General features: G+C 39.7%; 2 protein-coding genes across 3 annotated transcripts; one reads left to right on the top strand and one right to left on the bottom strand.

The window, feature by feature from the left end:
• The first annotated feature begins 25,011 nt into the window (after window positions 1-25,011).
• Window positions 25,012-29,533, top strand: LOC117460173 (indoleamine 2,3-dioxygenase 2-like). Its single transcript, XM_034101447.1, has 10 exons — window positions 25,012-25,104; window positions 26,638-26,733; window positions 26,876-26,995; window positions 27,635-27,753; window positions 27,937-27,951; window positions 28,085-28,184; window positions 28,349-28,466; window positions 28,579-28,630; window positions 28,858-29,006; window positions 29,163-29,533. Exons 1-10 carry the CDS (start codon window positions 25,015-25,017, stop codon window positions 29,531-29,533), a joined length of 1,230 nt encoding a protein of 409 aa, XP_033957338.1. The 5' UTR covers window positions 25,012-25,014.
• Window positions 29,534-31,483: 1,950 nt separating this feature from the next.
• Window positions 31,484-59,383, bottom strand: insyn2ab (inhibitory synaptic factor 2Ab). 2 transcript variants are annotated; one of them, XR_011644494.1, is made up of 6 exons: window positions 59,343-59,383; window positions 58,993-59,155; window positions 49,529-50,699; window positions 45,990-46,061; window positions 32,875-33,294; window positions 32,714-32,741 (listed from the first exon to the last, which is right to left on the bottom strand). XR_011644494.1 is itself a non-coding variant. In XM_034101310.1 (5 exons), the coding sequence occupies exons 3-5, from the start codon at window positions 50,692-50,694 to the stop codon at window positions 33,111-33,113; spliced, it is 1,422 nt and encodes a 473-aa protein (XP_033957201.1). In that variant the 5' UTR covers window positions 50,695-50,699; window positions 58,993-59,155; window positions 59,343-59,383; the 3' UTR covers window positions 31,484-33,110. The 2 variants fall into 2 exon arrangements, 1 of the variants encoding a protein (XP_033957201.1); XM_034101310.1 differs by having other exon boundaries at window positions 31,484-33,294.
• Between the last annotated feature and the right edge of the window lie 12,706 nt (window positions 59,384-72,089).

Genomic DNA, 72,089 nt, shown 5'->3' with positions numbered 1-72,089 from the left:
GCTTCACTGACCTGAACCCTGCAGAGAGAAGCTTATGAACTTTCACTGAGATTAAGAAAAATGGAGGAACTGCATGGCATTTCAAATGTTGTATAGGTGTTTTACATCAGAGCAAAGACAGTATTGATGACATCGTTCCTAAGCCTTGCCCCTGAAAAAGTCAGTACAGCTATATGTTGGATGTCTCAATGATTCAAATCAGTTACTCGCACTCATGTTCAAGCCTTTGTAAAAAGTGAAGTCAAACCCATTGACTGTATTGTCACCTACGTGTGTGGTTGGTCTCAGTCCTTCTTTAGACATTAAGAAAAGTGACTTTGTTCAGTTTGGTGAAGCTTTGGAGCTCACTGTTGCTTGCAGCTTTATTTGTTTTGCTAAATGCATTTTCATAGCTTACTACAAGTTTGCTTACTTCTGACGGGGTGTGTTGAAGGCTGGTAGGGTGAGGTTATTCTATTTTCTCAATAACTAGCACTTCAGCAATTGCTTTAACTCAGCTGATACATTTAACATCTACTTTTCTTTGCAGTGAGGTTAAGCAGCTGTTGTCAACACGGTTAAGACTCTCTTTCTTATGTTAGAAATAAATTAAGTAGGACTTAAGTTACATATCTCTTCTTGATGTGAAGAATGTGAAGGACTGTATTTTTATGCCATGGAGGCCAGGGAGATAGGAAGTCCTAGACAGTGATAATAAGCCTCTTTTTCTAGCAATGTGTTGACTGGGACTTGAGGCACAATCGAAGTGATCCAACATTAGGTAAGGAAATGTACTGCTTGCCCTTTTAACCATAAATATTACATTCAGAATTGATGGTGACTGCATCTCTGTGTTCGTTGCATAAATCATCCTCTCTTCTCTCTCTTGTGCGAGATCAATTAAACTTTCAGCGTCAGCGATCGCGTCGGTCTCCTGGAGGCTTCTTCGATTCTTACTGGGCTCATTAAGGTGTCCCTTCACCATTGGTGATATTCTTACAGTACATTATGTTTAGAAGTATATGCCAGGCCAACAGCTCATCCAAAATAAAGCTGGGAGCGTGTGCACGGCCCTAGAGTAGTTATTGTATGAAAGGGCAGTATGTGCAAAGAAAAGAGCAAAAATTGGCCAAAATATGTGTCTTATATTACTAATCTTTACAATATTAAAAAGTGTAATAATTTGTATTCCATTGAAATCTAACTCAAACATTTTAAGATACCCTGCTAATGAGCGAAGTGACACGCATACAGGATGGTACACATAGCCTCAGTGACAGAAGTAATTACAGTGAAGGTATAAGGGAGGCAGTAGAGCTCCTAATCAGTTTGTCAGCCTTAATAAGGCCTTTCTCCTGCTGAGAGGAAGTAATCTACTGGAAACTTATTTGACTGATGAAGCCCCAAATCAACCACCAAGCCAGTGAATCCATCATATTATACAGCACATTATCCTGGTGTTATTATGGTGATCAAAGAGGTTAGAGTACAGAATCTGTCTGTCAGAATGCTGGCAGTGTAGCCGGTGATGATATAGCACTTAGAATTATTTATGATTCTGGCAATAGAAATGACAATTACAATGAACTCTGTAACACGTCCATGCTAGACCTAAAAGTAAAATTAATTAAAAAAAAAAAAATCTTAAATTGAATGCAAAAGCTTTTTTATTAAAGGATGAATTTCATTGAGCTATTACATGACACTTTTATATTGGTTCTGTGAAGGTCAGTCAAGATTTTATGTAATTCTTCTTCCAAATTCAATGTCATAACCAATTTCTTTCCTGTGTAAAAACTGCAAAACATTGAGCCGATTAAGATTACGTTTTAGTGCCAGATGACGATTCAGAATATCAACACAGTAACTGCTCTCCCCTTCCCCCCTTTATAACTTAATGCAATAAAAAACACATTGTGTATTGTGGCCATGATGAGAATGTGCTACTCATGATCACTTAAGCCCAGAGGTTCCACCAATTGAAGGATAGCTGAATGTGCACTGTGACATGATAAACATGCAGTAAAGGGACCATCTGCCCATATGGTCGCCAATTACCTTACAGTCCCAGCTCTATAATGGTGATCTAGTGAGTCAGAGCAGTATAATTATACACTGGGAATGACCCAGTGTCCCATATGGCCAATATGCTTTTTTTCAGGATGATCCACTGGAGGTAGAGCTGTTCTTCTGCCATGCAAAACTAAAAGTGTCTTGGCAAAAGACAGATTAATTATACATTTGCCGGCCGTCTGTCTTTCACTCTCTGTGTAGTATAGAGTTCTCTGTGCAGAAATATGAAAAGGTCTGCTGTGTATGCACACCCTCACAGGACACGGTGATTCTAGTGACTCATTAGAATGAAAGTGTCTCGTGGCAAATTGTGACAATTGTTTTGCACGGGTAACAGTTGCCCCTGTCCTGGCAGTGTCACACAGGACGACCATCTGCAGCCCACATGTCAGAGAGCGGATGCCAACATGGTGGTGGATAATTGGTGAGGGAGGAGGGCTGGAACAGGGGGCTAAACCGAGTGAAATCAATTTGGAAGAGCTGGACTAACAGTATAAACACATTTGTGTGCACAAATACAGAGTGAGAGAGCATGGTACCATTTACACATCCTCCATGTATTCTGCAGTTTATGCAAGAAGCCTTTAGATAGATTCACTGACTGTGAAGGTCTCCGAGTTATTCATGGCCTGAGGGGAGCCATCATTCTTATACATTTCACTGCACCATTTGCTCCCATTTAACATCACTCATGTGAGGTAATGACAAAAGTCAATACGTAAAAAGACACGAGGAAGCACTACTGTAGCAGGACTGTTGACTCACACAACCCTAATGTACGTCTGCAGTAAAGTGCTGTGCACAATTATTTTGCATTTAAGTAAGCATTTGCATAACGTGTTTATTTTTTGTTGTTCAGAATGACAACCCATTCAACATAGAATAAATTATGACATTATTTCCCATGCCATGTTAAAATGGACTTATGTCTTCTTCAAGGTGATTTTTCTGTATGTAAGTGGCCTATTTGTTGTTTGACATTCTTCAAACAACACTCATTTGTTTTTGAGGTGTCACACCCAGACCATCACACACACACACAGTCATAAATACATTTGCACCAAAAGCTATATAATACTGAATGACAGACAGTCTGTCAAAACTTGCGAACATCTCATTTGTCTGGGAATTAAAACTGGAAGACAGCGGAGGAATCTCAGACAGCAATCTATCCCTCAGACAATATGCTTACCCGAATTGTGTGAGCCAAATTATTATTTACAACCTGCTGTCAGCACAGAACGAATGAATACATTCGTAAGAGTGCTTCGGACTGCATGAGGCGCAACATTCAACATGCACGTTTTTCATGGATGAATCTGAGGTTATAGATTCCCAGATGAGAATCACCGCCGATCCAATTACATGTAAGAACCCAACTTGTATTATTTAGTGTTTATGCTTTATTTTATACTGCTAATCATGTCTTTTTTGAGAATTTTACGTGAATTTCTATTATTTACAAAATCTTAATCTTTGATGTGTTCTCCCCCCTCCCCCCTTTGACTGGGGTCATTAGTGTTGATTAATGTTGTTTGTTTGGCAGCATTGCAAGCCTAATGTTGAAAAGACACACTACAGTATCTGGTTCAGTGCATCTCTGGGAGGCTGTATGTCAATGTTGTCAGAACTGGCTTCCAGGGACCACTGCTGATCCCAGGCAATTCGCTTTAATCATCCAACAGCTCAGGGTTGCTATTTCCTCACATGACAAACTTAGGCTCAGCTTGCCGATTAAATGAGACCTACAGGTCAGTTAGTATGAGGCAGATCATTGGTAGCAGCGATTGTGGGTTAAAAGACAGAGAATTTAAAAAGAAGACGATATTTTGCCACCATCTTAAATCTCAATTACAACAGTTTTCCCCCTTTGATCATAATAAGATATTAATATAAATGATTTTGAAAAAGGGTTTAGCAAAAAACTGAATAACCTTCTCCCATTGAAACGTTGCATTCTGTCCATCCATTTGTCTTTTTTGCTCTAGTAATGTAGCTGACAATAATGCTTACATTAATGTGTAAACGTGTTGTTATATGACTGGATATGCACCAACATTACAAAACCTGTTAACAAGTCTTTGGATTATATATTTGGCAAAATTATGGCTGTCGTCAGATGTAATCTTTTGCAATGCAGAACACCACAGACCACATGACACTTATTACATTACAATGAGGAGGGACAGTATATATCTTCAATTGTAAGAAAATTAGATTAAAACGATCATTCTTAGACTAATGATAACCTTGAAGGTAAAGTAAATTTACTTCATAATCACGAGCAGACATTCGAAAGAATACTTTTAAAGTACACAGAGATGAACACTTTTTTTCACATAGTAGATTACAATAAATGCTACACTGTGACTTCTAGAGGCATTAATCAAATTGGGAGCATTGGACATTTATTCAAGTGCAACTGTTGTCTGCATTCAACAGCTATTACACAATCTCCAACTGTCAAAAGGCATTTTGGGATTTTTCTGCATGCTGAAACCCTGGCACATTGGGCTTTCACACACAATTAACCAACACTATGTTGGCAGGGTGACTTGAATGTATAAATGGGACATGTTAATTACTATAAATACTAATGTTCCGTAACTTAAGGATGTTCAAGAGATGCACAACTGTGGATTATTTTCTGATGTGTCTTAATCATGTTCAGGATATTCTGTTTAAGTATGTACATAAGTAATCAACTGCATGATGCATTCCATAGTGTAAGAGCCACTGGAAATACAAATATATTAACGCTTGATTACTGTGACATTTATACACATTAATCAACATAAAGCATTTTAAATGCTCTGAGGTCTCAATCTATCACACATAGAAGTCATTTTACAAATCTTACAATAAGGAAACTTTGACATCTGAGATAGGAATGAGGGCTTACAAACTAACCCAGCTTTTACACACTGTAAGCAGTGAGGTGTCGCGGGGTCACACAGTGAACACATCTGTACACAGTGTCAGTCAAGTGGTACTATTAGCAAGGATCAACACTGCTAATGCAAAGGTCAACATCGAACAGCTTTATGCTGCACAAGCATTCTAATGTTAATGGAAATTGCTAATGACATTGTCAAAAGAAGTATATGAATAAACCCACTTAGCCTTTCACCAGTACTTGCCTCGTTGCGTGTTATGATGATCCATTGAGAACATTGGTGGTAGTTTCAGATATTGTGGTGAAAAACACACAAACAAACTTCATCTCATTTCAACATATTGATAAAGGAGGCCCAATGAGTGATACAGTAACCTGGAAAGCTGTGAACCTTGGAACTGATCTGGGTTGCTCTTACTGTCTAGAATTATAAATTATTTACCAAGAGCAAATCTTAGTATTCAATTTATCTTGGTATCAAAACCGTGCACCTTTAATTATTGATACACCAGCTCTATTTTAGCTGTTTAACTTTACCACATCACACATTTAATCACAGGGGTTACTGCACACTTCTTTGTTACAGAAACAGCAGCAATTCCAAACTTCATTCTGTTACCGACTGTCTTTTTTAGCGTTGCCCTTAACTTTAGTCTCTGTGACAGTTAATTTGAAATATGTAGTTCAAAAAGGACAAAGAGAAAGCATTCTCTGTCCATCCCAGCATTTGTTCATAGCTAAGAAAGGCATCATACTCTAGTGCAGAATGGATACCATCTAATCCTATCAGATCATCCTCTAGTTGAATAATAACCAACGGGAGGGTTAACTCAGCCTCTGAGAAGACGAGCTCGCACCGCCTTTCGCACCGCCTTCACTGTGTTTACCTTCAGAAATAATCATTAGTAAGGCTAAAGAGCGACCGCAGGCTGATGTGTTTTAACCACACACACCTCTATATAAACACACGCGATTTAAACGCAGACTTTTGTTCCTCCATGTTTCGTTGTTATTGTTTCAGAGCGAGCGGACCCGCGATTTTTTTTCAAACGCTTTTTTGGCCCATCTGCGGCGGTAATAGGTTTTGTGCGCTGTGATGATTCCGCTGTACCTTTAGTAATGAATATTAAATGTTGTGAGGAAATCTTTCCACCAATAATTCCAATAAGTATCCAAAATGTATTCACTTCAGGTTTACGAAAGTAACTGTAATCAGATTACTCGTTTTTCAAATGTAACGCGAGCTGAATACAGTTACTTGATTTTTGTATTCTGATTACGTAACGCCGTTACATGTATTCCGTTACAACCCAACCCTGACAGTGTCCATTTAGGGGCTGGACTAGTGAATGTTGTTCAACATAATGGACAGGCTGGCTTAGTGGGGGCTGTGTGTCTGCACGCCTGTCTGTTGTTGCCCAGTACAAAATGGAAATGACCGATAAAGATAGATGATGATGTTCTGTTAAAGTAAAAAGTCTTTTTTTTCTTTTTCTGCTGACATATATGTTAGAGGCGTGATTAGCAAGGTCTCTGTACCTGTCCGGTGAGACATCTTCAGGAGAAATACTAGCGTGTGGATAACAAGGGAGACTGATAAATTGTCTGTCATAGTTTATCATCCTTCTCATTGTTCAAAAGAGTCACAGTTTTCACAGCTGAGATAGAAAGATACTGTATATATGACATGCTAAGGGTCCTGCGAACAAAGTTCAAAGTTTATTTGATGGGTTGAATCATGCATGCATTAAAGGTGGGGTAGGTAAGTTTCAGAAACCGGTTCGAGATACACTTGTTATATTCCGTGGAATGCTCTTAACATCCCGATAGCAATGAATAGATTAAGTGCTTTGACAAAAAATCCATAAAAAAATGTCATCTGTAGAAGCCGTAATACTGTAAAAAGTAGGATGGCCTACCTGCCTGTCAGCCTTCCATCGGGGCACAAACTTATCTCGTGCCCTCATTGGTCATGTGCGCGTTCGTGTGTGTTGGAGGAGGGGCTCTATAAGGAAGTGGCAGATTTTCTCCGGTTGTGTATTTTCAAATTCTAGCGATCTCGAGCTGGTTTCTCAAACTTACCTACCCCACCTTTAACATTAATCTTTTAGAATGCCTTAAATTATTTACATATTTTAACTGATATAGCTGCTAAAATTGTGTTAATATGGGGGAACACTCCCACAGGAAGCGGTAAGCAGATGTTTTACTTTGAATGTCTTTCAAGCATGTCTTTGCTATTGATTCATTTGAATTGTCCTCTGTGAGATATTCATTATTCATAATTTGTTCACAATTTTGGCAAATCTCACATTCACTACTATTCACATTATATATGTTTGGCATATTTGCCATATTTTTGGCTATCATTTGATAGTGATAGCTTGTATGGAGAAAATGGCATACAGCAAAGGACCAGAATCAAACCAGGGATGCTGCGTTTACGGACTCAGTCTTGACACTTAGTGCACAGCTCTACCAGCTATTGCCTCTTCTCTTACTCCCCTGTTTGATGCAGGCAAGCGGCCTTGTAGCTCCACAGCTTTGTATGAACCTGATGAGTTGTTGATTCGGCTTGCCAAAAACATTCATAAAACAGTGTCTTCTTCAGATAAGAACAGGACCAAGCTGACATACAGTGTCAGAGAGCAGTAAGGACATCCGTGGTTCCATCTTATCAAGTGCAAAGTTCCCTGGAGCAAATCAGTCCCTGCTAACAGCAGAGCTTGCTTTTACTTTTTAGGAATAGTCAAATGTAAACATTTAGATCAAAGAGATAGTGTCTGACATCAGTTCAAGCTCTCCAGTTTTCTCCTTGTGTTCTAAGTCCTTGCTCCAAACGTTTCATCACAAATAATAAAACATTTTTTAACTTAACTATATAGATTTTATAACAACATTCCCCTAAAGAAAGTCCTATAATTGACCTGGTTTATTGTAGATATTACAGTGTTGGTCTACACTTAACTTCATTATGTGAACAAAACCCTAATTAGACCAGATTTAGCCCCAATTAAGCATTCCTCTGCATGCTGTAGACTAGACGGGTTAGCTCTAAATCTCAGGTGTGATAATTCTCATAGGCAAAGTGCAAAGATCTTGACAACGATTAAAACCAAAGTCTTTGGAGTTTGATGACATAGAAAAAAAATCATTTGTACATCCATAGAGCAATAAGTAGTGTATGGAACAGCACTTTCTTTGTCACTACCAACTTTTGAATCACATGATTAAAGCCAAGGAGAGCTGTGTGTGTACTGAGGAGTGAGTTACTGTGAAATTGACTTTTTTTTTCGTCTAATTTTGGGTAGAAAACTGGAATCAGGCAACATTTGAACAAGTTCCCCTGAGGATAGGACTGTCAGACTTAAACAGGCTTATGTTTGATTCTCCTTAACCTTCATTTCATTGCTCAGCTTTCTTGAAGCCAGGATGAATCAGCATGAGCACCTACACTGAACAAAAAAATACTTTTGTTTTTGCTCCCATTTTTCATGAGATGAACTCAAAGATCTAACACAAAATAACCATTTCTCTCATATTGTTCACAAATCTGAAAAAATCTGTGATAGTGAGCACTTCTCCTTTGCCGAGATAATCCATCCCACCTCACAGGTGTGGCATATCAAGATGCTGATTAGACAGCATGATTATTGCACAGGTGTGCCTTAGGCTGGCCACAATAAAAGGCCACTCTGAAACGTGCAGTTTTGCTTTATTGGGGGGGTCTGGGGGGGTAAGAAAACCAGTCAGTATCTGGTGTGACCACCATTTGCCTCACGCAGTGCAACACATCTCCTTCGCATAGAGTTGATCAGGTTGTTGATTGAGGCCTGTGGAATGTTGGTCCACTCCTCTTCAATGGCTGTGCGAAGTTGCTGGATATTGGCAGGAACTGGAACACGCTGTCGCATACGCCGATCCAGAGCATCCCAAACATGCTCAATGGGTTACATGTCCGGTGAGTATGCTGGCCATGCAAGAACTGGGATGTTTTCAGCCTCCAGGAATTGTGTACAGATCCTTGCAACATGGGGCCGTGCATTATCATGCTGCAACATGAGGTCGTGGATGAATTGCACAACAATGGGCCTCAGGATCTCGTCACGGTATCTCTGTGCATTCACAATGCCATCAATAAAATGCACCTGTGTTCGTCGTCCATAACATACGCCTGCCCATACCATAACCCCACCACCACCATGGGCCACTCGATTCACAACATTGACATCAGAAAACCACTCACCCACACAACGCCACACACGCTGTCTGCCATCTGCCCTGAACATTGAAAACCGGGATTCTTCCGTGAAGAGAACACCTCTCCAACGTGCCAGACGCCATCGAATGTGAGCATTTGCCCACTCAAGTCGGTTACGACGACGAACCGAAGTCAGGTCGAGACCCCGATGAGGACGACGAGCATGCAGATGAGCTTCCCTGAGACGGTTTCTGACAGTTTGTGCAGAAAGTCTTTGGTTATGCAAACCGATTGTTGCAGCAGCTGTCCGACTGGCTGGTCTCAGACGATCTTGGAGGTGAACATGTGGAGGTCCTGGGCTGGTGTGGTTACATGTGGTCTGCGGTTGTGAGGCCGGTTGGATGTACTGCTAAATTCTCTGAACCGCCTTTGGAGACGGCTTATGGTAGAGAAATGAACATTCAATTCACGGGCAACAGCTCTGGTGGACATTCCTGCTGTCAGCATGCCAATTGCACGCTCCCTCAAAACTTGCGACATCTGTGGCATTATGCTGTGTGATAAAACTGAACATTTCAGAGTGGCCTTTTATTGTGGCCAGCCTAAGGCACACCTGTGCAATAATCATGCTGTCTAATCAGCATCTTGATATGCCACACCTGTGAGGTGGGATGGATTATCTCGGCAAAGGAGAAGTGCTCACTATCACAGATTTTTTTCCGATTTGTGAACAATATTTGAGATAAATGGTTATTTTGTGTATATAGAAAATGTTTTAGATCTTTAAGTTCATCTCATCAATCAATCAATCAATCAATCAATCAATCAATCAATCAATCAATCAATCAATCAATCAATGTTTATTTATATAGCCCAATATCACAAATGTTACATTTGTCTCAGTGGTCTTCACAGTGTGTACAGAATATCAGTATGACAATACAACACCCTCTGTCCTTAGACCCTCACATCGTACAAGGAAAAACTTCTGGATAAAACCCACAGTTTAAAGGGAAAAATGGGAGAAACCTCAGGGAGAGCAACAGAGGAGGGATCCCTCTCCCAGGACGGACAGACAGACGTGCAATAGATGCCGTGTGTAAATTGAAAAGATAATACATTTGCTACATAGGTAGTCCAAATGTTTGGAAATGCATGTGTGTATAATAGGAAGATGAATCCACAAGGATATCCATCCAGGACCGATGATCCAGGACCACAGCCACGACTCGCGATCCAGGGCTCGCGATCCAGGACACAGGACCACAGGATCATCCATGTCTCCGGATCCCGGCGTATGTAGACACCAAAAAGAAAGACATTTGGGGAAGCTGGGTTAATCGGAACATGAGAGGACACAGGTATAGACAGAGAGAAGGAAGAAGTAAGATGTCCCCCGACAAACTAAGCCTATATCAGCAAAACTAGGGGCTGAATCTAATCAGCCCTAACTATAAGCTTTATCAAAAAGGAAGGTCTTAAGCACACTCTTAAAAACGCATAGGGTGTCTGCCGCCCGAACACAAACTGGAAGCTGATTCCACAAATGTGGAGCTTGATAAGAAAAGGCTTTGGCTCCCATTGTACTTTTAGAGACTCTAGGAACAACCAACAACCCTGCATTCTTGGAACGCAATGCCCTAGTAGGACAGTAGGGTATAATGAGTTATTTAAGGTAAGATGGCGCCTGCCCATTAAGGGCTTTGTAGGCGAGAAGAAGAATTTTAAATTATATCCTGTGTTCTATAGGGAGCCAGTGTAAGGCAGCCAGAACAGGATCTGTGGTCCCTTTTCCTAACTCTGGTTAGTACACGAGCCGCAGCATTTTGAATCAGCTGAAGCAACTTGACTGACTTCTTGGTACACCCTGATAATAAAGAGTTACAATAATCCAGCCTAGAAGTAACAAATGCATGGACCAGTTTCTCTGCATCGTTTTGAGGCAAGATATGCCTGATTTTTACGTAGATGGAAGTAGGCGGTCCTTAAAATTGATTTTATGTGGGCGTTAAAGGATAAATCCTGATCAAATATAACACCAAGATTCCTTACAGTCTCACTGGAGGCCAAATTAATGCCATCCATAGTTAGTATATCTTTAGATAATTTGTTTCGTAGATTCTTCAGTTTTGGTCGTGTTTAACATCAAAAAGTTTAAGGTCATCCACGTTTTTAAGTCCTTAAGGCAGTCTTGAATTTTATTTAGATGATTAATTTCATCAGGTTTGATTGATAAATATAGTTGAGTATCATCCGCATAACAATGAAAGTTTACAGAATGATTCCTTATAATATTGCCTAACGGAAGCATATATAATGTGAACAAAATAGGTCCAGGCATGAAAAATGGGAGCAAAAATAAAAGTGTTGCATTTATATTTTTGTTCAGTGTATTAACTCTGCCATACGATTATTTGTTTGGTAGTGTTGTGCGTGCATGAGTTTGTGTTCCACTCTCTGTCTGTCCATTTCTAATCTTGCATACCACAGGACTCATCAGTTTGGCATTTTTTAATTACATTATAACTGTTTGCTTAAGGACTTCTCCTGTTGCAGAGATTGCCAGCTGTACAGTTACGTTGGTACTTTCTTTTTTACCCTTACAATTACAATATTTTTTATTTGAATAGTATAAAAAATACTCTTTTAAACAATTTGACACATTTTTGAAGAGAAATAAATATGTATATTAATCAGACAAATACTTATCACTATCTTGTTGAAGAGAGGTTTACATTTACCCCCACATATATTGGTACAATGTATGATGAATTGAAAGGAGTGTGAATGTTTTATACATTAGCAACATAATGTTTATCATAACAGGATGGATTAACTGCTATGTAGTGTCTCAGAACTCTATGCCTAAATTAAATTGAACTCACTTTAGCCTGGCATGACAGTGTGTTTGGGTTTAGTTTTCTCAACGTAGCTACCAAAAGGTTAACCTGTTAAGGGTGATCAACAATAGCTCACAACTATACACAGTTATGTTCAAACTTATCAGATCTATTTAAGTTTACTATGCTCTATTTTAAATAACCTACCCCAGACAGGTAATTGGAATGAAAGAGAAAACATAGGATACTGACTTTTTTTTTGCACTGTCCACATAGTATCTACCCTTTAAGTTGAAAGAAAAAAAACAAAACAAAAAAACATCAATACCAAATATATAAAAATATCAAGACATCTTTTAAACAATGAAAAGTCCCCTTTAAAATAAGGAGAGCTAAAATAATGACCCCCACGTAGCCCTATGGCCATTTCTGGGTAGCAGTGGCGACTTTTGATCCAGCAATTAGACGTTAGCAGTTAGTCAACGTTAGCTTAGCAGTTAGCACAGACACACTCAATTATTTCACCCTAATCAACTGATATTTAACAAGAAGTGTGTGTCCTGGTCTACTGAAAACAGATTTATTCTGTTTGGCTACATATTTACCAGGCTAAACTACCCTGGTGTTTTACATAATGGATGTACATCACAGCATGTGGGTCGTTTTATAGTCACAAAATTAATCTATTGATTCGTGTTCACCAACACAATTTCACAATTTTTTTCGTGTCACACAGAACGATTTTAAAAGCAATGTAAATAATAACAAATTAGAAGGAAAAACAGATTAAAAGAAAATACAGATTTCAGTATTCTGACACAGAACAATTTTAGAAGCAATGTATGTCTATTGGTAGTATGTTTCATGCCTGCACCAAATAATAACAAATTAGAAGGAAAAAAAGATGACAACAAATACAGATTTCAGTATTCTGAGGATCTTTTGCCCAATTTATACATGTACATTATACAATTTAAAATAAAAGGGATAGGGTTAGGCTTAGGGTAAGATATTGAGTAAGATTTCTTTTTTATAAACCATCGGCTTCTGGTCTTCCAAGACTCGACCGGACAAAAATACCTGATGCAGGCACGAAACATACTACCAATAGAAATACATTGCTTATAAAATTGTTCTGTGTGACACCATTTTTTTTTTGGTGAACACGAATCAATAGATAAAATTAATTTCGTGACTATAACACGAAATGCTGTGAGACTGGGTTGTGTAGGCTTACTCCTGTTTTTTTCCCCTATTTCTTTGTGTTTTCTTTCACCCTCCCTCTTCCTGACCTACAACCAATTATCACAGGCACTAACTGATCCTGACAGGAACCAATCATAAAAATAGCTGAAACTAAATGCACAATTAGTGTATTTTTATAGTTCTCCCCACTGTTTGCCTTCCCATTTGTGTTTAATTGGTATCCAATTGTTACCTCGCCTACATTGTTTATGATTAAATTACCTTAATTAGTTTAAAAATGTTTTTTTCTTTAGTTAATCACATTAGGCCAAATCAGTTAACTTGCCTTGCCGGATTATTTTCCTGAAGTGTGTTTATTTGTTTTAATCCATTACATTACCCCACTGAACATAATATATAGATGTTTGGAGAGTTGGACCATTAAAAATAGACCTATGCAATTCTGGTATTCACTTTTAAAAGTGAAGTATGGACAATTAAAAAATGTTAATCTTATTCTCATACACAATGTTACACAACCAACACTCAAAGGAGGAGAACAAATAAAAGGTCTTTCTCTCTCGTTCTGTAGATCTGCCAATTGGATACCATTCCTTAGCCTCCAGACAGTGTGGATGTGGGACAGTGGGAGAGAAAAGAAAGCAAGTTGGGAAGTAACAGACAGTGAGCGAAAGAAAGACAAAATGAAGAATGACCGGATAAAGGATTTGTGACTGAAACAGAGAACAAATCTACAAGAAAAACTTCAACACTACACCCCCTTTCCCACCATGAAGTATAACATCTCTCCACAGATGCTGGCCTGATTCCTAAAAGTCTCTTTTAACAATTGATCTACTTCTCCTGTAACCGATTAATATACTGTCCTTTGCACTCCCTGTGTCCGTTAAACTTGGTCTTGAAATGAATTTGCTCACCAAAGCTTTCATCCCTCCACCTCTCTTCTGTCTCTTTGGAGGGTTAAATGTTTGAGAGATTGCTAGCTGTGGCAGTGAAGCATACTGACAATGGGAAGCAGAAACTGAGGGCTTGCATGATGGGTGGTGGGGGAGACAATTGCTCTATGTTACTGTGATACTGGCCAACATGAGGCCCCCGCCCCGCGCAAAGTTATATGATGAGGCCCTCTGTTTCGCGAGCATCGACGGAGGGGCGGAGGGGGTGCTAGTGGAGCCGCATAAGCGCATTTTCGCAAGATGAGGCCCCCTCCGCAAGTCTGCATGATCTGCCTGTAGGGAGGGACGGCCCTGGGTACACATCCCTTTATTAAACTAATAAATGCCATAGCAGTCTGCTCCTCCATAGTGACATTAGTATGTGCCACTAGAACCTCACAAGCTAAATTAAATAACTTAATTTGTATCTTTCATCTTCTTATGAATACAGTTTTGCATAATCACATATGTAATCAAAGTTGTGTTTTTTTCAAACTACAAGTACAAATGTTAGAGCCTAAATTATTAGAAAGTATAGTGGGCTGAAAAAATAATAAATAAAAACGAAATCCTCAATGAACTTTTCTTGATACACAAGACATTTAAGGGTGTGTTCACACCTAATAGTCCGCTCTCTGGTGCGCACCAGACCACAGTTTGTTACAACCTGATCTCACCAGAATGCGTGACTCCACCACGACTCCTTAACACCACAATGCGTGGTGGAGTCACGAACTTTGTTACATTTGCGTGTCGGCACCACGCAAACAACCCCAATGTAAAGTGAATGAGGCTCCTTTGTCGTGGTGCACACACGCATTTCTACAACGTGCATTGTGTGTAATGCAAACTGTTAATTCTATTAAATTAGTTTGTTTTTAAGGAAGGCCAGAGCTTCAGCTGTGTCAAATAGATTGTTCCCTTTAGTTAACGTTATTTAAAAGATAATGATCATGTCTTGTATTACGAGCGTCCATTCCCATTGGATAACGGAGAATTTTACACCCGGAAGTAAGTAGCCTATTCTCCTTACTGTCGATTGATTTTACAGTGATATCTGCACTACTCATCGACTAAAAAACACCAAATTGTCCTTGTTAATTACACAACATTGATTGGTTTGAATTGTGTGCAATGCTTTTGTATTTTCCCCCTTCGATTCGGAGAAACAAATATTTTTTCGGAGTTTTGGACGGCAGAAGACACTACACTACCCAGAATCCTCAGCTATCGTTTGGGACTACACCATGAACCCCGTGATCAGTCCTCAAGTTCTTTGATTGGTTGACCTCATTCCTCATACCTGCATTCCATATGAAAAAAAACGTTTCGTAAAAGAGAAAATCATACTTTATTCAGCAGTGCTTGCTTTACTCTTTGATAGTCATCACATGAATGCATTGTAATAAATGGTTTGGCTGCATTAAATATTACACATCTGTCTTAGTTCTTTATTTATCTACAGAGATCGGGCATCAGAATACACCGGAAACTATTCTTTTACCGTTCTGTTTTTAATTTCACAATAAAGTTAGTAGTAATATTTTGTTTTGATATTATTGTTTTTTATTAACTACTAGACGACTGGGTCATGTTAAGACCATCTTTTTTGGTTGCTATGGGTTTTTTCCATCGCTTTTGTGTTACAAATATCAAAACAATAACAAAATAATATTCGTCGTAAACTAAACCGGAAACAGCAGTATATTTTATTTTGTTAACACTGTAAACTTGACAGCCTTTTAACCTATGCTTTTAACCCAAACCACCTACTGGTTAAAGCACGTTATTACACGTTTAGAGTAATTGCAATGCAGGAAGATTGTGTTGCTTTTTAATGACTGTTTAAAATGCCTTTTTCTTAATGTCTTTCATTTTTGTAACGCACTTTGAATGTGTTATATTTTATGAAAACATTCAAATATTAAGAGTACATACAAAATAGTGGGAAAGTAGAAGGTCAATTATATAAATATAGAATAGAAATATCAAGAAGATACTCAAATGATATCTAGAGTAAAACAGTTTAGTGCCTGATAGGAGGATGTGCTAACTAATAAGGCTTTAATTAAAGAAATGTGCAGAATACGACAGTGTAATGGTGGAAGTATACACACATTGATAGATGTCTTGTAATGCACTGTTGATGAACCTGTGACCCAAGTTTTTCATTCATTGCATAACTACACTGTTGTGTATATGATATGTCAATAAACCTTAGAAAATCTTGAAATCTTGAAAGGGATGTGCAAAATAGCAATTATATACAGTCTTTAATGAACTATTAGAGAATAACGAGTAATGAATATGCTTTAAACGGATCTGCAGATAAATATTTAGTCTTCTCAAGCAACCAACTATCAAATATCTCGTCTGATTGTTGGCACTTGACAATCACCTTCACTGAATTTCATTCAGGTGTAACTAAAGTCTGATTTAAGGGTTGTTTATATTTCACATCATTAATCCAAATCTGTAAAGTAACTAAAATAAATGTAGTGGATTAAAAATACCAGGTTAACCTTAAAGAAAGCCCTCAGGATTATAAAAGACCACCATCACCCCAGCCACAAACGGTTCTGTCTGCTGCAGTCTGGCAGGCGGTACTACAGCATTCGGACTAAAACCACCAGACACAGAGACAGCTTCATCCCACAGGCCAGAAGACTATTAAACACCTGAACTTAGAAATAACATTCATCTGGCTGCTACTTAGAAATTATTATCTAATATATCATATTCCAATCACTTGTATATAGACTCTTATTGCACTATTTCACTATTTTTTCTGTGCATCTGTTTTATTGCGTAGCACTGTTGGAGGAGCCTGTGACCTAAGGGGGGGAGGGGGGTAGGACACGTTCGATTCCTGTTTTGAATAGTGTGCCGTAGATGGGTTTCATTCCATTTCAAAGTCCTTTTGGACGCTCTGTGTAAACGTCGCGCATCCAATCACAGAGGTTGAGGACTGATCACGGAGTTTGTCAAGCTAAGCACATGGTGTAGTCCCAAACGATAGCTGAGGATTCTGGGTAGTGTAGTGTCTTCTGCCGTCCAAAAATATATTTGTTTCTCCAAATCGAAGGGGGAAAATACAAAAGCATTGTACACAATTCAAACCAATCAATGTTGTGTAATTAACAAGGACAATTTGGTGTTTTTTAGTCGATGAGTAGTGCAGATATCACTGTAAAATCAATCGACAGTAAGGAGAATAGGCTACTTACTTCCGGGTGTAAAATTCTCCGTTATCCAATGGGAATGGACGCTCGTAATACAATACAGGGGACATGATCATTATCTTTTAAATAACGTTAACTGAAGGGAACAATCTATTTGACACAGCTGAAGCTCTTGCCTTCCTTAAAAACTAACTAATTTAATAAAAATAACAGTTGCATTACACACAATGCACGTTGTAGAAATGCGTGTGTGCACCACGACAAAGGAGCCTCATTCACTTTACATTGGGGTTGTTTGCGTGGTGCCAACACGCAAATGTAACAAAGTTCGTGACTCCACCAAGCATTGTGGTGTTAAGGAGTCGTGGTGGAGTCACGCATTCTGGTGAGATCAGGTTGGTTTGTTACATTGTTTCATTTTTCAGAAGGTTCGGTTTGCGTTCACACTGGCAACAACTCAAAGGGACTATAAACTTTAAACACAAGTCATGTGCACGGAAATGCTGTTCAACCATTGGTCAGACATTAAGGGGGTACAAACACAAATCCCGGCCATTTCGAGAAGGTCCTCGCTGCGGAACGCGGAATGGGGCGGGGTCGGATAAAAGGCGGGGTTGGATGTCCGACCCCGCCCAGAGAAGAGTTCCGACATCTCCGTTCACTCCAATGGACCAGTTTTTTACAGCAATGACGGATCGCGGAGCACTTCCGGGAAACTATTGAGAGGATCTGCGGCTAGCAGTCTATGGTTGCAGCATAATAGACCCAACCGTTCGTGATGGACTTTTAAAGGTAAGAAGACGTTTAAAGATTTATATTGCGGATATTATCAGAACATCTGAATCAAATTAACTACACATGTGTATTAAAGGATGTTAGTGGATTATCTCTTCAATCAGTATATTTGACGTTTACAGATAACAGATTAGATTAGGCTAGAATGCCGGATAACGTTAGCAACACACGTTAACCACAAACAGCCTATTAATCCGTTCTCCTAATTTCCTCCAACGTTGTGGAATTAGAGAAAAGGGGCTTCTTAACGTGCTTTTATCCGGGTGGAGGGAGTTGGGGCGTGTGATTGTAGTGGGTGGAGGTGGTGAAATGAGGATATCCATTTTGGAGTTCAAGCTAGTATAATATAGTTAACGTTACACAATAATAAGGAAGAGAGCTATTTTTGTGATACATCGCTATCGATATGGATTTAGAGTGGATATTTGAGACTTCCAAACAGTAAACAAAAACGTAATTTATGGGTGAGTGTTTTTAGCAGAGTCATATTATGTCTTTGTGATTCTGTTGATTATTACCTGTCTGTATTATGTTGCAGCTCAACTGATGCAAAGGGAGAGGGACTTAAGTGAGAGTGAAAACACAAGGTACGTTTTAAAATAGGTCGGCAATTTCCCATCCTCTGGTTGCTAGATGTATCTAACCCTTTCTCCTGTCTCCCTCTTTCAGCACCAGAACCCCAGGGGGATTCTGGAGCCTAAAGACCTGCAATGAGACCCTCACCCCGCACCTGAGTCTCAACTCCCAGAGCTTTGCAAGCCTCTCCCTGTTATTTTTATTAAACAGACGTTAAGCTTCCCAATGGTGTGGTCTTCGTTTTGTGAAAAATATGATTACATCACATATGTTGTTGCTGTTGTTGTCTTTTGTGATAGTTACATTGCTCCTGCTGACTTGACAACACACTCTCACTCCCTAAGCGTCCAATAGCGACGTTTGGTCAGTGTCCGTGGCGTCCAATTGTGACGCTCCTAGGCTCCTTCAGCGTCATAAAGGGACGCAAATAGCTTTCAACTGATTGCAATGTATTCCCATCTGCGTCGGGATTTGACGGTCATGGAAGCACGGCATTCGTTTATGTCGGCTGCCCTTAAAGGTAATGTGAGCGTCCATTCCCAGGAGTAAAGGATGGCAGAAGACACTACACTACCCAGAATCCCCAGCTATCGTTTGGACTACACCATGTGCTCTGTTTGACAAACCCCGTGATAGTCCTCAAGCTCTGTGATTGGAGAGTGTGCTCCGAGGGTTAGCCGATTCTCGAACAGCACTTGAAATGGGATGGAACCACGGCAGACTGTCCAAAACTGGATTTGAACGGGTCCACCGCGTCCCCCCTCCCCCACCCCGTCCCCAGAACTACACATGCTGGCTATTCTGTTTCGCAACATGTTCTCTATGGCACGTCTCTACTGGGAGTTGTAGTTTTAAAGACGTTTTCGTATTTCCCATAATAAGAAGTTGCCAGTATTAAACTGTGTACATCCCTGGAGGTTTAGGGGACAGGAAACACTCACATTTAAAACATATAATTAATAAATGGGTGAAAATGGCTTGTGCCCATAATGGGCAGTAATATTAATATATATACCCACATGCCAGCTAAGGTCAGAAGAGCTTTATTTAACAGCTGGTCTTATGTCTGTGACCCCTGTGATAACATTACATTACATTAATTGATAAGCCTGAAACATGCACTTGTCAAGGTTCAGAGGCACATTTTGCAAATATGGCAGTAGCCATCGATCAGCTTAAGATAAGATATACTTTATTGATCCCAAGTTGGAACATTTGCGTTACATCAGCATGTGTAACAGTTAAATATGCAGTTGTGTTTATTTGAAAATCATTTAGTATAATCACATAAATTCTGTGTTTTATATTCAACAACTCTGTGTTCTTTATTTATTGATTGTTCAATCCTGACAAGGCCGGAGATGAAATATCTACATACATCTATAAGAGTATAATACATTATGTATAATATCAGTTAAATAAGTGCTTCAACATAGTTAACATTGCTGGAGGTATGCACACATATTGATAGATGTCTTGTAATGCACTATTGAGGAACCTGCAACCCAAGTTTTTCATTCAGTGCAGAACTACACCACAGTTGTGTAGGCCGATATGATATGTCAATAAACCTTAGAAAATCTTGAAATCTTGAAAGGGATGTGCAAAATAGTCATTACATACAGTCTTTAATTAACAATTAGTAGAGAATAACGAGTAATGAATATACTTTATAGGGATCGTATTAATATCTAATAATAAAAATATTGAAATTCAATAACATGCTTTAACCACCAGGTGTCCCTTGATATCAGCTGTGCACCTTTATGGTGTAAATACAGCCTATCTACCAATTGGATCAAATATAAAAGTGAGCCGAATTAGTGTTGATACTGCAAGGAGACGCATTGTGTGAAAAGAAATGTAAGATGTTGTTTAATGGCTGATATATTTATGATCCACGTCACGTTTTCAGTTCCTCATGTTTGTCTTCTCATCAGGGCTCTATAAATACAGAATTACGGCAGATATGTAATATGTAATGCAGCCGAACCGTGTATTACAATGCCGTTATGTGATGACTTTCAAAGAGAAAAGCAAGCACACTCGGAATAAGGTATTATTATTATTTCGGTCTGTTTCCGGTATTTGTTAATGACGGTGTGCTCGGAGATGTGAGACTGGAATTGCACAGGGGGGAAATAACGTAGGCTATCTTTAGATGCGGATTTTGTTAAACTAATATGTTTAGGCTGTGGACCAACACTATACATTGACGGGGAAGGGGGTAGCAATAAAGATAACACCATTAAACAGTTACACAACATAACAGAAATAATATCGATAGCAGCGTCCCTAGCAACCACCTTGGTAACAATGAAAACGTCGCGATTTCCTGAAGTAATCTTCGTAATAACTAGCAAACTAAAGATCATGTACATCCACTGCACACATAATCTGAAATAACAACTCATATTTCTCGCATCAAATGACATCAAAACGCATTTTAATGGCCAAACTAACTTTAAAATAGGCATTTAACACCCAGAATAAAACGAAGTTCGGCCATGTTTTCTTTTTCTGCAGGGAGACATTTGAAGATCACGTGACATAGACGCCAGCCATCGGAATGAATGGTGAAAAAAACGGGGTTTGTCAAACAGAGCACATGGTGTAGGCCAAACGATAGCTGGGGATTCTGGGTAGTGTAGTGTCTTCTGCCATCCTTTACTCAGAAAACATATTTGTTTCTCCGAATCGAAGGGGAAAAATACAAAAGCATTGTACACAATTTAAACCAATCAATGTTGTGTAATTAACAAGGATAATCTGGTGTTTTTTAGTCGATGAGTAGTGCAGATATCACTGTAAAATCAATCGACAGTAAGAGGAGTACTTACTTCCGGGTGTAAAATTCTCCGTTATCCAATGGGAATGGATGCTCACATTGCCTTTAAGGGCAGCCGGCATAAACGAATGCCGTGCTTCCATGAGCGTCAAATCCCGACGCAGATGGGAATACATTGCAATCAGTTGAAAGCTATTTGCGTCCCTTTATGACGCTGAAGGAGCCTAGGAGCGTCACAATTGGACGCCACGGACACTGACCAAACGTCGCTATTGGACGCTTAGGGAGTGAGAGTGTGTTGGACTTGAGCAAGCCATTCTTTCCTCCTCTCTGTGTCAGTGGGGAAACCTTACATTCATACTCCTTTCTCTGAGCGCTTGAAGCATCCCCAGGCAACACAGCATTTATGTTCAGGTTGAAATTTGAGTCGGACTATTTAATGTTTTTTGAGCATTGATAAAGAAAACCTTAAGGTTCATGCCTGTTTTGAAGAGCGCGGTTGAATGTTTGCATCAGCAAAGCCTTTCACTGTTGTATAGATTTTTTGTTTGTATACTTGGTTTGGTTTTTATATTTACTGTATTTGCTTTTTCGGTTCTGTTATCTTAATGATTGTTCTGTTATATGATAAATGTTGTAAATAATAAATGCTTTTTCTATCCTATTAAATGCAGTGCAATGTATCATTTGAAATATATGGACGATATGAGTATGCACAGAACTGACTAAATAAATAATCAATTAAAACAAATATTAAATAATATACTTAAATACACTATCATCTAAAACAAATATTAAATAATGAACTTAAATACACTAATATAGAATATATGACTTTTTATACCACATATTTAAATACATTCATGCATTTAATTAGTATGAAGTTTGTATATTTAGTTTTTAAATTATATTTAGTCGAGTGCAGATTAATTATATTTAGTCAGTGCAGATTTGTGTCTGTACTTATTGTAGTTGTCCAGCAGATGGTCGGTCCGTTCGATTTAACTGTATACAGTTTGGCTGAAACTAACTGACAAGAAAACAGCGGAGAAGTAACGGGCAGAAACCCTCCTTTTTACGCAGCGGTCCAGACATAGGTCAGACGGCGACACATATTCAGTTGCCAGCAGGGTTGGGAGGGTTACTTTGTAAATGTAATCAGTTACTGATTACTGATTACATGGCTCTGAAAGTAATCCGAATACAGTTACAGTTACGTGTCTTTAAAAAGTAACGTAATCAGATTACTTTTAGATTACTTTTGGATTACTTTCTTTTTCCATCTAAAATGGGTATGTTTTGGTGAACAGGAGACACAAAAAGCAAAAGGAAACTGAACGTGTTTTTACTGTTTTAATGGCTTATCAAGAGCACAACTGAAACATCACATCTGAAACGATTTAACAACATACTACACTTGTTGGGGATGCAGCTTGGGATGTGAGGAGTGAGGGAGGGACACGGCTTAGAAAGGGCGTGTTGCCTTCTGTCCTGCCAGTGTTGGCAGGACATGAATTAAAATGTCGAACTCGGACTTCATTTTAAGGACATTTCGGCCAGGGGTGTAGAGCTATATTTGTTTAAGCACCGGATCGGCAAAACAGGAGAGGAGAGTGTGTGCACCAGTCTGCCTTGATCTATGTATTCATGTCCGTGACTCTCACGGTATCTGCTGCCCGCAGCTGTTTTATAGAAGGAAAACCTGCTTCACTTCATGACATCTCTGCAGCGCCAGGAGGCAGCGGGAGGGTTAATTCAGCCTCTGAGAAGACGAGCTCGCACCGCCTTTCGCACCGCCTTCACTGTGTTTACCTTCAGAAATAATCATTAGTAAGGCTAAAGAGCGACCGCAGGCTGATGTGTTTTAACCACACAATCCTCTATATACACACACGCGATTTAAACGCAGACTTTTGTTCCTCCATGTTTCGTTGTTATTGTTTCAGAGCGAGCGGACCCGCGATTTTTTTTCAAACGCTTTTTTGGCCCATCTGCGGCGGTAATAGGTTTTGTGCGCTGTGATGATTCCGCTGTAGTACTAGTAATGAATATTAAATGTTGTGAGGAAATCTTTCCACCAATAATTCCAATAAGTAATCCAAAATGTATTCACTTCAGGTTTACGAAAGTAACTGTAATCAGATTACTCGTTTTTCAAATGTAACGCGAGCTGAATACAGTTACTTGATTTTTGTATTCTGATTACGTAACGCCGTTACATGTATTCCGTTACAACCCAACCCTGGTTGCCAGTTACTTTGGCATTAGGGCAGGGATATCTAGATACTTCCCAAGGTTTGACATAATAAATTGTGCTACTTTTAAAGCAAGCAACGATTTTCAAATCTGTAATCAAAAAGCTCCTCAAAAACGCTATCGAAGCAGTTCCTGCCGTTGCTACGTTAGTTCAAACAGTAACAACGGACTATTTTTCTTAGCGGATGCATGTACATTTAAATACATACAACTATTTTTTAAATCAATAAAATAATTTTCTAAATCCACAAAAGCATTTCAATTAATATTGGGAGTCATGTCGTTACTTTGTTGAGAATGTGGCCATGTAATAAGCGGCATAATGTGCAGCAGCGCGGTCATTATGGGGAAAAGAACACCTTCATTGCCGATCTAGATCCCTCCGCTTCACGTCGGGCTCCTGATCAGCCTGTCGGTGTTCTTTTCCTGCTTATCCATGAGAGACGTTCTGCAGAGGAGGGGTGTTTCACCGACGACAGGTGTTCTTACTTTTATGTAGCTGACGGAGAATGTTTACTTTACACAACACTGTTCAACACTTAATTCTGCTTTACTCTTTAACTAAACAACCGCGGATGTCTTGAAAGACTCTTTCGCTAAAGATTTTTGAAGATATCCGCGTTCTTGTGACACGTAAATACTGCGCTTCCTATGTTTTGGTGCGGACTGCGTTCACACCAGCAATGAACCGCTCCAGAGTTCGCAAGCAAGCGCTCCGAGACCACCTATCTTAGCGGACCAGAGTCCGGTTGTTTAGTTCACTTAAGAGGTCTCGGACTGCGTTCACACCGACCCAAATGAACCGCACCAAGCGGCTAAACGCACCAGGGTTCGATTCAACCGGACTATACAAGGCAGGTGTGAACGCACCCTAAGACAGTTGTCCAAAAGGTTAATTCGTTGTGGAGAATCAACAATAAATGTTTATTTTTTTGTAATAATTCAAACAAAAATATAATCACTATTATTGCAATAAGGCGTATAGCATAAAGTGCCAGTATACTCTTATTTCATATATTATATTGCAGCAGATTTTGTTTCAGTTTCTTTCATCAAAAACGGAAGAAATGGGAAGATGTCCTTTGTATTGCACTGGGGAATTTGATCTATTCTCTGTGAACTCCTTCCTAAAAGAAATGGGATTGGCTCTTTACTGTTGTGATTGTGCAAGAAGAGGAGGTGACACATTCCCCAAACCAGGTTATATACCCTATTGATATCAGTGTGTCACATGAGTAATTCTCTTCTCTAAGCAAAACTCCCTCAGTAGAGTACAGGGCAGATCATATGGAGACCAACAGCAGAGAAGCACTTCAAGAAGACTACGATGCATTTGATATCTCTGATGAGCTTGGATTTATCCTAGAAGAGCCACTGGTATGTTCAGTTGTTCTCTTATTTCTTCTCACAAAGGAGATCTGAAACAAGGTTGCAATATGTTATGAACAAACAAAACTAGACTGGATATTCTGTATTTTCTTACCACAGAGGACTATTTCCTCTTATCCATCTATTGCCTTTGTTAAAGTGTTTTGTGTACAGCACAACTATTCCCTCTGTTCTGGGACTCATAATAATGTTTGTTTCTAAGGAAGATTATAAGGGATAATTGATCTGGAGAAGGTCTGTCTCTTCTTAAGCCAACCATATGACCAATATTTGTTTTACCAATATAATGGCTAATTTGGATATACTTGCTTAACTCACTTCTTCTTATCTAAGGATATACCAGGAATAAATAGTATATAATCAAAAGATCAGTCGACAGTCTAAAGAATTGTAAACGTTGCAAGACATATATATATATATCATTCAGTATGGATGTTAATTCTGTGTACTGGCGAAGCCACACACAGAATAGTATTCCACTAACATACTTATTAGTGTGAATGTTGTTCAACAGTATTCCACTAATAATAATAATAATAATAATAATAATAAATGTGACTTGTATAGCGCTTTTCTAGAAACTCAAATAAGCTTTGACAGAGAATAAAAAAAACAAAGTAAAAAACAACAAAAAAACAAAGAAAAATACAAAAAGAGATAAACAAAACAGAAAATAGGGGGGGGGGGAGTCAGTGGTTGAATGCAGGTGGGTTTTGAGTGATGTTTTGAATGCTGTGAGGGAGGAAGAATCTCTGATGGATTGGGGTAGTGAGTTCCAGAGGGTGGGTGCAGCAACGGAGAAGGCTCTGCCGCCCCAGGATTTGAGGTTGGTCCGGGTGGGGAGGGACAGGAGGTTGGCAGTAGCAGAGCGGAGGGAGCGAGTGGGAGTGTGTCTGTGGAGGAGGTCAGTCAGGTAGGATGGGGCCAGGTTATGGAGGGATTTGTATGTCATTTAGAGGATGTTGTACTGAATTCTCTGTGGGATGGGGAGCCAGTGGAGCTTGATGAGGACGGGGGTGATGTGGTCACGGATTCGGGTGTGGGTGAGTAGACGGGCGGCGGAGTTCTGGATGTATTGAAGTGTGTGTATGTATGTATGTATGTATATATGTATATATGTATGTATGTATGTATGTATGTATGTATGTATGTCTATTGTTCTTCTTTTCTTTAATCTTCATCATACATATTGTTGTTTATACATTTGGTTTACTTTTCTTTGAAATATTAAGCGTCATCACTATTTTACCTACTCTTCCAGTTTAACATTTCACTTTCAAGTTTTTAGCAGCTATTAGGCCATTCCCTGTTTTCTGCTTGTTTTTAGTTTTTTTCAGTTTTCTACTGGCTCCCCTGTTTAAATTGCTTTCTCTGTCTGATTGAAAGCACCAGGCATTCCCTGACATGCAGTTCAGAAATAGAGAGAGTGAAGAGCTGATGATGTTACTGATTACACTCTACATGAAAATCCCCATTGCAAAGAAACATTTTAAAAGTCATTTTATTGTTATTATCCTTCAGAATCACCTTCCAGATCACTATCAGGTGTGGTTGGACCTGGCAAATAATCTCACACATCTGATAAAGTCACGTAAACTACGGGATCTGGTTCACAAGGTGAGAATTGGCAAAGCCTTTTTAATGCAAATCCGTAGTAAAACCATTCATGTAAATGTGAAACCTACAGTTTCATTTGTGAACTCTCTTCACTATTAATGAAAACGGAAGTAAAGAAACAGACAATGTGATCACAATCCAGATGCCAGTGTTGAGTCCCAATCTCCTGAGCAACCAGCGAGAGCTCAGGCTGGCTCACCTAGCGCTGGGATTTATCAGCATGGGATATGTATGGCAGGAAGGACAACAATCACCTGCTCAGGTAAAACACTAAATTGCAAAGGAATCAGGGATGGTTCAGAAAAGATGCGCTAAATCCTGACATCAACAACATGCTAACAAGCTAATGTTAGGATAGTAGAATGCAGTTGTGCCCACCATCTACATTTAGCTTGTTTGTATGTTATCAATGGTTCATTTCATTTCATTTCAAACCTTTATTTAATTAGTTAATCAGTACTGAACCAAAAGTGTGGCTAATGGGAATGCCATTCGTTTTGCAGGTATTTGGTTTTAAGGCAAATTCATTTTAACAATTTTGATGGGGCTATATGTCAGGTTAATCATCTTATTAGAAAACATCATCCCTAATCAGGCGTTTCTGTTCTAAATATTGGTCTAATGCATTGAGTAGTTGCCAAGAGTACAAGTTCAAGCTTTTACCAAGAAGTAGCATTAAAAGAAATGTCAGGGGACTCTTCAAAGTCACTAGGATTCATCCACTTGGCACCAAAGTATCATCAGTATCCTTTAGTTAAGATGTTTCAGCCTGGTTCAAAGTGGTTTACTGACCAACAGCCATTTCCTTCGCTATCTAAATACCCTTGGCATGGCTCAAAACCTTTACAATCTCACTAAAACATCACCAGATTGGGACTTTACTATTATTCTTGTTTGACAGATTCTTCCTAAAGCCCTGGCTTTGCCTTATTGGCTGGTATCTGATAGGCTCGGCCTTCCTGCCATCCTGACTTATGCAGATTCAGTTTTATGCAACTGGAAATTAAGGGATCCCACAGGGTGAGTATTGCTGTTTTATTGCCCTATTTAATGACTTGACTTCATGTCGCTATTCCACAGACACCATTTCATTATAATAGTAACATTACAATAAAACTGTACATATCTAATTTTCAATCACTCAAAGAGAAAAATAGCGAGGTATTTCTTTAACCACTGGATGCGCTTCTCTTTTCGTTTTAGGGATATGGAAATTGGGTGAGTAGAAGGAAAACAGAAGTCACTATCACATTTTTCAAATTGCTGAAGTACAATTTGACCATGATTTTGGTGGTTTGGTACTGGTGATGTTCACGTCATAATATTTTCGAAACATCCTTTTCAAAAACAGGAACTTGGATTTGATATTTTCCTTTCCTGGTGGGGAGAGTTGCAGGGGATTTTTTATTGTATCTTTGTTGGTCGAGATGGCTGCAAGTTCAGGCATTACGGTTAGTTCTGACTGCTGTAAAACTTCCTCTTTTTTATGTTAACTCTTTCAGAACCTCGGCCCAATGATGTCTGTCCATGAGTAATGTCCCTTGTTTTTTAAGATACCATCTAATTCCTGTGGGTTTTTCACTTGTAGCCAATTGTTTTTAAAAACTCTAATCAGGGAGCTCTGGAGGTGATGCACGCCATGAAAATCTCTGACCTCAGCAGCCTACAGAGAGGTCTCGTGAAAGTGACTCAGTCTTTGAAGAAGATGAAGGAAACTTTCAAACTTATGCACAGTAAGTTTTAATTAACAGAGCAATCTCAATTGAACCAATTAACATGCTGTGTCTGTGATGAAGGTAGAGACATTCAAGGTTATTACAATAAATGGAATTGTGCTCTTTTCAGATCATGTGGATGCAACTGCGTTTCATGGAACATTGAGAATTTTTGTCTCAGGGTGAGTTTAAGGTCCGTGACAATATGCTGCATGCTGAAGTTATTCATGTTCTTAACATTTATTTCATCTGGTGCTGATAAAATTATGAAATTCCCTTCTGCTTCTACCTTCCTTTTGTACTTTTCTCTATTGCTGCACTATATGTTTAACTGAATAAGGTGAAATGGTATTGTGTTCTTCTTATTTGCACAAAAAGGATGTTTATGTATGTGTTTGACCTGTTTAAGGTGGCGAGACAACCCCATGCTTCCAAGGGGGCTGTTGTATGAAGGTGTGAGCAATGAGCCAATTTTGTTAACAGGCGGAAGTGCAGCCCAGAGTTCAGCCCTTCAGTGCTATGATGCGTTGCTCTGCATCCAGCATGACGATGAGACAGGTAAATATGCATTTCCCTCAACCTTTGACCCACCTGATGCTTCTCATGAATAGATCACGCTGTTTGTGCAGTCAGTTGCTTGCTCCGACAGAAAGTGTTTCCAGGAAAGGTTCTAAGTCTCTTTTTCTGTCCTCATCATTGATTCGGTCTATCTAGGAGCCTTCCTGACACGCATGAGGGAGTACATGCCTCCCGCCCACCGTCGGCTGATTGAGACTCTGTCTGTCCGTCCATCTCTGCGAGACTTCATCCTGTCCCACCCCAGCTCCGATCTCTGCCAGGCCTTCAACTCCTGTATCTCAGCGCTAGTAGATTTAAGGAACTACCACCTCAAGACTGTGGCCAAGTACATTATTTTGCCCGGTTCTCAGGCCATGGGCTGCCCGCTGAGAGGTGTTGGCACCGCGCTGAACACCACAGGGACCGGTGGATCCAGCTTCATGGTCTTCCTCAAGAGCACTCGTAATGCCACTCAAAAAGCATTGATCCAAGAGAGGCCATCTGCGTCAAGAGAAACTGAAATATGATTTACACTACAGTATTAATTATAATATGCACATTATCCAACACCTTTTTATACACTACGCTCTTGCTGTTCTATTTATAAATGGAATAAAAGTACATGCTGTTTTTTTGACCTCCAGTGGTTTATCTTTGCGATGTGGATGTGTACTCCAGGGTGTCAGTGCACTGTGACATCACTATTGGGTGTGGCCTAAACAGACTCCATATTTGCCATATTTCGTAGGCCACTTCTGCCATGCAGGGTTAAACGAAAAACATCTAAAACATCATGAAATAAAAATATGGTAAACCAAAATGATGCTTAATCAAAATTGACAGAATGTAGATTTGTTTTATCCCAAACTACAGCTTCTTATGTATTCTTGGCTTCCATATATTATAGTCCTCGATATTAATGAATAAACTTCACTGTACTTGACATAATATTTCATATGATCATGTAATATCCTTGATAACACTTTTACAGACAATGCTACAAAGTGGAACTACATCTAGGGATGGATTTAATTTATTCTTTTTATCTGTTTTTGTTAAATAATGTATAATTTTCAGTACCTCGAATCTGTACACCCTTGAATCTTCATACTATTTTTCAGAGAAATTATTTGAATGTTGAAATAATGTAATAAGAAAATAAATAAACATTTTCTTATCAGTTTCTTTGACAATGCTCAATCATGTTTTACCCATTTTAAAACTATTATCATATGGAACTACATAGGAAAATAGAAAATAGGTAATCCCACATGCTTGAGATTAAGAGGCAGATGACAGAGGAAGGAGAGAAATGTAGAGAGAACAAAAGGCTGTGGTAACAAAATAGAGGAAGAAAGTGCTGTAGGAATGATGGAGGACACTGGTAAAATAAAAGCTAAAGAGAATCAGCTGAGGAGAATGAAAGAGACAGACACTGTACGGTGGATCAGGGGGTGAGAGGGATGGATGTGGGATCAGGTCACTCAGATTGATGGCCTGGAACCCCTCTCGCCTCCTGGTCTTGACTCTTCTTGCGATTGAGCACTAATCACATTAGAAGGGAGAAGAAGGAGCTCTACCACAATACAGCTGCTGAGCCCTGGTCATGGTCCAACTGCCTCACTATAGCACAAAAGATGTCAAATGTGGACTGTCGGACAGCGGCTGAATGCAGCTCTGGCTGTAACTACACCTATTCCTGGTGTAGTTGTCTGCAGTCACAAAGAGTTGCTGGCTCTGGTCTTTTTCTCATTTTGAATTCACATTTCAAATTTGACCCTCAATGATACTGTTGATGTAAAGTGATATAATACGTTTACAAGATGGGTAGTGCTTTGGCTAATGGTTTGAATAAATTAAACTGTGATTCTGGCATATTGTTGTATTGTATTGTTGTCACATCACATAATTTTGGCATGCGGACAGCTCTCCAGTAAATACTACGATACCCATGAGCCTCAGCTGCTGTTGCTATGGAGAAGAATCCAAGAGGTACAAATCAGCACGTTGAATAATTCAAAATGCCCTTTGATCATACTGTAGATCTTAACAAAGGGCAGCGCTATAGTCTCTAAACCAAACCAACATGAAAACGAACACTAAAATTGGTCAGGCGTCAATGGCAGATTGCAAGACATTTTTTGTTTTTCAATTATTGCACATCAAATTATTTTAAACTGAAGTGATGAATGTTTTCTGTTTTCTGATCCTCCATACAAGCTTGTATTTTTATTTATTTTTTAACACTGCTGTTAATCTTTTTGTACTGATGAGTCAAGGAGGAGAGTTCATGCCAATACAACTGTAGAAGTGTTACAAATGTGAGTCACGTAACATTGATTATGAAAAAATGAATGAAAAGGATCTCCCAAATAGCTCCTCACTGAGTAACTCTATTGCCTTTAGCTGTCATAGACATAGGAGCACACTGATGCACTTTCAGTTGAAAATGTTTTAATCGAGATGTAGAAACAGTAGAAAAATGCATATTATTTCACATAATAACTAAATTGCACTTTCTCAAGGTACAGATCTTTGCATGGAAATTGGTGACCTGAATGCTGCAATCTACTGTGTGGTCTAACGATGGGAGGCCAGTATGAGTCTTCCTGACATTTCTCCGACATTAAACGGTACCATAATCTACACAAGAGCTGCTGTTATAAAATCACTTTAAGACTTGCTGCTTTGTTCGGTACCATTGCTACATCATCAGTGTTTTTTTTTGTCTTTTCTGCTGTAAGATTGCTACCATACTCCATTAGCACTGTATAGCCCTTCTACTCTTGCAAGTTCAGTGCGCAGTTGTTTGTGTGGGTTGTTAAACAGATGTTTGGTGTTTTGTAATGGTGTTCTGCAAATTGAAAAAGAAAAGAAACGTTCTATTTCACAAGATGGAATGGCAAGATAAATTATTTTTACAAAACACACTTGAAGTGTAAGCCAACTGGGCATGAAACAAATTGCTCAGAAGTAGATTCGGTTCAAGATGTCACATCAGAGCTGTACTGTGACCCAATGAATGACTGATAGGCAAGGCAAACTCTTAGCAGACTTATATAGATATGTCAAAATAGCCTTTACTTTTTGTTTGAAATTCAAGAATAAACTCCAAAAAACCCAGACACTTTCTCAGATATAATAGAAAATATTCTGCCTTGGAATTAGTCAAAACATTATATATGTAAAAATGTGACCTAACCCAAGATACATTTTTTTCAACAATTCGACCTGCTTCAAGAGCAGGTGCTCATACATTTTAAAATGTCACAATACTTTGCTAAAAACAAGCGTATATTCTAAAATTCTGATCATTATGTGTCAGTGTAGCCAGCAGAAAAGGACGGGATGACTGAGGCAAAGTTGGCTGGCTAGTTGTTTAGTTGCACAGTGAGCTAAATGGAGAGAAAGATAGAAAGGCAGAGAAAGATAAAGGGACATAGATTGAAAGAGAGGGAGGAAACAGGGGTTTAACAAATACAGGCAGACATTCAGTTGGACAGACAAACTGAGCAAGAGAAAAGGAGGAAGAGGAGAGAAGAGACAGGGTAATAAGAACAGCGCTGACACACTGCCATGTACTGAACGGTATTTCAGTCTTTGACGCATTTTCTTCTCAATAGTGAAATGTTTGTGCTTTGCCGTAGGTGGGGCTGATGTCCATTCAAAAGGTTATAGCTTCACTTAAAAAAGGCCCTCCACATGGCGCCTCCTCTTGTGGCCAAGCAATATGCTCTAAAGGAACAAGATCAAAAGTGCATTGCATTGGAGAAGGCAATAAAAAGACGCGCATATAAAGTGAGAGGTGCAGTATTGAAATAACATCCAACTTTACACAGCTAAGAAACATATGTATCCCAAAGCTCACCTAGTTTTTTGCAGGTGTGTGTCCATCCTCTTCAGCGAACAAGCCAGGAAAAGGTTTGGCAGACCTTAAATTGTTATTTGTCTCTGCTGTGCCCTAGCTGACATAATGTGCAGTCTCAACTTAGATCCCCAAATGAACTGGTTATTCCCTCTGAATATTCCCTCATCCCTTTAGAGAACAACAGGGGTATTAATGTGCCCAACAAAAAGGCTGTTTCCAAAGCCTTCATGTATTATTCAAAGGAACCAAAGTTTCCAACGAGAATGCTTTTTGGACTCTGTCTTGGACTTGCGCTTGGGGGTGGATGTGAACACTTCATTGGAGTAAGGCAAAGCGGGGCATTGTTGGCTATCCAAAGGGTAAAGTCTCTTAATCAGGGGCTGTATTTTATCCTCCTGCAGCTTAAAGTCCAGCTCCACACTGTAACACAAGCAAAACAGGGAGAATTTTAGTACATATATGGACATTATTCAGTTTAAAATTGAACTTTAAATGTGAGGATTTCATGGTATATATCTTGATTGCCAGTAAAAAGTTGTCAAAGTAGGCGATTTATCTTTTTTAGTAGTGTTAACATTCATGAGTCAATTATTGTAATACTGGTAATCCACTGATGTCCAGATGGAGGCTGGGAGGGAGGCAAACAGTTCAAATGCACTGACAGACACCCTGGCAGCACACATGTCTTGCGGCACAGATCTACATTTCACAGACTCCTCCGAGTAATAGAGTTCCTTTGCATCCTCCTGACATCTTTCATGCATGCAGTCAAAGGGCTTTTGTTGCACAGATTATATTTGTATTAAAAAAAAGCCAAAAAATGGGTTGCTCTTGACATCAGACGTTCACATCCGCAAGTGTAATCCCAGGCTGGTCATTGTATGATTTTGTTCCACCACCTTAGTTGAACTCTCCCCCCGATTAAATCTCTCAGGCCTGGGAGAAATGTGAGGCTTAATCCTTTCCAAATGAAACCATTGAGAGGCCAAGCAGATCCTGATTAACTGCTGTTATTCAAGCTAGGGATAAATGCATTATTATACACCATCTCCTTTCACTTTATTACTATTGATTTGTAGTGCTCTGTTAATGTATTTATTCCTGGGGTATGCAATAAATATTTGAGAGCATCCGAATGGTACTAAAAGAGAATGAATGATCTGCTGTGTGCATGCAACAGTGACACTCAACCGCATTTGTATTCATCCTCTCTTTTCCTTTTTTTTAATATTAACCATTACTCAGGGCACTGCTTTTAAGAAGCACAGTGAATACTACTGCTTACAGCTTATTCTTGTCATTCAAAGTCTGGAGGATTAAAGGTGGAAGGGAGAACTGAAGCTGCCGAAAGAGATGACATCTGACATGTCAAGGTCAAGCATGAAGTCCTCTTCTTGTCTGCAGGCACACAAGTACACGTTAAAGTACTAAGCTTTGTATGATAGGGTGAGGGCTTTGATGGGCAGTGTAATTAGTTAGCTCAAGGATATGATGTACTCAAAGTGACAAAATGAATCCTGGGAACTGTCCTCACCCTCAAGATAAGTGTCGGTTAACAAGAGAGCTCCAAAAAAGCCTTCAGGGGAGAAACTCGATGGAGCACTGCATAGATGTTTGGAAGGCTTTGACTTTTAATGAATCAAACTCTGGATCAAATGTACAAGAGCCTGCATGGGTTTGTGAATTTATATTACAAATATGTTTTGTAACTGCATCCTTTTTTTCTTATGTAGGGTTTCCTTTTCATACTTCTATTCAAATCCAACACTTGAATCCTTGACAATGAGGAGGTCTTCGTCCTGACAACATTTCTGTTTCTTGCAGTATGTGATGCAATCGTTTTACAACTTTAACTTATACATATTATTGTATATTATTGCTAGTTCAGAACGCAGCTGCACGTCTTCTCATTGGCCATAGAAAGCGTGACCACATCACCCCAATTCTGGCCTCACTGCACTGGCTTCCAGTTCGGTTCAGAATAGATTTTAAACTCCTTTTATTTGTTTTCAAAGCCCTAAATGGGCTGGCTCCTGCCTATATAGCCGAACTCCTCCATCGCTACACCCCAGGAAGAGCCTTAAGGTCGGCCGATCAGCTGCTGTTGATAGTGCCTAAGACCAGGCTTAAAACCCGAGGGCATCGAGCTTTCGCAGCGGCTGGCCCTAGGCTCTGGAATACTTTGCCCTTCCATGTGAGGTCGGCCCAGACCCTGGGGGTTTTTAAATCAACACTTAAAACTCACTTTTTCTCTCTGGCTTTTGTTTAATTAATTATTTATTTATTCATTTATTTAGTTATTTATTCATTAAGTTCTTTATTTTAATATTTATAACATAGGATTTCATAAAGTATTTTTAAAATAGTTTATACATTATTCGAATATAGGAATAGTAGATAGGATTACTTAACATATAGTACCTTATATTTAATCTTTTTTCCCTTTAGACCCTTGTGGTTTATTTTTAAAAACCCTTACCCTTACCCACCCCCCATTTCCCCTCTGCTGGTCTATGGCCTTGTAGAGGGTAACGGGTTACAGAGTCGCTTAGATAAGCGGGGGAGTGCATCTGACGAAGAGATAGGTTGTTGTGCTCCCTATCTCTGTTTCTTATCCTACATCTAATAGAACTGCTCGGGTCTTGATAGATTGAGTGGGGAAGTTCATGAGATCTTTCTAGATGGTTATCAAGAATAACTTTTATCCAATGACCTTTTCCCTCTCTGTCTGTGTCTGTATATTCTCTTTTTCCGATTAACCTGGATTAAGTCGTGGACTTCGGGTCATGGCTGAACCTGTCTCTGCGGTCCTGCCTTGGGTCTCGTCATGCTGCTTCCCTGGTGGCTTCCACCGGATTCTAGCTGACATCCTCGTGGATTCATCTTCTTATTACAGACACATGCATTTCCTAACACTCGGTCTATATGCTGTAAAATGTATTATCTCTTCGATGTACACACGGCATCTATTGCACGTCTGTCCGTCCTGGGAGAGGGATCCCTCCTCTGTTGCTCTCCCTGAAGTTTCTCCCATGTTCCCCCTTAAACTGTGGGTTTTCTCTGGAAGTTTTTCCTTGTACGATGTGAGGGTCTAAGGACTGAGGGTGTCGTTTTTCTCATACTGATATTCTGAACAATCTGTGCTGTTGTATTTGCTGTAAAGTGTCTCTACTGTAGGCTAATTTTATTATATGTACAGCACCTTGGCTCGACCAAAAATCGTTTATAAATGTGCTATATAAATAAAACTTGATTTGATTTGATTTGATTATCCATTGGTTAATTTAAAAGTGTCTATTTCCACCTGGGTGAAAATAGCTACACCACAAATATCATTGTTGAGTATAGACCCGGGTGTAAATAGCATTGTTGACTACAGACACCCGGATGTAAATAGCATTGTTGACTACAGACACCCGGATGTAAATAGCATTGTTGACTATAATCACCCGGGTGTAAATAGCATTGTTGACTATAATCACCCGGGTGTAAATAGCATTGTTGACTATAATCACCCGGGTGTAAATAGCATTGTTGACTATAATCACCCGGGTGTAAATAGCATTGTTGACTATAATCACCCGGGTGTAAATAGCATTGTTGACTATAGTCACCCGGGTGTAAATAGCATTGTTGACTATAGTCACCCGGGTGTAAATAGCATTGGTGACTATAGTCACCCGGGTGTAAATAGCATTGTGGACTACAGACACCCGGGTGTAAATATAATTTTTGACTAGTCACTCGGGTGCATTACATGTCACTTGTTAGACGCTTTCATCCAAAGCAACTTACATACATTCAATACTGTGTGCAGTCCCCACAGAATAAGAGTATCTTGCCCAAGGACACAACGATATGCTGACTGCAGTTAGACTCAAACTTGCTCTCCTCGATCCGAAGACCAGCGCATGACCCCACTGAGCCACACCACAAATAGCATTGTTCACTAAACTCCCCCGGGTGCAAACAGCATCCGTCATTTAATTTCCTCCAGCTTCATCTCCATTTGTATCTTTTGTTGAAAAATGTGTCTTTGCAACTGCTGTTTAAAGAATGTTGACTTGACAGAAAGCAGACCAGGGGCCTATACTGCGAACCTGGTTCAACCTAACCTGGATATGTTTGAGTTAGCCGGTTGGCCTAATCCAAAACATACGCACTCTCGCTAAACTGTCCTACGACGCTGGTTATCAAGTGGATCGCTCAAGCCAGCCGTGTCCTATCTAGTTAGGTCCGCGTTCACATGAAAGGGGTGGTATCTGGAGCATTCCACCAATCACAAACATGGAGAAGCGCACTGACAGCGCAGCGTCATACTTCCTGAATGAAAAGTGAACTTTAATACTAGTCAAAAATGAAGAAGTTAAACTTTAAACATCCATGACTTAAACACTTTATCCAGGATAAAAGCCACATAGCTGCACCTGCAAGGTGAATACAGCTGGCAAAAGAAAAAGTGTTTGAATGCGTACATTAACAGGTTTATGATATCACTGCCCCGTCTAAAACACGATCTGACTTCAATTACATTTGTCTCGAGTGTTTCGTCAACTTATGTGTTGCTTAAAATAATACTTCTGCATACAGTATGTGACACTGAGTGTTGCACGGCCAGATACGGCTCAGCTGACTCAGATAAGGAGATATGTGATACATTATGAAGTGATATGCCGCGGACTGTACTTAATGTACTCTGATCCGGTTACTTATGTTGTGGCCGATATTTAAGTAAGCTTTCTTAACGCTAATGTTATAATAGTCAGATTGCTCTGAAGATGGGAGGTGATATTCTATTAATGTTCACGTTCACACAGTCGGTGATTTTTGCCGGCCGTCTTTCCTGCGACGGCAGCTTTTCTGTATTTCCTTTCTCCTGTAATATGACTTGATCGCTTTAAACTCCGCACACTGAGCTCTGATTGGTCAGCAGGCGGTGCTTTCACTGAGTTGAGCTCTTAGCCTGCAACCTAACCTGGTCCCGACCAGGTTAGCTGCTTAGCATATATTACCATGGAGATCTAGCCTGCTAAAAAGAGAACCAGCTTCGTAGGACCGGAAAGCCGGAGTTTTCCCTGAATTTAGCCGGCTAAGCGAAAATCCTGCTTCGCAGTATACCCCCCAGGATCACAGTGTGAATACCCTCAGCAATTATTAAGCAATAAATCACTTGGCATATCACTGCAATTACTATACGCCGTGGACAAATGCCTCGGTGGGAAGCCGGAGGCAGCACTGTTAGATGTGGGTGGCTCTGGGGAGCAGGTGCTGCAGCAAGCAAAAGCCCTATATCTAAGATCATCTCTCTCCACAAACAGATTGAAGTGGCTGGAGACGGGGGGGATTTTCTTTGGCCTTTAGCAAAGCAGATTAATCATCTCTTTAGCTATGCATTGTGAGTAGCTGTTGTTGATCAGTGGCGAGCCGTTTGTTTGTCTGTGGTCGTGGTGTGCTGAGCACCGTTCAATGGTTGTAGCTCCAGGGAGGGATTGTGCTGCTGTGATGAGTCTTTTTAGCACAGCATACTCTATTCATTCGGCAGTATATACCTGCACAGCCTCTGTTCTCTCTCCGCTACTGCCAACCTTTCAGCGTAAAGTCATTTCCCCTCTCTTGATTTCCCCTTTGGCCACTCAAAGTTCAAACCCTTCACTTGACAAGATGAGTGGTTCAGACCCAGTATAGTGTAACATCCTCAGAGCTTCATGACAGGGCATAGTAAATTGAATCACTGGAGACTGACGGTTATTTCCTCCAGACAGACAGGCAACAGTTGAAGGAGATACCTCCCACAGGTTATGGAAATCAGATGCTGGGATTCTTCAGCAGTCATGTTTCTCTCTTTTCAGCCATTGCTGTTGTCTATTACATAGCATTCTGCTTCACAGAGGCTCAAAGAAAAACCCGATCTTATTAATGAGAACAAAACAGAATAGGCAATCTTGACAATTGTTCACCAAAACAACCACGGCTCCTCCATCGCAGCGTGGGATACAAGTGCTAATTAGCTCATCATATTGCTTTGCAGTTGCCTTTCCCTGAACTTAACTCTTCGTCAATGTCATTGTTACTTCCAAATTGGAAACAACTACAGAGTGTACTTTGATTCCAGTGCTGGTTCTTATTCAACGCAGCATGATGGGGATAAAAAGCTTTAACGCTGTGATCGGATTTTGTTTGTAACACTGGATTTGTATTCTATGTTGACTCAGTGGTGGGACACATATAATTTGCAACGGATGCTCTTAGAAATCTTATTTGATATACAGAAGTAGATAACAAGGGACTATAAAGAGCAGTTTCCATCTTGTTTTTGTTCATTAAAGTATACTACAACCCCTATATTGTTTTTAAAAACCTTCCTCTAGCAATATTGGTGTATCAGTGCATCAGATTTGATCACAATGGGGTCCAACCAATTATCATTTATTTACATTTTCCAAGTAAGAAGTTAACTTTTTATTGTTTTAATACATTCAATGATAAAATGCTAAATATTATAACTTCCTTACTTAGATGGTAAAAACAATACTAATCATCAAAATAAACAAATGAATGTCAACGGGAAAAAAACGAATTCAACATTTGAAAAGATTGTATGTGGAGGATCATAATTCTCTAATATTTAAGACACACCAAATTAGAACGAATTTTGAGCAGATGGCAAAACCCAGTCGTTCATTTTGTTCATTAAAAGCTAGAAGCATCTGAAAATGGTATCAATCTTAATAAAGATCCACTAATCTTACTACTTGGAAGAAAAAGCCAGTGGGGATCAAGAATAAGATGTTAACTTATTTCTAGTAATATGGGTAGCAACAATGTAGCAAATTACAAGCTATTGGTTAAAAGAAAACTGTTATGTTGAAATTGAAGGACTTGTGAAAAATATATTTGAATAAAATCCCATAAAATGAAGAAAACAAGTCAATGTAGTTAAAGACAGATGGGGAATTCACAACAAACACAACAACAACAACAACAACAACAACAACATTCTACTCTAAGAAGATTGTGTTATGTGCTCTGTGAGTAAAGTATACCATACTATTATTTTTAAATGTATTACAAAAAAAAACAAATGTGACAAACAAGCGTTTTGAATTTGCTACCACTTTTTTTATATCCCTAGCTTGCCTATTTCCCATTGCACTGGCAGCTGAGGCTCATGGGTAATAGTATTGAGTCCAGTTCGCCATCCCAAAATATGGACAAAACATGCATTCTCAGTTTTTTTTTGTTAAATGGGTGAAAGGACCCTTTTTGACATACCTTTTCTCCTGATGTGATAGACAGTAGAACTATAGTTATTTCCTTAAATGATCATCCATACAGTCTTTCCATTCCTCACTTTTACTCGCCATATGTATGCCCTATTTGTTGCAGTGATGTATGAGATGCTGCAGTATATCGAGGGTGGGTGGAGACTGTCGGGGGGGAGCTGAAGTATGGATGAGACCTGCTGATACCTGGGGGGTATACTGCGAAGCAGGATTTTTCGCTTAGCCGGCTAAATTCAGGGAAAACTCCGGCTTTCCGGTCCTACGAAGCTGGTTCTCTTTTTAGCAAGCTAGATCTCCATGGTAATATATGCTAAGCAGCTAACCTGGTCGGGACCAGGTTAGGTTGCAGGCTAAGAGCTCAACTCAGTGAAAGCACCGCCTGCTGACCAATCAGAGCTCAGTGTGCGGAGTTTAAAGCGATCAAGTCATATTACAGGAGAAAGGAAATACAGAAAAACTGCCGTCGCAGGACAGACGGCCGGCAAAAATCACCGACTGTGTGAACGTGAACATTAATAGAATATCACCTCCCATCTTCAGAGCAATCTGACTATTATAACATTAGCGTTAAGAAAGCTTACTTAAATATCGGCCACAACATAAGTAACCGGATCAGAGTACATTAAGTACAGTCCGCGGCATATCACTTCATAATGTATATATTTCCTTATCTGAGTCAGCTGAGCCGTATCTGGCCGTGCAACACTCACAGTGTCACATACTGTATGCAGAAGTATTATTTTAAGCAACACATAAGTTGACGAAACACTCGAGACAAATGTAATTGAAGTCAGATCGTGTTTTAGACGGGCAGTGATATCATAAACCTGTTAATGTACGCATTCAAACACTTTTTCTTTTACCAGCTGTATTCACCTTGCAGGTGCAGCTATGTGGCTTTTATCCTGGATAAAGTGTTTAAGTCATGGATGTTTAAAGTTTAACTTCTTCATTTTTGACTAGTATTAAAGTTCACTTTTCATTCAGGAAGTATGACGCTGCGCTGTCAGTGCGCTTCTCCATGTTTGTGATTGGTCGAATGCTCCAAATACCACCCCTTTCATGTGAACGCGCACCTAACTAGATAGGACACGGCTGGCTTGAGCGATCCACTTGATAACCAGCGTCGTAGGACCGTTTAGCGAGAGCGCGTATGTTTTGGATTAAGCCAACCGGCTAACTCAAACATATCCAGGTTAGGTTGAACCAGGTTCGCAGTATAGGCCCCTGAGCTCAGCAAATGCTCAAGTCCTGAATTTATCGAACACACTGGAGGTTGTGGACTGCTCTAAAATTAAGGGCTACATCTCAGGGGAGTCAACCTCAGTTAGAGTTGCACCATGCAGTTCCAGTCTAACCATTTGAGGCACTGACTTCTCCAAGCCCTATTTCAATTTTCCTAATGTGATTTCTGCTGGCCGTTCAGGTTAATTCACTGTGATAATAGACTATTATAATAACAGGGATGCTGGTAATGAGGTGAGGAAGTTGCAAATGAGATTAAAAAGGCACATCTGACATCAAGAGCTGAGATAAACAATAAATAAATGCCTTTATTTTTCCTGTGTACAAACATAATTCAATCTTGGAAGGTTTGTGCAGCTGAAGAATAATAAACAGCATTATTTGCAGAATTTAAGATATTTATGACAACTGCCTTGGCAAAAACACAGAGCACCATGATGGAGCACTACTGCGGCCAGCTAAGGCTCTGCTCTACTCCACGACTTAATATCTAATCGGGTGATCGGAAATAAACAGCGTTTAATGATACAGACCGCAGATGAAATAATAATCTTCCACTTTATTACTACTCCGCAGAGTGTGCCTTTAATGTGATTGTATTACCGTACATGCTTTGGTTTAGTGTCAACAGACTGAGGGGCGCGTCTTTGCCATTAGAAATTGTTGGTAGTTTGTTCTGCATCACCGACATAGGATTGGAGCAGTCACGGGAAAAAAGAGAAACTCAGCCGTAGGCTTTAGGAGTTTTCTTTGCTCCTCTACGTAGGGGTATTATTGTTTTAGTCCTACACATTATGAGGCTATTAAATCTATAGAGTTTTCTTCTTAGTTAGAGGAATCCTAAATGCATTCTCTTGCCACAAACAATATTAACCACAATAAGTCCAGTCAAATCATATCCTATGACATTTATCAAAATAGTTATACATATTCTTACATAGCCAGTCTGCCTTAACCCCAAGATTGAAACCCTCACTTACTTACAGTAATGATATTAAACCGATAAAAATAGGGAATACAAATAGAAACAAACAGACTCACTGCAGTAATGTTAGAGGTTGGCTGTAATACAGGAGTACTGCGCATACAATTAAACAAAAAAAAAGTAAGCCAATCAACACAGGATAAGAAAAAATGAATCTGCTTTGTCACATCTGTGACATGTGCATGAATCACGCAAATATGAAGATCTATAAATTACAAAGGTTAAAATCATCTGCTGTCAGAGTAATCATACCATTTGTTTGGCATGAATGAGACATTTCTTTTTATAACACTAAGCATGGCCTTATTTACTTCAACATCTTGAGAAGTGGTATGAACAGCTGGGTGAAGGAGTAGGTTGAAGGTGAACAGCTTTATCCTATTTAAGTGAACTCCATCTGTCTCCAAAACATAATTTAGTCCCACATGTCTTTAAAGATAGGTAAGCAGACAAGACTTGAAGGATTTTTTTGTGAGGTCAGACACCAGGTCCTCAGGAGAGTAGCTATTCTTCCTCCCGACACCTGCCAGTGTCTTTTATAGCAAATCAGATTCAGATCCAATAATATCTTGTTTTGCCCAGAAGTGTCGAGTTTCTCTTATTTCTTCACATTGGACTGATTCAGGTTTACATCTGTGCTCTCAGTTCGCTGGTGATAGTGTCTGTCGTTCTGCAGCCCTCTGTCTGTTATACTGTGGTGTTTTTGGAGAGACATTACAGGAAAGCATTTTGTTTATATTTTTGACTCTACCTGGAGCAACAACAGACCAAATATCCTGGTTTGTTGCAGCAGGAGAAGAACATAAAATATTGCTTGGTCATGCTCCTTAGGCGAGTCGGCGGCTCATGTCTGGGTCAGTAACATCTAGTTAGTGTTCAAAAGTGTGAAGACTAGTGTGAGGTGCATTGTAAGGTTACAATTGTTGCTCCAAGTTGTTTTTTTATCCTTAACATAATTAATAAGCTTTGGGTCCTACATTTAAAATGAAAAAAAGTAATGGTGTAAATGGACCAACAAATATAAGAAATATTACAACAGTTGTCGTCTACAAAAATGTGGCAGCAAACAAAAACAAGGACAATGTACCATATCAGTCACATTTGATCAGCTCTACACTGGCTCCCAGTAAAGTCCAGAATCAAAATTAAAACTCAACTACAAAGCACTAAATGGAAAGGCACCATTATACCTAAAATATATTTTAATCCCCTATTGACTCTCGAGGTCTCTTGGTAACTCCTGGAAAACAGAGCTCCGGAACCAACTGTGTGCAACAAATTAAAGAGCTTGTTTAAGACTTTCTTTTTTTTAATAAAGCCTATATTTAGAGCTGGTTTTAAATGTCCCTATGTGTGTCCTCCTTACACCTTATGGTATTTTTATTTTATTGTTTTTACTGACTTTTTGTTGTACTTTCTCATTTGAATCTGTTTTGTGATATTGGGCAATATAAATAAACTTTGATTTGATCTGAACAGAGGTGCACTGACAATAATAAAGAATGGTTCGACATGAATTAAGATACCAAAAAAGTGCCTTGCGAGTGTGGAGCAGATCACTGAGATGGGGGGAGGTTAAGTAGACGTGACAGTTATGGAGATAGACAAGGAAATACATTTCATTATAGATGGATTTTAGAGTGCCGGGTGCAACAGAGGAGGTCCCCCTAGACAGCACCTTTTATGAAACCCTGCAGCATCTTTTGAAGTATAAATATTTTGGGTAAAATATGTTTTCTTTGCTTGCTTATTAGCTTCTAGCCCCAACACGTTGGATATGAGGCGTTATCATTTCAGAATCAAACACGTTTTTTTTATTTCTGTGAAAAAAGCCAGATAATACACGAAATGTCATGCTACACTTGTATAGGAAGGAAGAAATCTGTGAAGGGCAATCATTCATTATCCCCTGTATCTGATATGAAATAGCGAGCCTGTCATATATAGTGTTGAAACACAATCTAGGTCAGCTTGAAACAATGCACTTGTCAAGGGAAAACAGAGATGAGGATCCTTGTAGAAAATGCAACGTAAAGTTGAAACCTTAAGGACAATTTTTCTTTCTTTTGGAGAAATGTCCATGAGTATGTGTCCAAATTAGTTTATAACAATAACTGTGTTTTAAATATCTGAAATTAATCAATAAGAATCCAAAAGAAACACAATCTCCATTTTGTAGAAACAGAAAGAGAAGCATAAAGCAGAAGTTTGGAAAAAATATCCTGTTACGTTAGCATGTATCATATTTAGAAAGGAAAGGAAAGTTTACATCAATGATTTTGTGCTTTTTGTGCTACTTTCACTTATGCCCATTCGAAACCCAACCCCAGAGAGTGAAGTGTTTGGTGAGCATTTTCCAAACAGCTGTCTGTTTCCTGTTTTAGAGAACAGGGTAACAAGTGGGTCCAGCAGAAGAGGTTTCTGGAGTGAAGTGACAACTAAATTAAGGGTACCGTTTGAGTGGATTCCCGCTTCTGAGCTTTTTTCCAGCTCGTCACACAGAGCACTTACACCACACAAAACCGCGGCTATACTGTGTATTTTTTTTCAAATCAAAAGAGTTAATGCATCATTTGTTCTTTAAAAGAGAATAGCGTTTTATGGGTTGTAATGAAATTCAAGGTCCTCATATACTGTGCAACAGGGACCACTGTATTTTCCTACCCTATCTAATTCACTTTCCACTGCTGTGTATGATTACTGATTTATTACAGAGAGGCCATACATTCCCCAGAAACCTTCGCAAATAATTACATTACATTACATTGCATTTCGCTGACGCTTTTATCTAAAGCTACTTACAATAAGTGCGTTCGACGAACAAAATACAACCTTGAAGAAAACAGAATCATATAAGTACATCAGGCTTCATAGAGCAAAACATTTCAAGTGCTACTCAACTGGCTTTAGATAAGCCAGTCCTTTATTAGTATATAAGTGCTTTGTTAATAGTTCTATCGCTCAAATTGGAGTCGAAAGAGATGAGTTTTCAGTCTGCGCCGGAAGGTGTGTAAGCTTTCTGCTGTCCTGACTTCAATGGGGAGCTCATTCCACCATTTTGGAGCCAGGATAGCAAACCCACATGTTTTTGCTGATGGGAACTTGGGTCCCCCTCGCAGCGAGGGTGCAGCGAGCCGTTTGGCTGATGCAGAGCGGAGTGCATGTGCTGGGGTGTACAGTTTAACCATGTTCTGGATGTGGGAAGGGCCAGATTCATTCGCAGCATGGTACGCAAGTACCAGTGTCTTGAAGTGGATTCTAGCAGATAAATGATAATGGAGGTATTATCTATTTCATCTTCCATTGTGGAAAAACACGCCATGGTGCAGTACATCACATTTCATTATTTTCATAGCCCTGGATGCTTATTTTATCATTTAATACTACACCCAAAAGCTTTTATTTGCATCTATTGAATTGATTAAACCGTCTTGCCTCTGACTGTCAGATCCAGATACTACATATCCTTATACATTTTCTAAACAGAACACTGCACCAAATACTCCTGGAAGCATTCCTCTTTCACACTGAATCACATAATCAAACAGAAAACATAATTTATTGCAGCATTAATGAAACACTGGCAGTTAAAAAGGGCCCACCTGTAAATGATGCATGCGCTGTTTCGACAAGTGTCACAATTTGCTGTGTCTTGTCCTGTTCGGTAGGTGAGCCTGTAAAAAAAGAGATGAAAAGATGTATGTGATCTCAAGTGACAGGCTTTAGCATTCATATTTCAACACCTTTGGGCATCAGGTATCACACATAATTTGTTCAGCTTGGTTTTTAGACAGTGTTGTTTACTCCTAACAGTCGAACATGCAGCAGGGGCTCTGATCTGATCCTGCAGTTCTCTCAGATTTGGTTAATCAAGTGTAGACTTACTGATTTTACATAACAGGATTACTTAGCTTTGCCATGGCATAGTTATCAAATCTGTTCTGTGTCTATTTGCTGTGCAATAGGAAGAAAATAACAACTAAATGCTTCATGAATCATATGTAATGAGAAATCAATACCTTAACGTTCTGCGCTATGCTGTATATCTTTTTTTATATTTTCCTCCAACTTAATTTGCTTTAGACATAAAACATAAGCGATTAAAAAAAGCAATCAAAAAGACAAATTGCACCTGCTCTGTTCATGGGATAGGTACACAGACCTGAGGGGCCAGTGCCTTTACTGTATAACAGTTTGAATTTGTTCTGTTCAAAGACCTTCACAAAGGAACAACCTCAGCTATCTCACGACAGAGATTTATGCATACATATGTCAAACGTGACGTGTTAAATACAATGCCTTTGGTGTAACACTCCTCGTCTTTCATATCGCCAGTTTTTCATTTATCCTCATTTGAATTTACCATGCAGGTCTGCATCATGTTATGTGCACTATAAGTCACTGCATGCAAAGGCAGGCGGCAGTGGTGTGGGGGGGGGATACGAGGGGCTGTGTTAGAGCTGCACATGTTCTGTAATTGCTTGCTGTCACTGCAGCCCCTCACCCTGTAGGATGACATGTGGAGGTGTCACACCGCAACGGTTCACCCTGACATGAGAGGTGACCTCGTCGGGGGAGAGAGAACAGCGCGAGGATCGAGAACGCTGATGGGAGCTCAAGGTCAACAAGTTCATCCATCCTGCCCTGTTTCCAAATGATGTCTCTGAACAGCTGTGTGCAAGGACAGTAACTCAGCGCAGTGACAGGGTCCACTGAGTGCTGCTGCTGCTGCCGGCCGCTCATGTACAGCCTTGTAATTTAAAGAGCTTCTCTCTTATAATCAAAGGGTATTGACCTAAATTCATAATCACTGTGTGTACTCTGCACACAAACACACTCCCATTATGGGTGAAATGCTCATGACCCAATAAAGAGCTGTATTAAAAAGCACCCATTGTCACAGAGGAAGGTTTCATAGATGCGTAAAAAATAACTGCACCTCTGAGAACGGTCAAAACGGTCAGGTTTTTTTAAGCTCAACGTTTGTTGGCACAGAATAACTATCTGTGTGGTTTGCCCATGTCAGCTGTCCTGGGATCTGTCCTGCCCTTGGCATTCCACTTTTACTGTCCACACCCCCCACTTTTGTGTCTGCTGCTCTGCCTGCCTGAACACTGCATAGTATTTTGCATTTTTATCGATAACCTGTGAGCAAGAACTCAGCAGGCCACACTGTCTCATGTGGTATGATGTGCTTCAAACATCGGGTTTGTCATTCTACATTAAAGACATGTTATGTATATAGTATACATAGCAGACACAGCAGACAGTCTTTCTATGATGCAGCATAATGACACATGTTGCATTATTGCATATGAATAACAGTACTATGGCAATTGTATTCAAACAGCATAAGATACAGTGTGCATGCATCACACATGGAAATAATATTGACATATGGACTGTTGTTATCATAAGAAACGAGGTCATGCCACAGAATAATAATCTTCTTTCACGTTAAAAAAAACAACAACAACATTGAATATGGAGGGTTATACAATGCATACTCTCTGTCTCTGGTCATGTATTCTGTAACTGTATTATCCTCAATACCTAAAATCAAGTGTCAGCATACCACTTCCTGTTAGGTCTGGAAAACCTGATGAGATGATAAACAGATGACAAGCACATGCATTATTCCTGTTTACAAGTCAATGGTGAGTATCTGTTTTATGCAATATTATTGTACTAAAAGAGATGTGAAACAGCTGTCGAGCAAATGCTTCATTTTGAGTTCCTGTTGTACTTTTGCAGAACATTTTCTGTTTAATTTTATTGTCTCATGCGGCACATGAGCAACAGTAAATAAAATCGGCCAAAAATGGAGAAGTGGGATATTTTGTAGTAATTTGTAGTAGTTATTTCCAATGTAAACAGTAAAGTGAAGACAACATTGTGCATACACTCTTGCAGGACCTATAGACTGCTTCTTGTCATTGCATACATTTTAAAGGATTGGCTTGAAAATCACTGTACATAACTTATTTATCCCAGGTGAGAACAGGGAGGCTTTTAGTTGGATTATTTTCAAAGTGTATCATTAAAACAGGCTATTTGACTTCCATGCAACAAAAGGACGTGTATTTGGGAATGCATTGTGTAAGGCAGGCTTTGCATCCTGTAACTGCACCTCTCTAATAACACTTAAGCAACACAACACAGTGAAGGCTCTATAGCAGGCTCAGTTCTGTGGAGATGAAAGGCAAAGCGTTATGAGCCAGCACTAATTGAGCCTTCACAATCAACTTCCACAGAGCCACACTGGGGTGCCTTGTACTTCACTGGATATGGTTAAGGCTTAAATACAATTTGGTTTGTGTTGCTCTGAGTTTTTCTGCGACGGAGTACTTAGCATTGATTCCAATTGCACTGCCGTAGGAGTCTGGCTGTGGGAATGGCTCGAGGACTTTATGAAGCTTGTTACTGCGTTTTCTCCTTTACAGATATGTCTTTAATGAAATATGACACATAAATAAATAATAGAGAAAGCTTGCCCTTGGGTTAAGATGACACAGGAAGACAGTATTCCTGCATTGTGCTGTTTATTTGAAACGCTACATAAAGACTTGATGGTTGATCATCCACTAGCGCCACCGACAGATCGATTTTAATTGATTTATTCAGATATATATCAACACTAACTTTAGCACATTCTTTATGATTATATTCATAGTTCCAAGAGAATACGTTTGTGGGATCAAATTATGTTTCTATTAGCAGAAGCATGAGGTGGACTAAAAATATTGAATGCACTGATGTACAGTTAGGTAAAGACATTAAGTGTTTGCAGAGGACCTTTCCTCAAGCACCATCACAAGGCCAACATATCTGTTTATAATATTCAATGATTTGGTTTGCCTTCAAATACATGCATACCCAGCATTCTCAGGCCTCCTCTGTTCTTGGTTCTAAATAGCAAGTTATAGCATGCTGATATGCTAAACTTGATGGTTAACAATATACCTGCTAATCATCATCAGGTTACAATGGTCATTATGAGAGCATGTTATCATGTTGATGTGAGCATTTAGGTCAAAGAACCACTGTATCCAAGACATTGATAGCCCTTCACATCACACTGTGAACCATGCATATGTGTATACAGTTTGTTTGGTTGCACTGTAAAGCTAAATCTACTCACCCTCCTCTCTGCGCTTCCCCTTTCTCCAGCTCCTGAATGACTCCAAGTAGCACCTTGATGGTCTCTTGGCTGGAGTTGATGAGGCTCTCCATCGCCTGCAGCTGCACTTTGATATCCTTGTCTTCAGATAAGGGCATTATCTGCTGGCTGCTCCGCATGCCTGGGGCTTGTGTGTCTCTTGGAGGAAAGCCCTCCCCCCCCCCAACTGTTTGCTGAAGTTTAGAGGAGGCTGATGCATGCCTGGTCCGACTATGCCCTTGAGACTGCACTGAACATTTGGCACTATGGGGAAGCGTCTGTGACTGCTGTTCGTTTAACTGTGTACCCTTTTTCCGTTTACAGCTCACAGACGGGCTTCCTAAAGACTCCACCTGTGTCAAAGAGTTCCACGCAACAGGGCCCGTGCCCCTCGACTTGTCCTGGGAAAACTCTGAGTAAGCAAGCTGGCGCTTTGAGGAAGTGCCAGCGTCCGTATCTTCTTTGGGTAATCCTTTGTGTTTGGTCCTTGTCCCACAACCCTGGTACTCTGTTTCTCTTTTTGAAGCAGGGCTACCCTGATGGCACTCTTCCGAGAAATGTGAAGAGACAGGACGAGAGGGTCCATCCAGACAGTTGGCACGCAAAAGCAAATCCTCCGTATCACTGCTGTCATCAGTGTGGTGAAGCAAAGCTTTAGTTTGCACCACAATCTTACCCTTGTACTTTGAGGAATCGCCAATGGGTTGTCCATCATCTACTACTGTCTTTATATCGCTCAAAAAACCATTATTTTGTCCTTTATAATCTTCCACCAAAGCAGTATGTTTGAATGTATGTCCTTTTTTCCTCTCGAAAGGGAATGTCTTGTATCGCTTATTGAGGTCCGGCGAAGTCTGGACCCCGGTGCTCTTGGTCACGTTTGGAATAGAGCGTCTGGCGGGCATGGTCATATACTTTCTCTGTGTCACTTTGGAGGAAATAGATCTGGAGCGTTTTCCCCGAAACTCATTCTGGGCCTCACAGATATCCCTAAAACGAACTTGTAAAGCCTTGTTTCTCTTCTTCACCTGTGGCTTGCCTGATTCTGGTCCGGACTGTGCATCAAGGCTGTGTGAAGGGCCTGTATCTGAATCGGAGTCATCTGAGTTTGAAAGAACAATGTAGTTGGCGTCTTCTTTGCTCACCATATTTTCTGAAAGAGGTAAAAGAAAAATATAATCAGTGTTTGTGTGTCTAACCATATTTAGTGGGGAAATCAGAGAGGATCTAATCCCCTTAGTAAGGTACTGTAAAAACATGTTTCCTCTGAGACCATACATTTCAATCCTGGTAGTAAATTATAATCCTTAAAGACACAATATCTGATACAAATACATGTTCCACGATTCAGAACACATCATTTATTAATATATATGTTGAAATGTGACAAAAGTGAAAACATTTAAAACCACTCAAGACTGAAGAAAGAAAATCAAAAAGTCAAACCTTCGAAATGTCACTACACTTTGGTTTGTTTTCTATGACTATATTAAATGTTTTTACTGGCATCCTCTGTGTTGATATATAGAAACAAAAGGACTCAATGTAACTAATCTTCAGGTTTATGATACGTCCACCCATATTTCCCGCATTTTCTGCAACACGTAACATAAGCTAAAACTCTTTAATTGGACTCTTTTAATTGGAAACCCAGCTCATTGGTTACTCCAAAACTTGCAACTGCTAGTTACAGTACGCACTAGTTTTACATAAACAAGCATGCCTGCCAACAATTCTGATAATTTGCTTCTGCACACCTTTTTGGAATAACAATTTTGTGTGCTCCTTGCTCGTGTTGACACCTTTCAGAAACTCTATGCGTTGACTTGTGTCAGATGTCAGCCTCATTACACGCATTGAGCTTGAAGCACGGTTTTGCTTTAACTTGGGGTGTTATGTTGTCAAGTTGCCATATCACTGATGTGTCTTATCGGGCTAAGTATTTGCCGGTTATCTTATAGCAGCATATGTAATGTGAGTGCATGTCATTCAGGAGATGTTTGTATGCTTGACAATATCATTAAACTTTAGGAGTGCCAAAGCTCGCGGCTGCTGTTGCTGCTTTCTCGTAGGTGTGCTTGTGAATGCTATCTTTGAGTACCAGGCCTTTTGTTTTTCATCTGGTATTTGTTTTACAAACGCATCGTGACTCATTTATGTTGTTGATTTATATAGTGGTAGAATAGCAATACTCATGTTTCAGCTTTAAGTGATTTGTGCTTAGTTGGATTTGTGGCCTATTTCTCACTCTGCTCATATCATCTCTGGGGTTTCCTATTGTGTCACTGAAGGCTTAAGGGAGAACCGTGCACATGAGCTTCAGTGATTTAAACACACTGCAGCCCTTCCCTTGGCTTTATGAGAAACTCTTTTGTCACAAATACAGTTTATTTTCATTTTCATTTTACCCACACAGATCATATTCGGCTATACATTAGGAAACGCTCGTACTCCAACAAATGGGTTTATATGACAGCTCGTTCTACTGTTCTTCATATCATAATTACATCTAAACGTCTGAGCTCCAGTTCTGTGCTCTACACTGGTACACTCAGCCCTAATCAGTCAATCTCAAGCTCCCTGTGTACTCCCCCACTTAAGGTCATCTCCTTATCAATGCGACATAACATTTCACGAGATATATATTTTATGCATTCTTCTGCACTTAGATTGCTTGATAGTATGTTCCCCGCAATGGTTAAGGGTGTTTTCTTTTAAAGGAATAGCTGTGGGGCATTTGGCTCACTATTAATAGGTGGTTGGTAAATAATATATTCCCCTTGTGGTCTAAAGTAGCTGGCAGAGGAAATGACTAAACAGCAGCCCATATGTGCAGCACTTGGATCCCCCTTTAGGCTCTGAGTCTAAACTCATAGGGAGGAAATGTACTATCTTCACTTCAAAATCTGCATTGCTTAATTAATGGCTTGAAAGGACTTGGACATATCTGTAAATGAGTTTTCACGTGAGTGTAGAAGGGTTAAAGTCTCCAAAAGATATCTGCCTATACTTCTTAATCTCGTAGTTTACAATAACATGGGTTTGTAAAACAGTTTGCTAGAAATTTCAATAATTGCTTGAAGCTATTAAACCATAGTTGTTCATAGATCGGTAAATCAATACAAATTACAACTTCTTGAGCTTGAAAATGCAGCATTATGAAGAATGAGAATCGATGTGCTTCTTTTAAAAAGATGTATCTGCTTTCACTACTGTCATAGAGTACTAATGATCTACCAATCATTAGCGAGTGAATATCTCATTTAATTAGTAAGTACTTTTTCACTTAAATTCATCATTATCAACAAGATTCAATCAAGTTTTTCCAATATATTTTACATGTTTTAATGGGAAAGCTTGATTTACTTTGATTATGTAATAAATAAACTGCCTTTGATCAAACCAGGAGGCCAACAACCTCTTTGATAATGCATAATAGAGCTCGCTGCTGTAGTCACTCCCCATGCAGAGTATCAAATTAAGGTCCATATGATCAAATGAGAAATATTGCATTTTCTGTCTCATCCGTGATGAAACACATTACTCAGCTGGAGCATAAAATATATCAAGAAGCACAAGGAAATGAAATGATGTCTGATATGGTTGAAAGGAAACATCAGGAGGAGCTGGTTAATCATTTTCATATGACAAGACGCCACGCAATAAATAAAGTCAATTAATCATTTATTACCACACAAAAGCAAGATATTCATGGTTTTGCAGCTTTTCTTAAAGTAATCATGTTTTGTCATTGGGAGACATTGTAAATCCATCAATGTGATTGTTCCAGTTGTGGAATTTATACTGACGAGACATTTCCTTACTGTCAGTTTAACGACTCCAATGACATTAGTGAAAGGAGAAGCTAGATGAGATTAATGTTAATTTCTGATCTGCAGTCGATGTACATCTGCAGTTTCGAGTTCCAGTGACGTCATAACCAAATAAATGATACACACTTTTTAAGGATTGCAAAGCTATGCTATGTGACCCTGCATCGTTTTTAGTGTGAGTGTTCATACATGCATATGAGGACTTTAATGTTTGTGTGAACATACCATGTATACATCACTTCAGGGGACATTACATTGACTTACATGCATTTCCTAGAGACTTATCCTAACCTTAACCATAACCAACACATGCCTAACCCTAACCCTAATCCTAAACATAACCAAGTCTTCACCCTAAAATTAATGATTCCCCTTATGGGGACCTCCAATTTGTCCCCATAAGGGAGGCGAGTCCCCACACGTGACTATGTAAACAGATGTAGGTCCCCACAAGTATAGTATATCAGACGGGGCTACTATGCTAAATTGCTTTAATAAGCATTTTGTGTCTTGTGGCTCTCTGTTTGATTCTGTCACTGACTGTACTTCTGCTTCTGTGAACGCTCCAATCCTTGACTCTGAACAATGTGGTCTGGAAAACCCTTTCAGTTTTACTCCTTTAACTATTGGTATTGTTCATGAAGCATTATCCAAGTTAGATCCTAGGAAACCGGCTGGCCCGGACAACTTAGAACCTTTCTTTTTAAAGATAGCTGCAGATTTTATTGCTCCACCTCTTACTTCTCTTTTTAACCTCTCCCTCAGCACAAATATAATTCCAAAAGTATGGAAGTCTGCTTATGTCTTGCCTTTACTGAAAGGAGGGGAGGCAACTATTTTAAATAACTATAGGCCAATCTCTAAATTGTCAGTTCTGGCTAAGGTGCTCGAACGACTTGTGAGTGAACAAGTAAAGGAGTTTTTATGTATAACTGATATCCTGTCTAAACATCAGTCAGGATTCAGAAAGAAACACAGCACCATCACTGCCACAATGAAAGTGGTGAATGACATTACTAGTATTTTAGATAATAAGCAGAGTTGTGCAGTTCTGTTTATTGACCTTTCCAAAGCGTTTGACACCGTTGATCATCACATTTTAAAGCAGAGGCTACTCAGTATTGGCATATCCAGCCATGCAGTGGGGTGGTTTGTGAACTACCTCTCTGAAAGGTCCCAATGTGTTCATTTTGATGGACTGTCTTCTGAGTGGTTGAACATTTCTAATGGTGTACCACAAGGTTCTGTTTTAGGACCACTTTTATTCTCCATATATATTAACAACGTAGGTGATAATGTGGATGAAGCTACTTTACATTTTTATGCGGATGATACTGTAATGTATTGTGCAGGTCCCTCCATTAAGGAGGCTGTTGTTAAATTACAGGCTGTTTTTAACACTATTCAGACTCAGCTCTCTGAATTAAAGCTTCTTTTAAATGTGGATAAAACCAAGGTAATGCTCTTTTCAAAAGCTAAAAAGACACCAGAGCCTGTTTTAGATATTGTAACTACGCAAGGAACAAAACTTGAAGTTGTTGCCTGTTACAAATACCTTGGTATCTGGCTTGATGATTGTCTCACTTTTAAACTTCATGTCAATAACCTGCTAAAAAAACTGAGGGTTAGGCTAGGTTTCTTCTACAGGAACAAGTCCTGTTTTCTCGCTTGAGGCCAGGAAAAGGCTAGTCACTGTGACCTTTTTACCTGTGCTGGACTATGGGGATCTGATGTATATGAATGCACCTGCCCATTGCCTGGTCAAGTTAGATGCTGCGTATCACAGTGCTCTGAGATTTGTGACAAACTGTAAAGCATTAACCCATCACTGTACCCTGGATGCAAGGGCTGGTTTGCTTTCACTAACTGTACGGAGGCTCAGTCACTGGTACACGTTTATCTATAAAGCTTTGTTGGGTAAACTCCCGTATTATATCTGCTCTCTGATAACACAGAGAGTTGCAAGCAGCTATTGTCTGAGGTCACATGATGTAGTCTTGTTAGATGTGCCAAGAGCAAGGACTGTCTTAGGTAAGACAGCTTTTATGTGCGCAGCTCCACTTGCTTGGAACAATCTTCAGCAAGAATTGAAACTGAGCAATCTCATTCCTCTGCATGTTTTTAAAGCTAGGCTAAATGAAATGCTTGCTGATACAATGGGCACTTGTAAATGTCTATAACTATGTATCCTGTAAATATAATGTATAATGTCCTTTATTGTTTTATGTTTCATGTGGAACCTATATGCTGCAGGTCTCCCTTGAAAAAGAGATCTATGATCTCAATGGGACCAATCTGGTTAAATAAAGGTTTGAAATGAAAAAATGAAATGAAATAGTACTGCTAGCACACGCACACCCCCACCCCCACCCCCACACACACACACACACACACACACACACACACACACACACACACACACACACACACACACACACACACACACACACACACACACACACACACACACACACACACACACACACACACACACACACACACACACACACACACACACACACACACACACACACACACACACACACACACACAATGATAATAAAAGGCATGGGGTTATTCATTGGGAGTCCTGCCATGTGTTTAACCTTGCAGACGGTCCACTGTAACCTAACCCTCAGCCCAAACTGTTAATGAAATGAAAATATTTAGAGCCAACTGTGTTACATCTCACTTCCTATTAATGCTGGGAAAAACTCATGCCAACAACAGTTTCTAGTGTCACTTCAGTCACTGCGATGGATTCAATGCCAGATGAGAAAGAAAAAAAACAAGCAACTAGTTCAGTCTCATTATGCACGGACAATATGGTGTGCTGTGTCATGCATTTACCCATAGTTGTTTTGAAATTTGGAGCAGCTGAATTTTATTCGGGGTGGTATTTGTTCTGAAACATAGATGTTTGTCAGAAGCATTTCCCACGGATAAAAGGGAATTTGTTTGAGGCTGATCCACATGTGATCATGCCATTTTACAGTCACATGTGGCAATCTAACACTCCTGAAAAGGTAATCACATCTGCAGGAAGTCTCCTCTAAGCCCTTACAATTTCTCATGCCGTCATGTAGGGCATGTAAAGCAGCTAAATGGAAATTACACAATGGGAATCAAGAAAAGCAAGGACTTATTATTGTTGGAAGTCAGATACACATACAGAATAACTGAGACAGTGACGCGACACGTGAATATATTTGGATGGCTGATTGAGAATCTCCTTTGCATCGTCGTTCTCCTCCTCCTCTTCTCAAAGCATGCTATATCTCTGCTAATGACCTGAGGTCCTTCCCTGATTTGGCCTCAGCTATCCAAAGGATTATGAATAATGCATTGACTCTAAAATTGCAAAAGTAATCCTCTCAAATCTCCTTATGTACCCTGGCAGAGCACGTTGTCTGTTCCAATTGCCCCTTCAGTTCTTCACGCTAAAATGCTGCATGTATAGGAAAAGAACACCTTTCACTACAGTATCATGATCGATTTAATATGACCACCACAATGTTGTAGAAACGTGGTTGTTTGTAAAGAATTTTAATAGGGAAGTTGAATCCATTTTCCATGCCATAGCAAGACTACAACACTGCTGACTCATGATTTATGCCCCATTGCATAGCAAGGAGAAAGAGGCAGCTTTGCTTGGATCGCCTTACATCCCTGACAGCCCTCATCAATGCAATAATTACAGAAGTGCATCTGTAAGATGATTTACATAGCATAACACTGTTTAGCCACTCTCATGAATGGTTACGTAATGTTATTATAGTGGCCTTAAACATGCCTCTGCTGCACAATCAATACAAACTGAGTGCATGCATGAATGGTAATGTTGGTCAAAGCAACAGCTCATCAATTTAGTTATACGTTCTAAAACATGTGTATCACAAGTACTTCACTCTTCATTACGATGCAGGTTGATGCTGTGCTTAATGCATCATAGAGTACGCATTGTTGCTCTGCAATGTATCCATTTTGTATGAGGATTTTTTTTTCTCATTATTTGCATAAATTACAGAGCGTGACATTGCACCAACTTAGCACAAAGAGATATTGCAGCCTTTATCCAATCCATAGGCTTTGCGTGCATGTGAAGACTTATTCATTCCTACTGTGCAATAGTACAGTATAGGTTCCGGCCCCTACACCTTCCGCGTTGCAGTAATCTTTTCCCAAACACATCATCACGCTCTTCTTCCAGAAACAATGTAAGCCCCTTTGGTCTCAGATTTTTACATTATCTTTTGTTCAATTTTAGAGAACAATCCGAGGCGGTTTCCACATCTCCACAGTTATACACACCATCTTATTCCAGCTGTCGTCCAGAACTATGTGTAGCTATCTGGGCTGCCGGCTACACATGTGAAAGTTTTTTCATTATAACATTGGCTTAAAAGATTTATGACTGAGCAGCACTTTCTTGTATGGGGAATAGTGGGAGGGTTTAAAAGGGTCCCATCCTTATTTTTCCTGCATGAGAGCACTCAATGTGAAATGGATCCTTGGGAAGAGTAAGTTTGGAGAGGCTGATATGCAGAAGGTTCTTTTCTAATCACTTGCTTTGCAGTTAGTGTGGGTATCTTTCTATTTAAACCAAACGGAGAAGAGCCACCCTGCCTGCATCACTTCAGAGGTTACATCCCTGGTGCATCACCCTGATGAGTTCATTGATTAATAAGCCGTCGGGCTACAGGCGCACATGTGTACTCAGGTGGATGTGATGATTGATTCAGGTGTAGTGTAGAAGGTGATTTATAAGTGAAAAAACTGGAGATAGACAAGCGTCAGTGTATTTGTCACCTCAACGCTGTGCCCTTTCAGCATTTCCTGTAAATTCAGGTAGTCAAGCAATGACATGTCGAAAATAAGGGGGACAGAGACGGAGAGAGAGAGAGAGGGGTGGGAGGCAAGGGGAGGGCTACAAAGACTGAGAGAGAATATAAGTGCAGCTCTGTATGTGATGCAGCACCAAAGAGCTTCCTCGATCACACATGTCATTAGTCATGATAAGTCTGAATCCAGCTTTCATCAAATTCAGCCTTTAGTAGCACATCACTCATCGCATACCAATTTGTCATATAGCCTTCGCCACTTAATACTGTGGGTGTTTTCTAATGAATGATCATCACTCCCTCAGCCTTTTAAAGCACAACATGTGATAGTCTATTAGTGAGCATTCATCAATATTCTTCACCATGAAGCCCAGAGAACACACAAGTACAGAAATCTCGATAACCAGCCTCTGCATCGTCAGATTAATACTGCACGTCTGTCAGATGCTGCAAAGACACACGTTATAATAAGTACATAAATCAAATTACATCACCATTCATCCCCATTTTCAATTGTGGAGAAAAACCTTGACGTGCTCTCCTGATTAGTCATTAAACCTTTCAATGCTTGGATGCAGAAATGCCCCCTACCTAGGGGATCATACACATGCATGCATCACTAACCAAAAGTCATAAATCATACATGCTTAGGATATCAACTTTAATTTAGATATGATTTTTTTAAAAGCAGACCAGATGAATCCCCGACTCTTTTCTTTGCAGTACCTGTGAATATGTGTGCAACTCCAACAAAAAAAGAGGAAACTCTTACCTTGAGAAACAGATCAGAGGTGCAAAGGACAAGAAGGCGCAGATCCCCTGTAGAGCCAGTGTTCATCCATGTATTCAGAGGGTGCCAGGGTGCCGTCCAGCCACGGGAGCAGCTTTCAAAGGCTGCGGGAGGACACAGAGAGAGGCAGCCGGCGCAGTGACAGCTGGAGGAGTTGTGGCACATCCGGCAAAAGATTCAGGTTATCGGGATGAGAAAAGGAAAAAGCAGAAAAGACAAAAACCTCATTTAGTCCTCACTGATATCCCCCTTTCTGCCTTTTACTCTACTCTCCTTTTTTACACCTCATTCAAGCACCACTGACACTCATTCCCTCTTGTCCCTGCACTCACCGGGAATAGGCACTCACACACGCAGCGGAGATCTCCATCTCGCTGTGCTGCTGCTGTTGCTGCAATCCCTGTGCATTCGTGATTGAGTGTGTGTGTATGTGTGTGTTAGAAAGACAGGGAGAGGGTGGGCTGGTGGGTGGATGGGTGGGTGGATATGGCATGGGGAGGAAGGAGGAGGAGGAGGAGGAGGTGGAGGAGGAGGAGGAGAAGGAGGAAAAGGAGGAAAAGGAGGAGGAGTGAGGGGTAGTGTGCTATGTGAGCTGCTGGGGAAAGTCCAGAGTCGCTGAGCTGCATCATCGGCGAAGACCCCTTAACTTGTCCTCCACAGACTGGCTCCGGTGACACTGAGCTGTTATATAATCTAAAGGGCTTCGGGAGGCTGCAGAGAGGGGGGGGCTCTGAAATAATAATGCATTGTGCTTTTAATTGGATGTCCCCCCCCCCCTCACTTTCATACATCCAACACATTGTGTATGAGAGGTGGCAAAGGGGGCTAAATCGAGCAAAAGAAAGGAGAAGTTGGGAACAGACGAGGCGAGGAGCCAACGGGGCGGCGGTGTTAATGAGAAACTGAGACGAGAGAGAAAATGAAATGACGAGGAGCAGTAATAGAGACAGTGAGACAGAGGCACTGAAATAAATGTACCTCATTGGAAAATGGAGAATATTGATTTAGCAGACTTCTTAAATTCCTCTTATGAGTTCAAGGCTTAGCCCATTGGTGTATAACATCTGATTATTAAAGCATACCTGTAGGCCTACTGTCTAATGCAATCCAAAACATACTGGCTTTCTTTAGTCAATGGGAACAACATGATACAAGTAACAAAGATGACTCTTGAAAGAAATATAAACATGTATATTGTGAGCACACAATGTTAGTTTATTGGAATAAAAACTTGTCTTGTCCATGATTCAAACAAGTTTTTATCATGCAAGAATAAGTTGATGAAGCGACGTTTGGGTCTATGTGTTTGCAAAGCTAACATTACGGAGTTAAAACCGACATTTTTTGTTTCCATTGGTTTTCAGTTCTGCAGTTTGTTTTAAAAAGGCTCTTGCGGGTAGGATTTATATCTCTGTGCCTTAAAATGACAGTATACAAAACGACAGGCCAACACTTAACAAAGAGTGTGTCCCCATGTTGTTTCTATTTAATTGTATTTCCTTCCCTCAGGCCATCCAGCTAAAGTCACTGGGGCTTTTACTTATTTATCATGCAATTTATAGTTCATCTACCATTCATTTATAGGATATATATACTGGTTATATTGTTTACATTTGTATCATCTGAAACCCTAACAACATGCATTTTATTGTATCCTATTAAATTGTAGGCACACAATAATTGTACGTGTGTATGATTGGGACAAATAAACGTGATTTGATTGGATTTGTGTACAGTACTCAAACTATAAACCTCACGGGTTGAAAAGCTAAAGAAAACTAAGAGTGCTGGCAGTAAATCCAGTGATTTAATCCATTTGATTACGTGGGGAGACATACAGAGTTTCATTGTTTGACTCTCTGCTTCATAAGATTGCCCCAAGAGATGTTTGTTCTAGTCTTGCTAATGTAGCTTTCACAGTGATCCAAGTTTAGTTATTTACTGCAGAACGAATACCACAAGGGCTCTAAAGTTGTATATTTCAAAGCACTGTTTGTTTTTGTATTTATCTTTGATTACTGTAGGTTAGATATGTCATAAAATGGATCAAAGTGTAACCATTAATTTCCTATGCGAGCAACCTGTTTCTGTGGAGGAGAAAACATACAAAAAGAAGTGTTTTTCTCAGTGATCTGCTGACTGCTGTCATATTGATTTAATTGTCTGTTTTCCTCCCAGCTCTGCCTGCTCATAGACCTATGACGACAATTTGACTGTGTGCCCACTGCTTGAATGCAGATCCAACCCACCACAAACCACAGACCCCCCCCCCCCCCCCAGTCTCAACACCAGCTTAATCTCACTGTGCTTAATGAGTGGAACAACACAGAGCTGACAACCAGGGAACCCCCTCCACCCCTCCACCACTTTCCTTAATCTTTTCTCTACTACATTGTTTATTGACCTGCCAGAGGCTGTGGGGGGAGTGTCCAGATTTATGCAAAGAAGCCTGCATTGCTTTCCGATGACTGTCAGCTTAACCATTCATTATGATTGGATCCCTGAGGACAGATTGTACATGCAGAGACTTTAAATGGGTTGCAGGGAAATGTGTACATCAATGAAAGTAAAAAATGTCATAAGAGAATAAAGGACAATGTTCAGGTGCAGAAACAAACACTATTCTATTTTTCCCCCCCGATTGATTTCCCTATCTCTGTCAAGTCTCACAGGTGAAGGAGAGTTTGCAGTGTCAAATGCTTCCTTCAGATCCACAGAGCATCCCTGGGCGAAACAGAAAGGTTACATTAGACTATGAAAATACAAAAGCAGTAAACATAAACTTTGATCTTTTATCTAAATTATTCATGAGTATTTTTCTACTGTATGCAGCAAACACATGGGGATCAGAACAAGTTTGATCACTGCGTATATCCACAAACATGCATAAACAGGGTCTTCATGAGAGGATGCTTCACACCTCCTAATGGAACGGGATTAATGAAAATGTTTGCTGAATGATAATTGGAGCATTGGAGACACCAGCGTCTTTGGGTTCAGAAAAGCGCTATATAGAATTAATATATTATTATTATTATTACCAGCACTAAGGTAACACCAACGAGGTATTGAGCACAATGATCACAGATGAGGAAGTCACAAAAGGATAGTTGCTGTTCTTAGGGCAACTGTGGCTGCGAGGGAGTACGGTCATCTTTCAACCAGAAGGTTGTGGGTTCGATCCCAGCCCATGCAGTCAACATGTCGATGTATCCTTGGGCAAGATACTTAACCCTGAGTTGCTCCCGATGGCATGGCCAACGGTGTGTGAATGTGTATGCATGTCCATACACTGCTCTGTATGAATGGGTGAACGACATGTATGTAAAGCGCTTTGAGGGGTCTTAAAGACTGGATAAAGCGCTATATAAGTATTTACCATTTATCTTAGTCTTGCAAGTGGAAAAGCAAAAACATTGCTCGGTCCACTTATTTGGTGCAGACATTGCCATGAAGCTTTCTTCTGACATTTCCAAAGCATGAACCTAAATTCTTCTTGCACCACCAATACGTCAATTCCCATATTCCGGATGGATTGGCACAAATGTTGTACAGATACTGTATACATTGGGAGTAATGGACGTTGTAATTTCCAGACAGATTCAAGAGGCTTTCTTTCTACTGGGTTATTTGAATCTTTTGTTCTCCAAATCCAATGTGGAAACAGGAACATTCAGACAAACTAACAATACCTTGTTGGCTGCATGCCTTGAAAAGAGGGAAGTCTTCTTGTTTTCGTATAACTATATTAAAAAGGGGCCATTTAATGCTCATTTTCAGGTTCATATTTGTATTGTGTTTAAATACTTTAATGTCTGAAAAGTGCTTTATTTTTGCTGCAGCACGTCTTTTTACCTTCTTTTCTAAAACCAGAAGCCGTTTTTGTGTCAGAAAACATGCAACCATGCCAAAGTAAGATGGTGATAATGGTCAACAACCTACAGAACATCACATTTGTAAGTCATTGTGGGCATGTTAGAGGGCTGGGGCTAGGATTTAACCAAAGCACAACTTTGTCTAAGTACAGCTTGCTAGCATCCATCTCTACTTGGAGTAATCATATTATTTGTGAATTTACAACAAATGCAGTAATGGGGATACAAACACACACACTCACACACATACTGTGTGCCTTGTGGTACACAGATGGTGGTCATTCTCAAAGTTGCCCTCCTGTTAAATGATATTGTCCTGGTTACAGAGATAATACTTCTTATGCATTGACTCTGCTATATTTTAAGTGCCTTTATACAGAAACAGCCACTGGTTCTATAACAACAAATAGCATTAAAAACAACATCATTAATCACTATTAATGTCTCTGGAAAATTGGCTTAACTATCTGTAAAAACTCCCACAGAGAAGCCAACGCTAATGCTGCTTAACTCATTTCCATTATACAAGACAGGCACGTAAACTCAAAATAAATAATCAATGTAATATAGAATTGTTACACAACCCATTGTTTCCCTGTTGGCTGCAGATGATTACTGAGTAACTATTATGGAGTATAAAAACAATGAGGAATCAGTTTTTATATAATAGTGTTTGGTAGTGTAATATCTTAGCATCCCTCTCATCCATAACAGTGACACCACTCTATCAGAATACAATCTAATTTAAATGATATATGCTCATCTAAGTCAATTTGATCAACATGTTTTATCCCTGCGTCTCTGATCCTCAGTCACGCTTTGCTTTTGCCTACTTCATTGAGAAAGTACATGTCTCTTATGTGGCCTACTCTTGTTTGAGGACTTCTCTGAGTAATTGGTTGTCTGTGAATGTATTTGCATATGCAGTGTTCCCAGCCCTCCTGAGACCACATTCAAACACAGCTAATCTGGCTTTGGAGACTTACTGTAGAGCAGAATGCGTTTCCTTGGATCAACAAACGACTCAAAAGTAGTGAGGAACCAATCTGTTCAACATGTTTTCCGTCAATATCCCTTTTAAGTTAAGATAATGCTTGAACTAATGAGTCTCAGAGAGTTAAATGTTTGCACACTATAACTATACATTGACTAGCATATAACACCATTTTTTTTCTTTTTAAGGTCACTTTTTAGAAAGATAATTTTAGTAACAATTAATCAGTGGATTTTGCATAGCTGAAACTAACGAGAAATGTTAGTTTTTCAGGTTTGTGGTCATAAACAAAAGTATTGGACAAATAGAAATGGTGACCCCAGGTTGTTGCCAGAGGAAAAGGCAGGGGATCACCAAAGTCAGTATGGTTTATTGTCTGGTAAACTTTTATGTTTACACCTAAACTGGATCAGTCCCTTAAGTAGAGTTTAAAATGTTTGATTGATTGCAACTTTGATTTGTTAGTGGTGAAAGAGTAAAAAGTCAGAGGATCATCAGTGCCATTAAAATGTATGTGAAGGGTCCTCGAATATTTGTGGAAAAATTATTTTGCAACCCATCCCATAGCTGTCAAGGTATTTCACTTTGAGCCACACATTTCAACCTCAGAGTGGCCCTAGAGGAAACGTCACGGTATCCCCAATGTTTGCATAATCCTCTGGGGACAATGAAACTGCTTAAAATAAAAAAGTTATGGGTTTAGCTTGTGAGATATTTCAGTCTGGGCCAAACTGGACTGAGCCAATGCATGAATATAGTGAAATTAAATGCCACATTTAATTCATTGTAAACTAGACGCACAAGCATTTTGATTTGATGCAAGATATGGCGGTTCATCACTATTGTATAATAGCCCAGATAACCCTGCCTGTATCTTTTCTTGTTATTGTTTTCAATGGCATTGCAGAGGGGCCACTTCAATATTTGCACATTTTGCAGCCTCAATATTATTTTTAAGTCTCTGCGGTGGTGCGCACATGCAGCCCGCAGTGCCAAGAGAGTCAAAGTGACAGTCTCTTGGGGTAGGAGAGCTCTACCTCCTCTTCCATCATTAAATACATAATGGCCCAGATTTTGTTTGCTCTGAGACTGTGTCAACACCAACTGCAGGCTCAGGCCCACGACACACTTCAAAGTGAGAAATGATCTCTGAGCCTCAGTGATGCTGGATGTTTCTTGGTTCCCATTTATCTTTACACGCGCTACTTCAAAACTGGAAGATGAGGTTTCCATGGCAGCCCATATTGTTGCGACTAATCAAGATATTTTCAGATATGCATTAGTATCAAATAAATGTATGCATCTCAGAATAGCACAGAGAATAGAACCAATTATGTGGAATTAGTAAATAGATATGCACTGTGCGCTGCTCTGTAAAATAAATGAACTTCGAATAATATTCAGCGTGGTAGATGAAAATATGTTAATCACACATGTGTAGATAGGACTTTAATATAGCTCAGCTAATTTAAGAACTCCAGAAAACCACTCTAAGAGGGCATCAGTTGTGACTCACCAAATATGGCTTTGAAGTTTCTTCATGCGTGAAGATGTCATCTCTGCTCAGCCCCATTAAAGCACTGTTACTCATCAGTTTTTACATCTGAGCTCATATATACTTCTCAGTGGTAGCTAACCCCACTGGCCATTTAGTGAAGCAGACATGCAGACTGCGCTGTGTGTGGCTGGAATATCAGGGGATTAACCCCTGACACAGCATCTACAGTATGAGCCATGATTTATGACACTTTATTGCTAAGGAATGCAATATTCCCACACAACTATTAGTTAACTTGTATGTAACCCCGAGGGCCGTATCAGCATGGGTGCGTTCTTAAATTAGATTTAGTATGTCACTCAAGACCTTGCAAGCATGAAGGCCATTTCCATTCAGTGCTCAGAGCATTGTTATCTTTTAAATATGTAACGTATGACATTCATTTATCGGCATTGTTTAACACATTATCCCTTGTTTGAACAACACTATTGGCTTACTGTTCTTTACTATGAATGAAAGGTGAAATAGCCAAGACCTACTTTTCCTGATTACTTTTTATGTTGAATTGTGTTTTTCATGGATCTGCAGGTTACTGAACTATAGGCTACTCCATTATCTAAATCTACCATTCAAGCTTTTTTGAATGTTTTGTTTTAGATGAGACCCATTTTGGCTTCAAAATTGCCATCATTGATCAGCTACTCGCAGCAATTACTTTTCAGGGCAAATTACATTGTAAAGGAAGTTGTCTTCTCCATTTTCTAGCTCCTAAACTCAATGGAGTGTGTGTGGAAGGTACCACTTTCTCTCAAACAGCTGGTGTTTGATTAAAAATAATACAAATTAATGAAAACACCGTAAACGTATATTCTAATTTCTATGCATGAATAAAAAAAGAAAATCTCACCATGTCTTCATAGCAGTTATAGTATTCAGCTCACCATATGGACGTCCATGTTTAACTAGACACACGCGCGCGCGCGCACACACACACACACACACACACACACACACACACACACACACACACACACACACACACCATTCACATCACAGACTCTATAGAATCATAATATGCAGTCAAGGCATACACAGACCTGCAGACACACATTACCTGGAACAGAAGACTTTGCTGTTAGCACTGCAGTAGTATAATATAAATTCTAATCACGGTGGCGCATGAATATATCAGCTATTCTGGAGGTGAAACCACTTCCCCCCCACCTTTCTAACTGACTTGCAAATCCTTCATTTTATTTAAAACCTCCATCTCTTTGCATTCTTCATTTCACATGTAGCCTACTCAGTAGCAACACTGTCCTTTGCAACATAGTGAACACTAATCTTCTGAATGCACCTCGCACGACTACGTTCGATGGAATAATTTCCTGATTGTGTCTCGTAGAACCGCTGTCCAAGGCGGCCCGGCTGAATCGAAGCAGATTGCATTGAGGACTTAATAATGACAGTTTTGCATCATTCCCCGAATCGGTCTCAATTCATAAACCCTTGAGATGAAACTGCAGCTCTGTATTACTGTAGAAAATCTGTCAGATATGTCAAGAGCAATAGTAGCAGTGCTTACTCATCGTTGGGTTTGCACACTGGGCTTTTGAACACCCTCTGCTGATCCTGCCCACAGACTGGACTCAAACTGCTTATGGAACAAATCTGAGAAGTAGCCAAGGCCTGGTGACTTATTTTTGCAAAAACATGTGTACACTACTATGAACTGTGACATAGAGGAAAGGCTGCTTGCTCTTAATGTGCATCTATCAATCATTCTTTACCTACACATAATTTTCAATCCAGACACATACTTTCAGGTCCACATTTTCCCTCCCGCTGCTGTGACTCAGCAGAATACCAGCCAATTACATTTTTGGGGGGCTGGGACCACATATTCAATGGAAGGCTCCATCCTGATGAAAAGAGCTCCAAAATCAAAAGTGAGTATTCCCTGCAAAGTAAATTCAAGGAATGGCTGTAGGCTGAGCTAAAGATCTGTCTCTAAATGGATTGAGGTAATTATCGCTGTGTGACACTGGTTGCAGTTACATTGGTTATTCAGGGATGAAAGCAGGAGGTTTCCAATTATGTAACCATAAAACACTGTTTTCCTATAGCCTTTGCCTCTTTCTTTGGCCCCCACAAGCAGGGGATGCTTTTTTTTTTACAATCAGGTGTTTTAGACAGAATGTTAGACATTGAGTGATCTATAGACTACATGAGAAAAGGGACACATTGAATACTGTTCAGAGATTCAAGGCTTTCTGAATGATGAAATATAATTCGGAAAGCACAAATTGGAGTCTTGCTAAAAGGTGCTTCAGGTAAGATTTGGCCCATCAGAGATATAAACCCGGGATATGTGACTTTAAGCCTTCCTGCTAATGTTCCCCGAGTGTTAGGAAGAGGAAGAGTGACTTGTTGAGAGTTGTGCTTCAGGAATAATGTATTTTCTCCACAATGTTCTGTATCCAAACAGCAGGCAGATTGTGGGTTGTAAAATTATACAGTAGCATCTCCGTTGTCAAACTGATTTTGAGTGTCACTCTTTAGCCTCAAGGAGGTGAGAGTGTGTAACATGTGGATATAGGAAAGACATAAACATGACATTTTAGTGGACAACTTTCCAAGTTGATAACATTGATTTAGTTTTTAGAAGAAATTATTATGTGCTGCAGTTTACAAAGCAATATTTGCGGATGTTCATTCCAGTGGTAATTTGAGAGTTTAAACGTCATGCATTAAAAATGAATGTTTTTCTGTTGAAAACACAATTCGCAAGGAAATTACTTGCTACCGTATACATCAAACCCAAGGGCATTCTTTTTAAAAACTGTGCTCTCTGTCCAAAAATGTTTTAATCTGTGTAGATGATCATTGTGGATGCATATCCAGATATTTTCCAAGTTTGTTGGGAATTGATTGAAGAGTTTTTCGTGAAAGGAAAGAGGATGTTGGACGGACAACAAAATAGACTCCGATCAGCTGGTGGCATGTTCCCGTGTCAAGTACAGCACAGCAAATGTCAGTAGTTTCTATAACCTGCTCTTCTTAACAACGCTTCTCTGCATTGCACTCTAGATTAGGATAATTAGTATCAATTTATTGACTTTTATTTTGTATTCAACACTTGGGTGACCTTTAAAAACAGACAAGGCATGGTTAAAATGAATGGCGTTTAGAAAACAGACGGTTAGGGACATCGGTGATGGGGTTTATTCTCTTAAAAAGGACTGCAATGGAATATAATGGGGAAATTGTGGGATGATAATTTCATTATATGATATACTGTATATTTCATGTATAATGTCATTTGAGCGGCCTTCGGTTACTTAGATTATACCTCTAACTATACCATCTATAGGTTTGTAAAATAAGATTAACTTCATCTAACCACCTAGAAAAGTCTGTTACATGCAGTAAATCTTAATTTATAAACCTTAAGGGATGTTTCCCAGAGGCGTCATGACTAAAGAGACTCTTAGATCAACGCAATTTGTTGAGCACACCTAGGGGAGTAATGATAAAGAAAATAGCGTGGACTTATGCACTGGTTCAGGCAAGGGTTGATTACATATGCACAGTAAGACATTCAGTCGAGTGTTCATACTGTATAGATGTGTCCCTGTAATTGGTCCCTTAAATACACATATATAGTACAAATACACTTGTTTGATTATAATTCAGAATGAACAACAACAAAAGTTATTGTTGCTTATTTTATTATCTTTAAAAATTAGAAAAACATTTTACATTCTTGCCTATCTTACTTACTGAAGAAAAAAAAATGTGGTTATGAAACCAAATTATCGATCAAATTATGATTTTGAAACTGGTCATTTTCGGGGGGGTTGTGATGGTCAAACACAATTTGTGTCACATTTTTACAACAGTAACGACAGAGTATGCTACAGCAAAGCATATGACCTACGTTTATCTGACTTGGTTGTGACTTGCCAACGAGCCCAACACTGGACTACACACACAGCAGGCTCTAATGCCATCCCAAATGACAGACAGATAAACAGGGCAGGGCGACTTAGAGGTCACCTATTATGCAAAATCCTCTTTTTTATGTCTTTTATATAAACATGTGTCCCCTCTGTGTAAAGAGATTCTGAAAGTTTCAGGACACAAGATTTGCTCACTTTTTGTCCTGATCCATTTATATAAAAACCTGTCTGAAAATGAGCTGATCAGATTTTGGCCACATTATGATGTCATAACGGTTTTTTGGCTTGTGTAACCATTAGCCAATCAGCAACCAAGGTAACACCCGCCCACCTTATCACCTGAATCTCCTCCTAGAGCACCATTGTGTTCTTTTTAACCAAATAGCTCTCAGAGGGGCTTGGGGAGTGGCTCCTTATTTTCATCTAAAGTAACAGACAGAGAATCAGCACTTTTGAAACAGGGCTGAAACAGAGGGGTTTATGGGATGCTGCAATGCATGATCTGCATGTTATTTCGAGCCAAACACTTCAGAGACATGTTTTTTTTTTATATATCTGAGACTGTCACAGCTGCTGCCTTCTTGGTCCTCTTAACTGTGCTAATCGCTAAGTGTTGTATGTAAATGAGCTGTGAGATTGCCCTGACGTGATTGACTGCCATCTCCTGGTCCGCCTCCTGAAGATTGTGATTGGAGCATGCCGGGCCCGACGCACTCCAATCGCAGCGCACAGCCGGCGCACACCTGCTGGAGATGACTACAAAGGCTGGGGACAATTATCACTCTGGAGGCTCTGACATTTGGACAGACGCTTCTCGCTACTTGGTCCTTAGACAGATCTTATTAGCTGTGGTTAAACTTGTGTGCCCATCTCCGTGTGATATAGGCCCAATCCCAAACCACTCCCTCGACCCTACTCCTCCGTGACGGAGTGAACTCCGTCTGTAGCCACACTCGCAGCTCAACGAGGCTCCCTCCCGTCAGATGGAGGGAGTAAATACAGCAGCAAGCTTTGGGACGGCCTCCCCTCTCTCCGGCAGAAACAGGAAATGCCATAACTGTATGTAACAACGGTTTCAAATCAGCATCTCTTAGAATTTTTTTTTAAATTAATAACTCAAATAAAACTCCAAACATCTTTCATTGTGTTTCAAAGCTCTTTTAGTTTTAAACCTGATGTTTATAAGCTTCTTAGTTTTTGCAACGGTCTGTAAATATACACAACTTTATAATAAAATGCACAATTTTACCTTTTTCTAGACTAAACACAGGTATGATCCTAAGTTAAAAACATATGAGGTCATCATGAGGTTGTTAACATCGCAATTTATCAGTGGATGTTTGCTGGAACTACTTTTTAACAGCTTGTTTCCCGACGGACACACACAGCGTGACTCCGGTCAGGTGGAGACCGGTGTCACTATTACCATAGATATATAAACACTAGATGACTCACCCGCGCTGCTGGCCAATGGAGACCGACGTTGCCACTTGGCCGCCATCTTGCTACAGGGAGTTCTCTCATTCATAACATTATGGTTTACTATTTAAATAACCATAGCTTGCTCAATTTTCAACCAATTTTCAAACGGTTTGGTTTTTTATAAACATCAAAGATGTAGTTATGATACTGCATACTTATAATCATGGACTTTCATATGAAAATAACATTAATCAGATAAAGCAATAGCTATACACACACAAGGTATTTATATTAAATATTTGCCGGTGTATATATTTCCATTTATTTTTATTATATTGTTAATATTTAAAATATTATAAAAAAATTATAAAATTAAAATGCATTTATATTTTATATATAAAAATCGGTCTCATGTTACCACTCTGTAAACCAAGAGTTGTTAATTTAGCACAATGACAATAGCATATGTTGGTATATTATTTAGATATTCACACCTTTATCAGAAGAACCAAACAAACATAAAATGTGCTCACAGACAGGCCAGTTCTGTCTAATTTATCACAATTATTTTTGACATGAGATCTTCATATAGACTGCAGACAGACAGACTGTGGTGATTAGAGCATCCGTAGGCTGCACAAAAGTCCGGCATAGTCAGGTACTTCTGTAAACACAAAGCCAGCAAATTCCTGTATCATAATGCAAGATGTTTTTAACAAGCCAAACCACTTGGAAGAAATCATGTGTAACTTAAGTTGTGTTGAAAAGAAAGAGCAGTTCTGCCTCTCCCACTGGTGTAAAGTTGCTGGGTCAACTTTGTAATACTAGGTCTCACTGACAGCCTCTTGTTATTAGCCAGCTAATAAATACAACCACATACACAAAGAAAAGCTGCAATTTCAACATGTCCAAGCATCCTGTATCATAGCCATGCTAATCATGTTTATAATAAACCAAACCGTTTGTAAATCAGTCAAGATTTCAGTGAGTTAAGAGTATTTTTGTGCAGATCACTCACCTTACAACAGCTACCATAACGCGAATCAGAGTAACTGTTGACTGTAGCAAGATGGCGGCCGGTCAGCTACGCTGGAAAATCTCCCATAAGCCATCTAGTGTTTATATATGTCTATGACTATTACTATCCGATCCGTCCAAGCCATGGATGTATAATAAGAACTGGATACAGCGTGGGAGGCGGGGCCTCATTTATTCCTATGAGAGTTGCTCAATGGCGCATGATGACAAAATGGCCCAACTTTTGAGAGAACGAAACGTCACAGATTACCCGGCATGCCTGAGAAGTACCCGTATGTGCACTCATAGAG

This window comes from Pseudochaenichthys georgianus, chromosome 15, assembly GCF_902827115.2.
Source record: "Pseudochaenichthys georgianus chromosome 15, fPseGeo1.2, whole genome shotgun sequence".
Taxonomy (NCBI): Eukaryota; Metazoa; Chordata; class Actinopteri; order Perciformes; family Channichthyidae; genus Pseudochaenichthys; species Pseudochaenichthys georgianus.
This window is presented reverse-complemented; position numbering and strand designations above follow the sequence as displayed.

Excerpts from the sequence above, each read along its gene's own strand:
- insyn2ab (XM_034101310.1), bottom strand. The coding sequence starts at position 50,694 with ATGGTGAGCAAAGAAGACGCCAACTACATTGTTCTTTCAAACTCAGAT. Across the intron at positions 46,062-49,528 it reads GGGGAAGCGCAGAGAGGAGG|GCTCACCTACCGAACAGGAC; the intron begins GTGAGTAGATTT and ends CTTTTTTTACAG. Across the intron at positions 33,295-45,989 it reads AGCGCATGCATCATTTACAG|TGTGGAGCTGGACTTTAAGC; the intron begins GTGGGCCCTTTT and ends CTTGTGTTACAG.
- LOC117460173 (XM_034101447.1), top strand. The coding sequence starts at position 25,015 with ATGGAGACCAACAGCAGAGAAGCACTTCAAGAAGACTACGATGCATTT. Across the intron at positions 28,631-28,857 it reads TTGAGAATTTTTGTCTCAGG|GTGGCGAGACAACCCCATGC; the intron begins GTGAGTTTAAGG and ends GACCTGTTTAAG. Across the intron at positions 29,007-29,162 it reads CCAGCATGACGATGAGACAG|GAGCCTTCCTGACACGCATG; the intron begins GTAAATATGCAT and ends CGGTCTATCTAG.